Below are 72,089 nucleotides of genomic sequence, written 5' to 3' on the forward strand. Positions count from 1 at the left end.
TATAACAAGTAAAACCTATCAAAATAATTCCGCTTTGATGAGCTGTGACATAAAACAGTCTAAATAAGTAAAGTGTCCTTTTTTATTGGCAGTTTTCTAACTGGAACGAGCGCCGATCGTTGACATCATTGTTGGGGTTGTCCACCAAAGACTTTTGCCACCAAAGGGGTTGTCTTACATTGCTAGGGATTCCGTGATACCTGACGTAGACATCCCATCCCCATTTTCCTAAAAGTTTTGGCAGTAACAAATAAAATTGCATCGATAAAAGTAGTGAGTAGTTCAAACACCATAGAAAGGTTCCCACCAGATTAGATCAGATTAGTCCCAATTATGAGCGACCCGATGTTCTGGTTCAGGTTTGGTCACCGTGTTGCTGGATTGGCAGCCGAACAGCCGATCTGGCAAATTGACACCCCCTATCCAGTCATTGCCATGGCTAGTTACTAGGGACATCAATTTGCTGGATTGGCTGTTCAGACACCAATCTGGTAATATGTCCAAGTCGAGCCACAAAAGGAAAATGCAACCATCAGTTCCACTCATCTCCAATCCCGAGGGATCAGAAATGATTCTCTGGTCTACTTCCTACTAATCAGTCTTCCACTTACTAAACTTTCTCCTCTACAATCTATTGTTAATGCAGGAGCCAAACTTGTCTTTAAGTCCAGACACTTCATGGATGTCTCCAATCTGTGCCTATTGCTGCACTGGTTCCCTGTCTCCTTCCAAACTAGTTTAACCAGTTTAAATTACTCACCCTCATCCACAAAGCTCTGCATCATCTCATCTCAGGCTATTGCCTGTGCTCTTTGATCTTCCCCGGATCTAAGATCATTCTCTTCTTGAATTCGAACCTCTAGCTCACGTCTCTAGGACTTCTCCTGAGCTGCGCCTGTTCTCTGGAATGCTCTACCTCATACTCTCCGACTAATACCGACCTTAAAATCCCCCATGAAATAGACCCTTCTAGCCTTCAAATTAGGTTGTTGTCTGCTGAGTCCAATATAAGGTTAGAGCCTCAACTTCTAGATCACTTGGTCCTCTGGTGGCCCAACCAAATAATGGACCCACATCTACAGTATTAGTTTTGCAGACATATTTTTTTGTCACAAATATCTGTGATGCCACTAAAACTCGGAACTATTAGTCTTAGGCTAAATTCACACTAACGTCTACCCACCGCACCATAGCACGGTGGGCACACGTCGGCGCTGGGGAGAAGAGGAGGGGATGAGAGCTGCTCACACCCACCCCTCTCCATAGAGAAACATGGGACATGTTCCGGGGAAAGATAGGACGTGTTCTATCTTTCTCCCGGCTATGGAATGGTACGGTCCTGCACTTGTGCAGCACCATACAGCTCCCGTGTGTCGCTGTAAATTCATCCCCCATATGCCAGTGTGAATGTAGCGTTAGTATGAAGGGTGAAGTTATATCCTATCACTCTTATATTTATGCCATCTCTAGACACAGGGATGTAAATATAACATGGAAAATATCTCGTATCCACAGAGTATCTCTACACAGGCTGTTGCTCTAACCAGTGGCATTTGCAAAGAAGAAAAGAAAATTCTCTCCTGGATGGCTACCAAAAATCTGGTGCTAAATGAAGGAAGGAGCCATCTGCTGTAAAAATACAGAGAAACAGTGTTAGTTTTGATTTTGAAGCAACATTAAATGCCAAATTGGTAACCTTGTTTTATGTGCCAAATCTAATTTATTTTAAGTTTTGACTGCTAAGGGTGCATTTACATATATCGCATTGCACAAATCTGATTTACACAAATATATTCAAAATATCACCGAGAAATGTAATGTTGTTGTATTACCGGGCATTCCATCTAATCTGCGGCTTACGAGATGAAACATACAGAACCATGCCAGAGTAAAATCACTGAATTAGTTAACTGAGCAGCGCGACATATCTAAATGGAAACACTTCGAGGAGGTGCCCGAAATTGTCCCCCAACGGCTCTTCTCAGCCAATTTGGAGCAAATTCTTCTATTTGATTATTTGTCTAAAGAAATTAACGGAAAAGTATTTTCCAATTCAATATTCTTTACTATAGAGTTATCCAATCCCCAGATGTTCAGGATGGAAAGTGGCTGTATGACTAACCTGCCAACTGCCTTGTGTTTCATTCCCACCAGGTGGGGTGGATTGTATATAAATATATATATATATATATATATATATATATATATATATATATATAAATATAAAAAAAACAAAAAGTATTGTAGCAGCACTCAGTATAGAGGATATAGGTTGGGTGCACATCCCAGGACGACGACCACGAGTCCCTCTCAATCGCAGGAAAAAGGAAGATGGCAGCACTCCAAAAATAGTGAAGAAAAAAGTACCGGTTTATTCAAACATGTGCCAAATAGCTACGTTTCGGGTCCTATGGCCTGGAGCCTTCCTCAAGCAAAGGTGCATACACAGGTGTGCGATATAAATATAATTTACAAAGGAAGTGACATCAGTATAAACAAATTGTCATGTGACATAAACAATACATATTGTACCACAGTATATACATTGATATTTGACAAGATCTAGTGCATAATTACTAAATATAAAGTGCAAAAGTGCATAGATATACTCTCTAGATCAGGGGCTCACCTAAGGATCAGCTGTAGCCGGATCAAAGTATCGTGGCGTACCACGGAGTCTAGTGCGCATGCGCACAGTCAGCTGACTGTGCGTGCACAGGATTATGGGTATTGGGGAGGTCACATGATCGGAGCAACACGCCCATTAGGTACTGCTGCCGATAACGCCATTTTGGTTAAGGGAGGACAGGATAAATATATGATGTTGCATTGACCGCAAACATACTTAACATAAAATACATTTTTAAGCTTAACATTTAATTTCTGAGATGTTACCTCACCTTTTATATTGCAACTGTTAGTCCTATTGCACATGAATGAATACCATACTTAAGGATACTTAAGGAGGTGTAACCATCATGATGTATCCACCATGGCATACACCGGGGTGACAGGACACCCCCCTGCCTTGTAATCCTAGTCTGTCTCTAGTCTGATGGTGAGCTTGGTCCATTTACTTCATATATTAGTTGTATGATATGGGAGAATATTATCTCTTTATTCACAGGGAAATTTGCTTGATATGACTTCATCAGGGTGTAACCTGTTATTACCCACATTAGCAGCCACAGAAAAACATACCCACAAGTTTACTGTGAAAAGCAATAATACCAACCTACACCCATCCCAAATGTTCTGCCACATCGCTACCAGGGTGCTCAGAACTTACTGTGATCAATCATGTAATACAATGTATTTCTGAACAGTTGAAGTTATTAGTTGGTCCCAGTTCTAGTACAGCCCTAGGAAGGTTATAAGCAGAAACATAAAACCGCTTCTTTTTACATCTTCACATATTTTTTATAGTAACGTGGTTATTCATATTTTAAAATGTGTTAAAAAATACCCAACAATTATAAAATAAAACTAGAATGAATATTTCCTTTTCTTCTATCTCCCCCACGGACAATGCACTGCAGCTCTGGTGGTCCGTGGTCCATGTGACCACTGTTGCCGGGTGTCAGTAAATAGAAGACAGGAGCTGCAGTGCTGCATCCTGGGAAAAATAAAGGGAGAATACCGTTTTTAGATTTATTTTATAGCATTATGGCATATTATTTATAATCTTCCCACAAATGAATCAACTTAAACGTTTAAAGAAAATCTACCATCAAAATGATAACCCATGGTCACTTACTCATAGATCCAGGCACAATGACTGCGGTAATTGTCTTAGGTTTGCTATCCATGGCCCTATAAAATCAACATTTAAAATTATGAGCCAGAAGAGCTCTGGGGGGTGTTTCCACTGTGCAGATTTGCAGGCTGTTACAGTGAGAAGCAGATCTCCCGCCCCTGCACTTCCTGCTGCTGTTAGATTGCACAGGCAGGCGGAGGAGGCAGGGAGCAAGGGGTTGGGTGAGATATGTTTTGCTCATTGTAACAGCCTGTGAAGTTACAACATTGAGGAACTATGGTAATACACCCAGAGCTCTTCTGGCTCATTAGCACAATTTTAAAAGGTGATTTTAGAAGGAAGGAGGCCATGGATAACAAATATTAGAAGATTACTGGGAAGAATGCAAATATGTTTTCCAAGGTGTTACATGGAAAACAATGCCTCCTTTTGCTACCTTGAAAGGCAGCCCCCTTACCACCAAGTATAACCTACAAGAAGCCTAATAACACGATGTGGGATTAAGCCAAACCAGTATATCTATCCCAGAAGGAACAGGCTCCCAACTGTAGCCAGCACTGTTTCGACCTGATAGAAGATTATCACAGTCCCGGTGCCTGGATCTATGAGTAAGTGTCCCTGGTTTATCAGGATGGATTTTGATGGTAGTTTCCTTTAAGAAGAGCTGCACAAGTGGCGCATTATTCACTTGTTACTTGCAGGTTTTCACAGAGAAATTTTGTGGCATATAACGGTAACATTAAAATTTCATAATTTGGAAAAAGTAATGGAGAGGATGTGTGTTTTCCCAGGTGGAAACAGAATTACTATATTTTTCGGACTGTAAGAAGGACATTCAAGTCCTTCAAGTGTCTGCATCTTATTGTCCAGAGGTCAGAAGGATCCGGCACTGTCAGACCCTCTAGAGCTCTGTCCTGGAGATCAGGTGGAGCACTGACATAGAATCTCTGAGAGAGCAAAGCCTCGGCACTAATCTCTATCTCTCCTAGACTGCCGGACATGTCTATCATTTCAGGACCTAGAGTCTGAGTGTGACCTAAAGTCATACATGTCCTGCATCACTGCAATGTCCTTAAACCCTTTCATACTGCCAGGGAATGGGGCCAATGAAGAAGCTGTGGCTGGGACTGGTGTATTCATGTCAGTTCCTGTACTGTACGTTGCAGACACGAGTGGCTGAATGTAACAAGAGGCATGTGAGTCAATGGATGTAGCAGAGCTGTGTGTGAGTGAATGTATGTAGCAGAGCTGTGTGTGAGTGAATGGATGTAGCAGAGCTGTGTGTGAGTGAATGTATGTAGCAAAGCAGTGTGTGAGTGAATGGATGTAGCAGGGCTGTGTGTGAGTGAATGTATGTAGCAGAGCTGTTTGTGAGAGTTTACATGTAGAAAAGTTGTGTGTGAGTGAATGGATGTAGCAGAGCTATGTGTGAGTGAATGTATGTAGCAGAGTTGTGTGGGAGAGTATACATGTAGAAAAGCTGTGTGTGAGTGAATGTATGTAGAAGAGCTGTGTGTGAGTGAATGTATGTAGAAGAGCAGTGTGTGAGTGAATGGATGTAGCAGAGCTGTGTGTGAGTGAATGGATGTAGCAGAGCTGTGTGTGAGTGAATGTATGTAGAAGAGCAGTGTGTGAGTGAATGGATGTAGCAGTGCTGTGCCTGAGTGAATGTATGTAGCAGAGCTGTGTGTGAGAGTATACATGTGGAAAAGCTATGTGTGTGAGTGAATGTATGTAGCAGAGCTGTGTGTGAGAGTATACATGTAGAAAAGCTATGTGTGTGAGTGAATGGATGTTGCAGAGCTGTGTGTGAGAGTATAGATGTAGCAGAGCTGGGAATGCTGTGCTTGTGTGTGGCAAACATGGAAATTTTAACTGATGTCAAACATTTTTTTTTTTTTTGGAGGACTAAATGTGTTGTGTTTTATATGGCACCAATCATGTCTGCTTCAACTTTGTGGATTGTGCAGTTATTTACACTACTGTTTATGGGCAAGAGAAAATCTGCCAAAAGTCTGAATACAATTCACAAGCAAACTTTGCATTCAGGAATGTGTGCTACTTCCCTGAGGTGAATAGCGTTCGTTGCAGATTGCAAACCGCACGCATATCCACTCCAAATACATATGATTTATATCTACCTAATTGAACGAAATTTGCGTTATGTGTTGTTCATGCAGATTTACAAGAGGTTTTTAAGGCATACGGTATGATTTTTTTTTTACCTCTTTTTTACTAAATTTCCAGGTAAAATGTGGTTTTAATGCAGATTTTCACTAAACCAAAGACCTTAACGTAATCGTAATAACACACACACTAAAAATGCAAAGCTGAGGCAGAAAAGTGACAAAAGTGTTCAATCCTGGAATACTCCTTTAAGAAAGGGGTGTAGCTGATGTGGGAGTCATGCAGAAGTCACCACTAAATGTAATACCTAAGAGGGACTGCAAATTTTTTTGAAAGACACATGGTGGGCAGGGTCGGCTCCAGGTTGCAGTAGGCCCCTGGGCGACAGACCCTCAGTGGGCCCCTTTGCAAAAAACTCACATGGCGGCATTAAAAATTCTGAAACTAAAACAGTCTCCTGTTCCCTAAAATATTCCCAGGTTTATCATACCAAACACACCCCTCATGGTGATTTTGTCTACAGCCCCCTTATGGGTATTTTATATTACGCACATCTCTCACCCAATGGATTCTTAAGATAGAGCCCCCCTCAAGACCTTCGATTCCTTATGTAAAGCCTTATGTGGGGCCCCACAGCAGCTCTGGGCCCCGGGACTTCCCCGGGCATGCCTAGTGCTGGTGCCAGTCTTGTGCCCTTGTATAGATTTTATGCTGGGGCTATGGGCTGCAGGTTAGGCCTCAGCATTGAAGACTATGGAGCCGCCACCTACATTTACCACGTGGATCTGTGAACAGTCGCGTGGCTCTTAGTCACTGTCATGACATATTACGGGCTTAAAAGGCATAAAATAAATAATTCCCTTGTTAATTGCTGCTTATACTGTTATGTTCTGGAGTTTTTGCAAAATCAATGTTTTGACAGAAAACTGACAGAAGAGAATTACAACTTGTCTCACATCCGTGTGTGTGATGTAGTCAGCCGCTATCATTTGGCTTCATTATAAAAGGCAGGAAAGCGGAGGGTAGAATACAAGTGATAGAAAGCCGCTTCTTCTATTAACCACTTCCTGTGTTGTGTACACACATGGAGGAGGCGGCCATTTTGAATGCTAAACCAGTATTACACTTTAGACAGATTTTACTTTTGGAAAATTTGTATTTTGAGGATTGAAAGCCTAACCAGTGGCATAGCTATAGGTGTTGCTGAGATTGCAGGCTATACTGGGCCCACATGCCTCAGTACTCCATTATAATTGGGAGCACGGAAGTTGCATTACGGTCAGTAGTTTCATAGGGGAAGATTTATCAGAAGTGTCTGAGGTAAAACTGTTCTAGTTGCCCATGGAAACCAATCAGAGATCAGCTTTCTTTTTATAAACACCTGTCGCCCGGCGTCCGGCATGCTCTATCTTTTCCCCATGGATGGTACAGTATGGTGTCACATGTGTGTGGCACCTTACCACCACTGGGGTCCTATAGCTGTCTTTGGGAACGTAAGAGTTTTTTGGGTGGGTCTGTAGGACAAAGGCATCATTGATCTGCTTGGATAACAATAAAAAGAGCTAAGCATGAATATGTTTTTGTCGTTGCCAAAGAACAAATCTTACAGTCATTTGGTTAACTATACCCAATATTTAAAGGGCTTGTACCAATTATTCAAGTTATCACCTCTAAATCATTGGTAATAACAACTGAATGGTGCTGGGATCCCTAGTGATTAAGAGATTGGGACTTACCAGCAGTTAGGTCATGGTCATGTAATGTCATACAGGTGCACGGCTCGTTATATATCAGAGAGAGTGATCAGAGCTGCGTGATACTAACAAGCCGTGCACCTGTATGACATCACATCACCATGGACTGCTGTTTATCTACAGGAAGTAAAGAATGAAGATTCCTGCTGCATGACAGCAAGCAGAGATCCAGAAAAACTGTTAGGAATTGATAGAAAAGGTATATTGGAAATTTGTAAAACTTTTCATTACACAAACAATATCAATTATTTTATGGAATGTGCTTAAAGTGATGAACCCCTTTAAGTTATCCCTTATTCACAAAATAGGACATAAGAAGCTGTTTAGTGGGGTCCAACAGCTGGTGGGTCCCAGTCTCTCACCATTCAGTTGTTATCCCCAATAATGTAGATATGTGATAACATAAATAATTGGTACAAGCCCTTTAAATATTGGTTATAATTTTTGTATAGCATTTGGGCATAACATTTTACCAGCATATGGTATACAGAATCATACCTGCCAAATGTGCTTCACCACTTTCTTAAAATATGAAATAAAACCTTCTGCTCCATAAATGCCTGTAACCTCATCCGTTCCCATTCCTGTCCATAAATGGCAGCAATCTATCTTCCAGGACCCTATGAGAGTATTCATGAATACAAGCTTAAAGGACATCTCAGGATGTAAACCAGGTACACTGACATACTGGTGTGCGCCCCTCTGGCAGGATCTGCTCTTCTTGTAGCTTCTTATGTCCTGTTTTTTATTTAAAAAAGTCTTTTAAAATTATGCAAATAAGCACGAGGGGTTCCAGGCTCCATTAACACCTATGGAGTCTGGAGCCCCCTTAGGATCATTTGCATAATTTCAAACCTTTTTTTCTTAAAAACGAGGGCATAGGAAGCTTAAAGAAGAGCAGATCCTGCCAGAGGGGGCACACACCAGTATGTCAGTGTGCTTGGTTTACAATCCTTCATCCTGGTGGTAGATGTCCTTTGAGTCCCTAGAGGGTAGTTTGGTCATGGACAGAGATCACATGACCCTCAACCTGCAGCCATTCAATGGAGAGGAATGTCTGGCTGATGAGGTAAAAGACATTTCTGAACCGATAGTTAAATAAGCATTTGTTGACGACTTATTGAATAGGGCGAGTGGGAGGGACATGTTTTTTTTTTTCTTTCTGTTTTTCTATGGAGAGAAAGAGGATACAGGACAGGAAGTGACATCTACTCCTGAGCTCCTCCCTTCTTACAATACTACACTATACACCACCTACTATGTTCTTTAAAAGTGGACCACCATCTTACATCAATACTAATACATAGCAGGCGTTATCATATTGTCGTGTTTCCTCTTCGCCTATGGCTCCATAGGTGTCATGCTGGGGTAATGCATCAGGTGGAAGGGAGAGAGACCAGTTGTGTTCCTTCCTTCACTTTGTAGTTCTTGTTACTGTTGAAGGACCAGCACAAGTCATGTGACCAGTTCAGTGCAGGTCCTGAAACCAAGAAATGAAAAGAACAGTTTAAACAATTGTGTCTGGGACTGATTTTTTTTAATGTCTTCCAATCTGTGGTAGAGGATGCTGAATTTAGGGAGGACTGTTTTTATGTATTGGGTCCAGGATTTCCGTTTAGAAGGTCTGATTCTAAAAGTCTGGAAATTTTATGGGTTGCAAATCTCGTGGAGGGGAGATCCTTTCATGAAACCTCTGCCCTTGGCCCACCAATGTGGTCAAATGACCCTATCAACTTTTGTCTATACTATATTTTTATTCTATCTTTTATTAGAAGAGATTTTGGAAGATAATCATCCACATCAGCTATTACAGGCAGTCCCCGGGTTACGTACAAGATAGGGTCTGAAGGTTTGTTCTTAAGTTGAATTTGTATGTAAGTCGGAACTGTATATTTTATCATTGTAACCCCCAACCAAATTTTTTTTGGTCTCTGTGACAATTGGATTTTAAAAATGTTGGATTGTCATAAGAACCAGGATTAACAATAAAGCTTCATTGTAGATACCAGTGATAACTTTTATAGCTGTTTATTGTAGTCTAAGGCTAAAGTACAGTAAATTGCCAACATCCAGAGGTCCGTTTGTAACTAGGTGTCGTCTGTAAGTTGGGTGTTCTTAAATAGGGGACCGCCTGTATAATACTATACAATAAATAATATTATAATACATATACTAAGATGTTTACAAATGCAGATAAAAGTATAAAACCCACCCATAAGAGCCAATCAGATCACTTGTTTTATTACTTGCAATGGTAAAAAGCAGAAGCTGATTGGTTCCTATGGGTGACCCCTCCACTTTTTGTCTACATTTCTGATCTCTTCAGCTCTCTATTCAAGTACAGGCTGAAATTGCAGCTGTCTAACTGAGCAACTAGCAGTTTCGGCTCAGTCATATTTAATGATATACTACATACTTACAGAGTTGCAGATTAGGGTTTATAAAAAGAAACTTCTTTGCTTAAGCAAATATCTACAGATGTCTGGAAATTAAAAGATGAATTAAAGATAATTGGCGAGAATGTTCATTCTAACCTCAAATTCTTGCATCAAACTCTTGACAAATTTTACCATTGAAATTAGAAGCCCTATTTAACATTCATAAGACTAAATTGTTCTGAGAGTGCAGGAGCATATGTATGAAGGGGATGTCAGGTAGTTGTGCATTTGGTTTGCATATTTTGGGGTGTGCATGTCAGGGGTGGATTAAGACTGCCATTGGCCCTGGGCTGTATAATTATTGTAGCCCCCAACAAGTCTGGAATCACTTCCTACATATGGTTCTAGGATCAACCTTCTTGGAAAACAAAGAATGCCTCCCTTCCGTCTGCTTTCAATCTGTGGTTTCAGGACCTTTCGAGGACCATCAAAGGTCCTGAAGTGGCTGTAGTGTGCTGAGTGTATGGAGAGCAGGAACAGATTTATGAGGATTTCATGGGTGAAGGTCCTTCTCAGTATAAAATCCAATGGATGGATTGGGTGGCCATGGGCCCCCTAGAAGGCTTGGGCCCCGGGCTGCCACCCAACCCGTGTTTATTATTATCCCCTACTGGCACATATACACATTGGGCTTCAGTTTATAGAGCATTAGTAGTCATGTTAGTTGCAGCAACTACTGTATATGATAATCAAACCCAAAAAAGCATGAGCATATGGGGTTCAAAATAAAAAAACAATTCAGTACTTTATTGATACCAATTATATATGAACAAGACACACATATCAAAAAATTATTTTCTAACCGTGGGATTCTGGACAATTCTATGCTTAGAGTCTGACTATGGTAACAAACTAGCACAAAAAACTTGCAGAGTTTTTGTACAAAATATATGATTATAAATAGGACATAGGCTATACTATGGAACCATAATTACTCCATGTGCCCACCCCATAAGTATTGCTTTCAGCTAAAAGGCCCCCAAAGTACAGCATGTGATGAAACATATCACGTGTTTCTATGTGTTTTGCCTTGAAATTAGAAACGTACCAGGTGTGTCCACAATCCACCTCCTGATGGATTTCCTGCACCCCCAATTCTTTACACTGCAGCTGTAATTGTCTAGTTTGGGTTCTGTATATAAGCAAATACCAGCCACACACATAACAGGACAAAGAGATGATTACTATTATGTCCAATATGGAAGAATTTTAAATGGTAGTAGATATGAATACAAGAAACTTTCTTATAACTTTTATCAGGAAAAATGCTTCTTTCTCCTCTTACCTGGATCCTCTCACATTCCCTTTAGTTATAATCGGACCCTTTCAGGCTCGGGTTTGGCACGTTCATCTGAACAAGTTTGGTTTGGGTGTCTGCACTGATTGCAGAAAATAACCCTGTAAAGTTGCTTAGCCAATGAAATTTATAGGTACAGGTCTACTTATTGCATTTATTTGGAATAATCTTTCCCTGATGACTGGGATTGACAATCCTAGTTAAAATAGCCGTGTGGCTTTGGCAGTGCCGTTTAAAGGGTTAACGCGTGCTGGCGATGCCAGCACCAATCCCTGGTGTTACTGCCAGAGGTGAGCCTGAAGCTAAACCTGAACTTCTGGTTGGCGTCCTGGTTTAGGGGCCTGAACCTGCAATGCTTGGTACATATTGGAACATTGCATTTTGAGTCCAGTTATCCACAGTTGCCTTTTCTCCTGATAAAATGAGATTCACTCGATCTGCTGAATTCTGTCTGGTTAGCAAGATGGACAGAAGCACACTGAGGTGTTAGATTACACAGAGGCTCTATGGAGAGGGGCGGGGACAGATAGAGTCACAGCAGCTAGGTCTCCAACCAACCTCACATTTTGCATAGGATCATAGGGAAAATAGCAGGGCTGCTTTGGCTGTGCCATTTAAAGAGTTGACACCCGCAGGTGATGCCAGCACTAATTGCTGGTGTAACTGGCAGCGGTGACCTTGAACTTCAAATCCGAACTTTTGCTTGAGGACCCAGTTTGGGTTCAGGAACCAGAACCTGCAATGTTTGATACAGACTCAAACCTTGTGGTTCGGGTCCTCTCATCCCTAGTTCTCTTCTTATAAAATGATATTCACTATAAAACATTTGCTGAATTCTATCTTGTTAGTGATATGTACAGAAGCAAACTGAGGTGTCAGACTACACAGAAACCTTATGGAGAGGGGGCAGATTGAGTCACAGCAGCTATGGACAGAAGCTCACTGAGGTGTCAGACAACACAGAGGCTCTATGGAGAGGGGAGGGGGCAGAGTGCGTCACAGCAGCTATGGACAGAAGCACACAGAGGCTGCAGAGGGAACAACTTTAAGAAAAACAGAATCATATAATCATCTAATGGACATAAATGCACTTCTATTCTGTGAATAGAGACTCTATTTATCTCCGCTCCTACTTAAAGGAAACATACCACTACAGATCTACCTATTAAGGTAGATCCGGTGGTAGGTGCGTCTAATGTATATAAGGATAGCCCTTTTTAGGGCTAATCCTTTAGTCCCCTATATCTTTTCTAATCTTTAATCAGGGTAATATGCAAACTTTCTAAAGAGGCTACTAGAGCGTGGGGCGTAGTAGCTCTGGCTTTGGAGCCGAGATTGCGCAGACGCCGGCCTGTGTTCTGCGCATGAAGATGTCTGGGTAGGAGGATCAAAGATACTACTGGGGCGTGGAGTAGCCGCGCCGTATAGCCTCAGCTCCGGCTACTCAACACCCCAGTAGCCTCTTTAGAAAATTTGCATATTTCCCTGAATAATGGTTAGAAAAGATAAAGGGGAGTAAATATACGCTAGATGCACCTACCAACGGATCTACCTTAATAGGTAGATCCGTAGTGGTAGGTTTCCTTTAACCTATAGTTCACACATTGTGTGCTGCTATAAGTTACCTCTTGGGGGATGGATGAATGTTAAAAAAGTGGGTTTTATTTATAATGGAATCTAAAGTTGGTAATGTGACAGCATCAATGATTGGGTTGTCATTCACAGTAGGGTGCATAGAGGATTTATTTTGTAATGGCATCTCTGTCTGGTGAGATCAGTGCGAGGTTCTAGCTCACATTGTACACATTGCTGTGGTGGTAATGTATGGAGTCAGCCGCACTATTGCCTTTCACCTGCAATGGAAATTCTAGTTGTGAGTGGAATTTCCCTTTAAACGTCTGCTCGGTATCACTTACTTATAAGTGCTGCTGCGACCATTACCTGTCACGTGCCTTCAGTTAGTGAAGTCTGGGTAATGGGGGACCTAAATTATATATATTACATAAAAGCAAATATATAATAGAGTGGTGGCTGCACAGTAAAGTACAGATGTGACAAGCCTGAGTGATGCGATAATCATTTTACACACTGTCGATAGCACATTATGGGAAAAGAGGCTTTTCTGTTTCCTATAGCTGATGGGGGGAGGGGGGGGGGGTGATAGATTCTGCTACATTTTCCCACTAAGGTGTTTCTTAAACCACAACAATAGAACTAAAATGTCACAGAAAACTCAAGAATGGCATAAGAATATTTAACCTTTTCAGTGCTAAAAACTGAGCCGCTGGATATTAAATGTATTTACGGTGGATGAAATAAGTATCGAACTTGTCATTGATTTTCTAAGTAAATAAATTTCAAAAGGCGCAATTGACATGAAATTCTCCCTGTATGTTGTTAAAAATGTATTGGATCCGCACTGGCAAAAATATCAAACCATGGATGTCCATAAAATATGTTATGTGTAATAATGAGGAAGGACACAGGGATGAAAGAGAGGAGCAAAAAATCATGGAAAGTCATGGCACCAGCTGAACTTTATCAGTAATTAGAAAGCAATCCTGACACTGGAAAAATAATATAAGCTGCTCCAATATAGTATAAAGTACATACAGTATTCTGCCTGATGGGTCTCTCAGATTCTGAGAGAATTGAACAGTGACTCAAGACATAATTACACCATCGGCTGGCCCTGTATAGTCTACACATGTCTTGGGTACATTTCTGACATGTGCCTTTACAAAGGATTGGATCAGTGAATGTTTTATTATACTGGGCTTCAGGATTTTGGTAACAAATTGGACTCTTCATGGCAGAAAATAGGCAAAGTAACCCATAATGGATTTGGTATAATGGAATAATAATCATAAGACATTTATTAGAGGTTTGGCCAATGGAGTATTTTGTGTCAGGCCATGTCGGGATCTTTGGGCTTTATGATCTGTAGCCCCATTCTATCATGGGATATACCAATGGGACTTTACTCAAGAGAAGGCAATGGAAAAAAATGGTTTCAGATCCTTTTTACCAGGATTGAAGACTTTATGGTTATAGTTAGAGATGAATCTATCCAAGGTTTCCATTTGGGTTCGTGAGTGCCCCGCATAATCCAGACATATTGCCGGTTTGGCCCCATTCAGGGGATATTCTGCAAATGAACTGGAATAAAGACTTTTCTCAAGAGAAGGCACCTGGAAAGATGGTTACAGATGCATTTTACCAGGAGTGAAGGTTATAGCTATAGATGAGTGGACTTCAGGTGCACCCTTCGAGATCCGGACATATTGTTGGATTGGCTACCGAACAGCCTATACAGCAAATTGACCCCCCAAGCTCCTAGCCATGGCTGTGATTGGCTACAGGGACAAGGTTTTAATATGATGAACAGGGTGACTCTGTTACTGTGTCAGGAAGCTTGGTTCCCTGTGCTATGCAGTGAGGCACCTTGTATAAAAAGGAGCGTTCCGATCCTCCGTACTCTTCTATAATTATACACTATACAACCCGGTGAAGCCACACACTGAGTCGGTATATATACATAAAGCCATTTTTCTGCTCTACACTGAAATACTGGTGCATGTTCTGCCTTTCCCTGCAGGAGAAGAAAACTATATGTTTCCCCTTTATGAAATGAACATTATAAAATTAACCCTACATGGATTACAAGAACTGTAGTATGGATATAGAAGTAACATCTCTCACAATGTGTTGAATGTAATTTCGCTCTATGACTGTATAATTTTGCACACAGTCATATGGAACAGAAACCTGATTAGTGTCTGTTAAGGGAGTTTTCCAGCTATCAGTTATTACAGTGAAAACTCTGTCAGTATCTTTATGAAAATTAGCTTCCCGCTGCAGCAGGGGCGGAGCCATGTCTGTCGATACCCCCTTTCTTCGCTCTTTTTGGTCCATTTCCACCCAGCACCTCTCCTTTACTCGATAATTAAAAATCTTCAAAGAAAGTGGACACATGAAGAGGAAAACTGGTGAACCAGTTCTTGCCCCTAGTGCACTGAGAAGTTCATTTACATCAATATAAGAACTTAATTATCTCTATAATTACAACTGGTAGGAATACTATAAACTGGCCAATGACATTTTATAGGGGTTTGGACAGTAACTATAATTTTCTCTTACAGGATATGGGATAAATATCTGATGGCAGAGGATCTCAGTTGTTTGACCATTCACAGAATACGGGACCCATGTCTACTCTAGACTTCAGGGTTTGGTGTGTCCAATTAACTGTCTGGAAGTCTCCCAGAAGTCAATGGATCACAAGATCTGTCCTGTGCTCCATTGACTTCTATGGACTCCCAGATAGGCGGGTAGTACTGTTGAAATCCATAAATCCCTGTGCTATGGAGCAGAAAAGGGGAACAGCCAAGACTCCTCTGTGATTGTATATGTATCCCCTTTCCTGTGGATAGTGGATAAATATACTTAAAGGGAACCTGTCAACACATTTTTTTACAAATACAGTTAGTGGCAGGTTCCGATAGTGCCATATTAACTAACTGACAGCCTTTTTTTAGCTAAAATTGTTTCCCTCAGATCCCCATAAAATTAGAGTTATAAACTTGCCTGGTATCCAGGGATATCTAGATCGGATTTGGGGTTTGGCCTAATGTCATGTTACCAGGATGACATAATCTCAGGTCCTTTTAGCCTCCTAACATCCTCCTAACAGCAAACTGTACACCATGCACATATCTAATCCCATGAAATCACAGCAACCTACATCCTATCTAGAGATGAGCGAGCACTAAAATGCTCGGGTGCTCGTTATTCGGTACGAACTTTTCCCGATGCTCGAGTGCTCGTACCGAATAATGAGCCCCATTAAAGTCAATGGGAGACCCGAGCATTTTTTCACTAACACAACACATTAAAAGAACAGTAAATAATAACACATTCCACATGTTTCCAGATGTTTTAATTGTAAGAATACATTAAAAAAACACTATTCTTCACTTTATAGGTGTTCGCGCGTGTCTCCCGCTAAGTTAGGAGATGTGCGCCGAACATCTGGATGTGAAGAATAGTGTTCTTTCAATGTGTTCTGTAATTAAATGGTCCTGTGTTCACTGTTTTCACTGTTTTAACTGTTTTTATTCTATTCTTCACTTTGCAGATGTTAGCACAAGTCTTCCGATAATGTCGGAGATGTGCGCGCACATCAACAATGTGAAGAATAGTGTTATTTGAATGTGTTCTGCACTTAAATGCTCTTGTTTTCACAGTTTGCACTATTTTTATTCTATTCTTCACTTTGCAGATGTTCGCGCATGTCTCCCGCTAAGTTTGGAGATACGCGCTAACATCAGCAATGTGAAGAATAGAATAAAAACAGTGAAAACACGAGCATTTAAGTGCACATTGCAGAACACATTCAAATAACACTATTCTTTACATTGCTGATGTTCGGCGCACATCTCCGAACTTAGCGGGAGACACGCGCGAACACCTGTAAAGTGAAGAATAGTGTTTTATTAATGTATTCTTACAATTACATCTGGAAACATGTGTTATGTGTTGAAGAACAGTGTAAACACTGTTCTTCTGTGTCTTTTATTAATTTAATGCTCGAACTCGAGCCGGCGAGATACTCGTCCGAGTAACGAGCCGGTCCGAGTATGCTAATACTCGACCGAGCAGTATACTCGGACGAGTATACTCGCTCATCTCTAATCCTATCCTCTCAGTTCCTCCATGCCGGCATGCTGGGATATCATGTGGTTAGATATATGCATGGTGTACAGTTTGCTAATGTTAGGAGGCTAAAGGACCTGTGATGATGTCATTCTGGTCACATGACATTACTGCTGCATGCTGTGTTGGGATGCGGATGTGTTGCTGGATTCAGGCTGAGGAGGCCATGCCTCCCTCAACTCACTCTAACTATCCCTGGATACCAGGCAAGTTCATAACCCTAATAATAGGGCTCTATGGGAACCTGTAACTAGGTGTATTTTTGAAAAATGTTGTGACAGGTTCCCTTTAATGACATAACCCATTGTCACGGGTGGTCCCGCGGCCCATACCTCGGGTCGCGGACTCACCCACGCCGTTTGTCCCCCGCCAGCACGCCGCAAGTGCCACTCACGCGTCCCGGCTTCTGGCGCGTCTGCTGCTGCTGCTCCGTCCTCCCGACTGTGTGCGCGCGCCCCCGACACCTAGAGCGCGCACGCGGCAACTTCTGTAAGTTTAAAGGGCCAGCGTGCCGCTAATTGGCGCTGGCCTTTTCCACCTAATCTATTTAACCCTGCCCCTTCATGTTACCCTTGCCGGATCTTCCTGCCTTGCGCCTTAGAGAAAGTTGTGTCTGATGTCTAGTGCTGTTTGTGTGAATTCCCGTTGTGACCCTGGTTCCGTTTCTGACTTTGCTCCTTGCCCTGACCTGTTGCTACGACTCTGACTCTGATCCTGTGCTGCCAGTCCTGACCTCCTGCCTGTCCCCGACTACGAGATTGCCTGCCGTTTCCGTACCTCGACCTTGGCTGCCACTGCGGACAAGTCACGCCTGTGGAACGACCTGGTGGTACCACGCCGCAGAAAGTCCAACCCGCTTTGCGGCGGGCTCGGGTGAAAACCGGGTACCACTTAGACTCCGGTCCCAGGTAGTGGCTTGTGCTATCGTCCACAGTGGTCCAGAGGATCCACAACTTCTAGCCTGACACCCATTTATGTTATCTTCTGTTATTTTTTATGCCTTTTCCCTTGTATACCTATTATATTCTTCCCATGCACAGTGTTCATCTGCTTTCAATCAATAGAGTTACGAACTAATAAGCACCCCTGGTTGTAGCTTATCTCCGGTGAGAGGATTGGACATCTAACATACAAAATCCCCGATCCTGCATTCTCCAACATGGTCTATAAGGCCATTGACATATTCCCAAATTAATAAGATTGTTCAGTCTAACTGAAATCTGTGACTTGGATCTTGAAGGTATGGGGCTCCTCCAACTAGAGGAAAGCAGATAGACATACACAGTTATCATACAACTATAGTTCACGTAAAAGTTACTGTATCTTTCCCATTCTCTTTAAAAAAAACTTTTATTTTTTCCATAGCAGCAATGAGATAAGCAGCTGCCAAAAATCTGACAACTCTTATCTCTGGAGAAAACAAAGGATTTGTTAGATAAAAACCCAATCTGTTTAACTGAGATGCAGAGGAGCTGTCTGGTTGTAAATATACAGTAGATGCACAATGGATACTGTCAGAATACAATGTACAGAATACTATAAGTCTATTGTCTACTGCAACATGATTGAGATCTGGTGTTAATATTTAGCATTTATGATTTGGTCAGATTAAAAAACAAGTTGTGCTCTTCTTGGATTATGTCATTGATTCATCTTATAATAGACTAGGGTCGGAAAGTAACAGTTCTCCTTACCGAAATGTTGCCAATAAAAGCCGCCATGTATGCGTTTGGAGACTCATAGCAATTGACGATCTACTAGGGGATTCTGGGAAAATCTGAAAATAAGCTTTCCTGAATGGGATAAGGAAAATCATGCCTCTTTTAGCTCCCATGTAAGGCAGCTCCCTTGACATCAAGCATGACTTTCAGGAAGCCTAATGACATGATGCAGGATTCCCAACGATAGACAGCGATGTGGTTCTGTCTCTTCAGTACAGTGTACAGTACTAGTTCGGCTTAGTGAGAGGCTTTTGACTAGGGTCGGGAATTAAGTGTTCTCCTTATTGAGACTTTGCCTATTAAGGCCACCCTTGTAGGGGTGTAGAGACTTATAGCCATTGACGCTCCACTAGGGGATTCTGGGAAAATATGCAAATGCATTTTCCAGGATAGCAAAAAAAAGGGTGATTTTCCTTATTCTAACTCGTTATGCAACTCCCTTGACATCAAGTACGACCTGTAAGAAGCCTAACAACATGATGCGGGATTAAAACCAAACCAGTATATCTATGCAAGAAAGAACATGACAAGGTAGCTAAAAGAGCGGAAAACGTATTTGCATATTTTCCCAAAATTTTCTTATAATAGACCTTCAGTGTTTGATTGGTTTGCTTGAGCTCGTATGGTTGGGTAGCACTCTATTCTGAGTTAAAGTGTTATGACCTTTGTGTCTAATAGGTGCAAGGCATTTTTGGCTTGTTCTACTATCCATCATTACATATGCTTTATATTTGAGATATGAGAGGGTTCTGTAAGGGGGACTGCTTTTGAGCATTATCAGGGGCCATAGTTTTCCTCTCGATTGCTTTGGGGTATATTTTTTAAAAATTTATTTTAACTTCAATGGTGTTTATGTATATATTGATTTTGCACCCAACAGCTGATATTCCTTGCACATGCAAGCACAGGAAAGCATGCAACCGTTATTGATGGGAAGAAGACAAAGTATTGTACATATTTAAATACATATCCCATCAATGTTTTTCCAATGGGAGCAAAGGAGAAGGTAAGCAGAAGTTTGTTTTTGTTTTTACAGCAAGCTGGAGATATCGTTTTTATAAAGACTGAAAAACCCCTTTAAGTCATCATTCACTTGTGTATGGCCATCGTGAGATCAAACATTGATGACCTATCCTAAAGTTTGCTTGTCATTCACTGGCTACGAAGGAGGGTTGGAATGACCCATCAGAGCATAAAACAGTGAACTCAACCTCTAACATAAAAATGGTCTCCCGTTTCTTTAATGGTTGACCTCTGGTGGGCTAGAATACAAGAAAAAAAAAAGAAATATAAAGGGTTTTGTGTATACCTACCTTATCCTAGTTATAGATTATCTGTAGGAAAAATACCAGGATGCAGAATCTCCTTTGATCACCAGCAGCAATCCGTTGATCACCAGAATCTAGGCACCCAAACATCAGCCAGCGTGTTATCTTTAAAAATTTCACCAAATTTTTATTTTAAATCCATCAAAAATATTGACATCCAAATTCACAGTACTTCGTCTTAAGGTGCTTGTTGGAGAGTAAAATAAGAACTAACAGCTTTTGCTACACGTTTCGAACATTACATTCTTTTTTAAGTAGGAACGTGATGTTCGAAACGTAATGTCGAGAAAGAATGTAATGTCCGAAACACATAACAAAGCTGCTTGTTGTTTTTTTTACTCTCCAATAAGCATCTTAAGACAATGTTCTTTGACTTTGGTTGTCCATATTTTAAATGGATTTAAAATAAAAAATTTGGTGAAATTTTTAAAGATAACACGCTGGCTTCCTATCTTCTGATGTTTGGGCGTCTACATTCTGGTGATCAACGGATTGCTTCAAGGAGATTCTGCATCCAGGTATATTTTCTATAACTGGGAGAAGGTAGGCGTACACAAAACCCTCTGGTGGGCTAAATAATGTCCAATGCTGGACTTATGGACCTACAACTACACATAAATTTAACGAGTTGCAATATCTTTTTTATTTTTTGTACAAAAAGTTGGATTCAATTCATGCCACTCAGACCCCAACAACAACCATAAATTACTGTGGACAAACCAACACTCAAGCCGCACGTGTGTAAGAGCTGTACGTCATATCTCAAACCTCTTCTTCATTTCCATCCCAGTGAATAACATCCGGCTCCCAACAATATGACAGCAAAACGAATTGTAGGAAAGTGAATTGGTTTTGAAGGAGACTACTAAATGATGGATTGAAAACATGGAGTGGATGGCGAAAATTGAAGGGCTTTAGTGAGGGAGAACGTGTGAGGAGATCTGGAAATGTTATATGTTTACACGATGGGGGTCATTTACTAAGGGCCCGATTTTCCCTTTATTGCCCCAGGTTTTTGGCGCATCTGGACTGGCATGCACAAGACGGAAATCGGGGGGCGTGACCATACGAAAACCCGACAGATTCGGAGAAACCGTCGCATTTAAAAAAAAAAAAGTGTCGATGGATACGCACTAACCTTCACCAAGTATAGGATGGTGCACTCCGGCGGACCTCAGGGAACTTCAGCGCAGCAGCGATACCTGGTGGACGTTGGAGGAACTGCCTTAGTGAATCGCCAGAAGACCCGAATCCACCGTATGACTAATATGTTATACGGGTTCATTCCGGTGGGTGCATTTCAGTGTCAGGCCTCCATGTCCTACCACCAATCCCTTTTGCTTGGATAAGAGATGTAACTATAGGATTCTGGACCCCAGCGAATCCCCACCCACCATATTTGTAATGTCTTGTAAGGTGACCCTTAGGCACCAGGGTTTGATTCCATCGCTAAATATGGCCATACAGTTCTCAAAACACTTGACTTTGTCATTAACATGTACACTGGCCATGGCAGACCATGAATAAGTTCTCAATAGGGAACAAGCCAAGTCGGTGCAGATACCTCTACAAGTGGCTTTCCTAACATAATGATGAAAGATTAGCATTAGAGGTGATTGGATCATTCATGATTGGCTTGATCATAAAAATTCGGAATCTATCTCTTGGGTCCAAATCTATAATACTTTATTTTTTTCCAGGAAATTGGTATATAACCTCCTCTGGTTCACTAGACTAATGGTATTCACATAAAAAGGCCCTATGTTGTTTTCATTTTTTACAATTTTTTTTCAATTTTAATTTTAAGTTTAAGCTATAACTGAGGCCAATCGGATGCGGTGAAAACAGACAGTAACAGAAACCATCAAAACTCCATTGACATCCGTGGACATTTTCTGTTATTATCGTACATAAATCGATGAATAGATTGGCTCATCTAATCAGGGTTATATAGAGGCATGTTGTCCCAATCATCTCCTGATGTACAATTTTTTTACATGCATACATGTATGTATATATACATACATACATACAGCGGATACACACTTACATACAGTACCATATAGACCAATGGAGCATATCCTCCTTACACATACATAGAGCAAATATACACATATATACAATACCATATACAGACATACATCATATGCACACATAGTTTTCACACCACGTATACATATATACAGCATATACCATATAGACCCATGGAGCATATACTCATCACATATACACACACAGAGAGCAAATATACACATGCATACAATATCATATACAGACATGCAGCATATACACACATGCATACAGTTTTCCCACCACATAAAAATATATACAGCATATACACACTTACATGCAGTACCATATAGACCCATGGAGCATATACTCATCACATATATACACACATAGAGCAAATATACACATACATACAATAACATATACAGACATACAGCATATACACACATACACAGTTTTCACACCACGTATACATATATACAGCATATACACACATACATACAGTACCATATAGACCAATGGAGCATATACTCATCACATATACACACACAGAGCAAATATACACACACAATACCATATACAGACATACAGCATGTACACACCCAATGCCTACCCTACACCCCAGATACAAGGGCCCCATGATACTGTGGGCCCCATATTGGCTGATATGGCTGTTACCCCTGTAGTTGTGCCCCAAATCTGATCTGGAACACTGAACCTGTAGCTGAGCCTGTTCCCTGTACCACGTTCTGTACCCTGCATCCTGCGCCTATACCCCGATCCTGTACCTCAATCTCGAGCCCATTTACTAATAATAATTCCTTTATGTATATAGCGCACACAGATTATGCAGCGCTGCACAGAACTTGCCAAATCAGTCCCTGTCCCCAATGGGGCTCACAATCTAATCAACCTACCAGTATGTTTTGGAGTGTGGGAGGAAACCTGCACAAACACGGAGAGAAAATACAAACTCTTTGCAGTTGTTGATCCTGGGACTTGAACCCAGGTCCCCAGTGCTGCAAGGCTGTAATGCTAACCACTGATCCACCGTACCGCCCTCATGGTAGATAATATGGAAATTGAAAACGTTTAATCCTTCTCTACCCAAACATCTTCCATCCCGAACACTTGTCACACCATACACCTAAAATGGTCACCTAGTCCAATGAAAGTTGAAAGGTTTGACCACCTTGAAAGGTTTGTGCACCTTGTACAATGGTTGGCTTTGAGGCTTGTCCAAATCAGTTCACAATTTACACAATTCCAACATGGTCTTAAAAGGACCCCCATATATTTGGAGAAAACCTCATAGAACGAGCTTAGTATTTTCACAGGTCGAGATCGAAATTTTCCTGATAAAGCAGAATTGGCAGATTTGCCAGAATCCCATCCAAACTTGAGCGTTGGGCTCTCTCTTCCCTCCTTAGCAGTGCGCTATAGTGAATCAGACTGGTGGAGAGGATTTGCATATATAGTATTGAGATCAAGAGGATACGAGATTTAAATGCAAAATTCAAGCATCTCATGAATAATTCAGCGATCGGCTCCCCTCCCCCTACTAGTGTTGTGAGGGAGATTGTAATCTTCCACAGAAGGAGGCGAGTTAACTCCTCGACGCCCAGAAAATGCAGTCATTGTTTTAGATTCCTGGAGCTTTAACTCTTTTTTTTTGTGTAAAATAAGGAGAATCAGCGTATCCAGCGGAGAAGTGGGGTCATCAGAGAATTACAAGGTTAAAATCATGCATTTAGTGCTGTAAATTCACAGATCAGCGTAAAGAGGAAGTGTAGAACAGATGAGAGACTGCAGAATGCTACATGGGGGTGATATAGGGGGCAACTTTTAACAGTATACTAAAAGCGGGAACCATTAAACATATGGGGAAGACGGCATTAGAAACACTTGGGTTGGTGCTGTGTTACTTTATGTTCTTTATGTGCATTGCTTAAGAGGAGCACATTTCCTCGTCCATTGATATTCGTCAATTCCAAATATTCTATACTATATTTTAGACAAATTCAGGGGCATTTATGAATTTGGGCGCAGGGCGGTGCTGGAAACGTCAAATATTTTTCAGTGGGATGTAAGTTTGTGGTGCAAGGGATTAATGATTTGGCACACAAAACGAATGGTTAAAGGACATCTACCACCAGGATGAAGGACTGTGTGCAAATGAACCTGAGGGGCTCCAGGCTCCATAGATGTTAATGGAGCCTGGAGCCCCTCAGGCTCATGTACATTCAGGGGGTCATTTACTAAGGGCCCGAATCGCGTTTTTCCATCGGGGTACCCGAATATTACCGTTTTGTGCCGATTTTCCCTAAATTGCCCCGGGTTTTTGGCGCACGCGATCGGATTGTGGTGCATCGCCGCTTGACATGCACTTGGCTGCACCCAGGATAGCTTGGTGAACTCCAGTGAACTCCGACGGACTTCAGCGCAGCAGTGACACCTAGTTGACATCAGGTGCACTACCGTAGTGAATCGCCGGAAGACCCGAATCCTCCACAGAGAATGCGCCGCTGGATCGTGACTGGACCGGGTAAGTAAATCTGCCCCATTGTCTTTCATCCTGGTGGTAGATGTCCTTTAAAGGAAACCTACCACTGCTCGCAGGATGAAATCATGTGAGCAGACCACTCCATAGGATACTTAATGCTGATGCCGGCACATAGTTTAGTTAGGCTCGGCGAACTTTAGTTTAGCTAAAAAAACGATTGTAAATGAGCCCTCCATTGCTCCCCTACGTCATCTTCGGGATGGCGATTGCTTCCGATATTTAAATATTCCCGCCTCCTTCATATTACTAGTCTTCCTTCAGGTGCAAGAACGTGACATCACCAAGCTCTTATCTGAGCTGTGACGTCACCAAGCACTTATCGCGCATGCGCAGACACTCGCACAGCTGGCCAGCGATAAGTGCCGAGAGCTTGGTGACTTCATGGCTCTCGCACCTGAAGGAAGACGGGTAATATGAAGGATGTGGGAATAATTAAACATCGGAAGCCATCGCCAGCCGAAGAGGACGTAGGGTAGCACCGGAGGCCTCATTTACATATGTAAGAAAATCGTTTTTTAACTAAACTAAAGTTCGCCAAGCCTAACTAAACTATGTGCCAGCATCAAGATTAAGTAGCCTACAGGGTGGTCTGCTCACATGATTTCATCATGCGAGCAGTGGTAGGTTTCGTTTAAGGTCTGTTTCCCCATTCATGAAGGTGAAACAGAACCATCAATGTATGCAGGTAATACCTTATTAGAGATATGTAACAATAGGTTTAGAGTGGGATTCTCTTTAAGAAAATACATTCATGGGGGTTTCTTGCACATTTTCTGGTGTAACCTAAGCCAACAAATAGAAGGTGTGAATTAAAACTCGACAGTCATAGTATCATAGTTTATACAGTCGAAAAAAGAAACATCAAGTTCAACCAACGAAGGGAAGGGATTGGATGAGGAAGGGATTTAGGGGAAACCATTCTATATAACATAACCATCAAGGTTATTTAGGTGTAAAAAGGCATCTAGAAACTCAAAACTCACATGGTCATAAGTCTTCAGCCCCCGGTGATGAGTATTCAGCCCCTGGTGATAAGTCTTCAGCCCCCGGTGATGAGTATTCAGCCCCTGGTGATAAGTCTTCAGCCCCCGGTGATGAGTATTCAGACCCTGGTCATAAGTCTTCAGCCCCTTTGCTCAGTGTTGAGTAGAAGCTTTGGAGCTGGTGCAGCCAGGAGTCTTCTTGGGAAGATGCAACAATTTTTTCACACCTGGATTTGGGGATCCTCTGCCTCTTCCTTGCAGATCCCCTCCAGTTCCCGTAGGTTGGATGGAGAAAGTTGGTGGAGGCCATTTTCAAGTCTCTCCAGAGATGCTCCATTGGGTTTAATCGGAGCTCTGGCTGAGCCAATCAAGAATGGTCACAGAGTTGTTCTGAAGCCTCTGCTTTGTTATTTTAGCTGTGTGCTTGGGGTCATTGTCTTCTTCCATTTAAGGATTATGGAGGCCACTGTGCTCTTAGGAACCTTGAGTGCTGCAGAACTTCTTTTGTAACCTTGGCCAGATCTGTGCTGTGCCACAATTCTGTCTTTGAGCTCCTTGGGCAGTTCCGTAGACCTCTTGATTCTCATATACTCTCACATGCACTGTGAGGTCGTATATACATGCGTGTGCTTTTCCTAATCATGTTTCAGTTTAAATAAACACAGCTGGACTCCAATGAAGGAGTACAAACAACTCAATGATTATCAGAAGGAAATGGACAGCATGTGAGCTAAATATGACCATGTGATATTTCAGTTTTTCTTGTTTAATTAACAAAAATATCTACATTTCTGTTTTTTCTGTCCACATGGGAGGCAGAGTGCACATTAATGAGCAAGAAAAAAAAACCTTTAGAGTTCCAGTTCTGGATTCTGCCCATTTAGTTGGCAGCACCCTCTTAGTATTGTGTACCCATGTCTATGCCCTTATGCTTAAAACATAAAATTGAGCAATACCTGACAATCATCCTAAATCAAAAACATGTTTTGCCACTAGCAGATTTCTAATTATTCCTCATAAAATTTGCATAAGTAGACTACAGATTGCAAACAGCTTCAAACAAAATTGTTCTCTTCTTCATCCAGGTAGGAATTTTAGAAAAAGTCTAAATATGGTATTCTTGTGGGATTTCTAAATAATGCTCAATATTATTTACAACCTACCTGTCTGGGTTATTATAAAGTTAAAATCAATGTCTGGCAAGCATCATGGAAGAAAAAAATTCTTGCTTTTAATTCTTATACAAAAAAATCTTGATTCATATCTTGGTCATAGCTGGTAGTAGTGGATTATAATATAGGCAGTTTGGGTGGTAGCCCAGGGCCTAAGCCTTCTAGGGGGCCCAGGGTCAACCAAACGACTCACCAAATTTTGTACTGAGAAGGAACAAAACCCATGAAAGCCAATTCAGGACCTTTGAAGGTCCTCCAAAAGTCCTGAAACCACAGATTGAAAGCAGGTAGAAAGGACACATCCTCCAGTCCCCAAAAAGCTGATTCTAGTCCCAGATGTAGGAAGTGATTCCAGACTTGTAGGGGTTATAATATACATACAACCCTGATTGTTTGGTGCAGTGACTCATAGAGGAGCTTGAAAAACTAAATGGTTATCCCTCCGTCCAACGGCACGCCCCCAATTTCTGTCACATGGAAGCCAGCTGTGCCAAAATCCGATCGCATGCGACACAATCCCAGCGCAGACCCCTGTTAAATACCTGTCACAGCCGTGCAAATCCCAGAGTTAATAAAGAAGCTAACGACTGGGGAAAAAATGTAGGAATTTTTAAAATGCATCAAATCTTGTAGAAAATAATCCCTTATTGCCCAAAATTGTCCAAAAAATAAAGATTAAAAAGTGACAATGCATAATCTGCTGTGAATGGCGCGGCTTCTCCTAAATGCCCTGGCATGTGCCCATACAGCAGGTTACTACATGGGGTACCACCACATACAGGGTATCGTTATGCTCTGAAGAAATTGGGTATCAATCTTTGTGGAGTGTTTTGGTATTTTATCCACTGAGAATGTGTACAGTTTTTAAAAAATACATTCATTTATCCAAAAAAATGTTAATTTCAAAATGGCGCCTGATTATATTTTAACCCCTGTGAAAAAATTTATGGAAACAAATAAATGGTCTGGACTGTCCTCCTTCTGTGAGACTATAAATCCTTTATTTGTTTGTCACATTGAAAGCTATAGCAGGAATACACATACCCTACCTTACATACATATCTACACACACACATAATATACATGCACAACACATACCTTACATACATATCTACACACACACATAATATACATGCATAACACATACCTTACATACATATACACACACATAACATACATGCATAACACATACCTTACATACATATACACACACATAACATACATGCATAACACATACCTTACATACTTATACACACATAACATACATGCATAACACATACCTTACATACATATACACACATAACATACATGCATAACACATACCTTACATACATATACACACGCATAACATACATGCATCACACATACCTTACATACATATACACACATAACATACATGCATAACACATACCTTACATACATATACACACATAACATACATGCATAACACATACCTTACATACATATACAGACATAACATACATGCATAACACATACCTAACATACATATACACACACATAACATACATGAAGAACACATACCTTACATACGTATACACAGACATACTGTACATGCACAACATATATCTTACATATATACACACACATACCATACATGCACAACATATACCTTACATATATACACATACTGTACATGCACAACACGTACCTTACATATATATACACACACACATACTGTACATGCACAACACGTACCTTACATATATATACACACACACATACTATACATGCACAACACGTACCTTACATATATATACACACACATACTGTACATACACAACACGTACCTTACATATATATACACACACACATACTATACATGCACAACACGTACCTTACATATATATACACACACACATACTGTACATACACAACATATTCCTTACATATACACACATACCATACATGTATAACACATATCTAGCATACAGTACATATACAAAGATACATACCATACATGCACAACACATACCTTACATATACACAATGCACATGCACAACACATACACCTATATACTCTCCCTACATTTGGGTGTACCCCAGCTCCTCCACACATTGTAACGCTGCACTGCAGATTTCATTTGGATTTTTTGGCTTATATCAGGATAACATCCCTTACCCTTCACTGCGTCTTTGGCAAGATGAAGACTGGCAAACAATGCATGTGCTGTAATGTTACTCGCTGATATGTGACCAATAAGACTAATGCAATAACATAGAAATGTGCACGTGCCAAGGCCACTGACCTGGACTGTTACATATTAATATATTGGGCCACATTTATCCCTAGTCGTGCAGTGTGTGCTGTGTGCAGGGTGCAGCCGATTACTGAACACTGGTCCATGTTGCTTGATAATCTGGTGCCCCCTGCACTGCGTGGGAAGTGTCACCAACTTTTTTGGTGATGTCACAGTATAGAGATAATACAAGCAGTGATGTCACAGTATAGAGATAATACATGCAGTGATGTCACAGTACAGGGATAATACTAGCAGTGATGTCTCAGTATAGAGATAATACAAGCAGTGATGTCACAGTATAGAGATAATACAAGCAGTGATGTCACAGTATAGAGATAATACATGCAGTGATGTCACAGTATAGAGATAATACATGCAGTGATGTCAAAGTATAGGGATAAATACACACAGTGATGTCACAGTACAGAGATAATACACACAGTGATGTCGCAGTACAGAGATAATACACACAGTGATGTCACAGTACAGGATAATACACATAGTGATGTCACAGTACAGGAATAATACACACAGTCATGTCACAGTACAGGGATAATACACACAGTCATGTCTCAGTACAGGATAATACACACAGTCATGTCACAGTACAGGGATAATACACACAGTGATGTCACAGTACAGGGATAATACACATAGTGATGTCACAGTATAGAGATAATACACACAGTGATGTCACAGTACAGGGATAATACACAAAGTGATGTCACAGTACAGAGATAATACACACAGTGATGTCACAGTATAGAGATAATACAAGCAGTGATTTCACAGTACAGGGATAATACACACAGTGATGTCACAGTACAGAGATAATACACACAGTGATGTCACAGTACAGGGATAATACACACAGTGATGTCACAGTATAGGGATAATACACACAGTGATGTCACAGTATAGAGATAATATAAGCAGTGATGTCACAGTACAGAGATAATACACACAGTGATGTCACAGTACAGGCTGTGAAGGTGATAACACAGAGGGGTCCTATGTTCCATGTACCTTGGCTTGTTTTGAATGTTCTGTAGTGAAATTGCTTTTGATTTCAGTGAATGTGACCTCATAATGCTGCAAATTCAACGAATGACCATTTTCAGTTCTTTACAACCTGTAAAATGTTTTGAAGCTCTGCTGTGCAGAATAATTTGGAACTCTGCATTTTGAGTTTTCTTTTTTTTTAAATTTTAGAATATCCTGTTATCATTGGGAGGTTTGTTCAATAAAATTCGATTTCTACTCTAACAGGTGATAACTTTTATTATACTGACTGTGACTTATTGTTTGCATAATTTGGAATGTGGTGTACACACAGTGATGTCACAGTACATGGAAGGAAAACACTGTGACATAACGGGACCAGGATGAAAATCGTTTCAAGCCCTCTACATATGGCTCTTGGTCTCTCGACTACATATGTCATGGTCTCTCGACTACCGAATCTTCGTGCTCTCTACCTACTCCGACCTAGGACCAAACCTACCTACTCTCCTGCCTACCCCTTATGACCCAGGCCAGCCACTAACACCACTTCCAGAGGTAACACCACTTCCAGAGGTGTAATGCTGGTGTTAGGGGAGGATTTAGGATATCCTCTTTTAGTGTGTGTTGGTTGTGTGTTTCAAATTAGTTTAAGCATGTGTGCAAGGAATGACTCAGACAACTTCTGATTCAAGTCTCACTCGTGCTACTGCCCTGGGCAAAATCAGCACTGTGCAAGTTTTATTTGTTCTATTAGTCTATATAGAAAAGTAGGAAAAAATAGAAAAGGAGGAGCATACAAAGCATAACATATCAGACATCATGGGGCTCATTTACTAAGGACCCGAATAGCTCATTATCATCGGGTTTCCCCAAAATTACTGTTTTTTGCCATTTTGCCCCGGGTTTTTTGCGCACACGATCGGATTTAGTCGCTTGATTTAGTCGCTTGACACGCACTTACATGCACCAGGAAGAGGATGGTGAACTCCTGGTGGATATCCGGCGCACGACCTTAGTGAATCCAGATAAGCTCCGAATCAACGTTGGACAACACGCCGCGGGATAGCGAATGGACCGGGCAAGTAATTGAGCCAGTAGAAGAAACTCTTTTGTGACCGGAGCTCAAAAACGAAAAAGACGATCCATGTAGGTTTCCTCCTTATTTGTGCACCAAACACAAGGGATCACTTTCAGGGATAAGTCACCATTCAGACCAGAAACCGTCAATATTTTCACTCCTGTCCTAGTCTCCTCCACTCACTGCATATAAGAGACATATCCAGAGACATATCCATCATGCCCCAGAAGAAGCACAGAGGCGAAACCCTGGGTCGGGCAAGGATTGGCGTCCTCGTGGAGTTATTTGTGATATGCGCATTTTTTATCTACATATGTGAGTAGAACTGGAAATAAAAGTTTTAAAAGTTTGAAACTGTCTACACTATGTCTGGATATGTCTCTTATATGCAGTGAGTGGAGGAGACTAGGACAGGAGTGAAAATATTGACGGTTTCTGGTCTGAATGGTGACTTATCCCTGAAAGTGATCCCTTGTGTTTGGTGCACAAATAAGGAGGAAACCTACATGGATCGTCTTTTTCGTTTTTGAGCTCCGGTCACAAAAGAGTTTCTTCTACTGGATTATTGAATAGTGGATGTTTGCTGGATCCATCTAGGACCGTTAAGGACAGCTCATAAGAGGGAAGGTGCAGCACCACGCAATTTTTTTTGTAAGTAATTGAGCCCCCTTGGGTCTTGATTGGAGAGTTTTCTGCTGTCTCATGCTTTCGTCACCATAGGGAATTCCTGAAATTCCTCAGCCTCGAAGTTTTAGGTGTGGTCCACGATGCCGTCGCCATCTTAAAATATATTCTCTGTTACAGTACGAAAATAAGACAAGTAGAAATGACAGGATTTGATCTGTCAGCTAGGTTTACCTTAACACTGGTGGTCTCCATGAAGCAATGTCCAGATTTCTCTAGGGCTAAATCATGCAAAGAAAGGAAGGCCAGTTAGACAATACCCTCAGGAATAACCCAAAGCCAAACTTGACAGATGACACCTTGAGCTTATAACCTGCAGATGAGAACAAGAACCGTATGGGTTGGCGCTTGTATAAATGGTTTTAGAAGGAAGATTGTCTAAAACTTCTGCACATGGATATAAAATTGACTTTCTAAATGTTCTAGTCTAACATGAGGAGCGTAAACAAGGCACCAGTATTTTGTTGCTTTCGCTCTCAGCTGTGGTTATCACACGTTTCTTATTCTAACATTCAGTTTCTGTGTATTTCGAGCTGTGATTTTGTTGTTGACTTTTGCAATGACGCTTCCAACCAAAGCGACTGAAGCTGTAAAATTAGTGAGTAAATTTTTGTAAAATAAAATAAAAACACTCTAAAGAGAAAGTGCCGGCAGCACAGGTGCGGTAATAGGGTCAGGCCGCCCCCCCGCACCACACGTTGCGTAAGCCCCGTGATGACAATTAACCTGGCATTACGATAATGTTCTGGCGACTTCGGGGGGTAAGGGGAGGTTAACGTATTCATGGCTCACTTTCCCTATCAGTTCTCCGGCTGCATTCATTTCTGTGTCTCTGGCCTAAGCTGGATTTACATGTAAACGCTGGTTAATGTAAGTACCCAAGAGCAATTACTCACCGCACGGTAATCCTACTTATTGCAGTAAAATCTATAGAGTCAGCTCCTGTTTAACCTCTCTAAGTCTCCAGGGATTTCTTAAGCATCTATCCTAACTGTGATGACATCTAGCCAAAAATGGAAACAATTGTTGATACAATATAGATTTTCTAAAAATTTGAAAAAAACTCTTTATTGGATGAGGATCTTGGCCACTATGTTTTGAAGATGATGAACCCAATGAAAAATAAGCAACATCCTTCCACCCTCCATCATGTGTGACTGCACACGTTGCACTTGAATTGCATTTTGTAACTCAATGTAAGAAGTAACTATCGAAAACAGATGTATGTAAACCTAATGCTTGGGTTTAAGAACTAGCAGCACAGGTTTTGCCTTATTTTTCACATACAAAAGAGCAAAATTAGGCTACATTTACGCAAACGTGTGCCCACATGTTCTTTTCCCGTGTACGGTGTGGCAGTACGTTGTGGCATGGTGCCACATGTGCACCATATCGCTCTATACACCTATTGCTGTCTATGGGCGACATATGTACAGCCCCAAGCTTGCGGCCATACAGACGTCCCCCATACGTTCATGTGAATGAACCCATATACTTATACCAAATTTTAACATGGTTAGGCCCCATGTACACAAACATGTGCATTTTGTGGGTCGCAAACAGGGGAACGAGATCTCCTGCTTCCAGCCACTCTCTATTTTGTGCCACCTTTACCCGTTGGGCATATTCACTTTTTACATCAACATATTATACCTTCCAGGTTCCAGTGCAGGTCTTCACTATTGCGCCACAGACGGGATACTCGATCATTTCCTGGATGTCCACTGGAAGTGCGTCAGTGCTGGTGTGAAGTCACTTTTGGCCTTCGGTTGTGCCGTTGTGAAGTCATCAGGTTTGTGAGGCCATCTTGCATCCATCCCCTCCAGGCCCCCGACCACCACCTTAGTCCCTCCCTTAGGTAACTTCCTATTCTTCCTTGTATACAAGGTCTCTAGCAGTAGCAGCATGACGTATTTCTCCCCGGGCGATGTATATACCACGTACTCCTATCACCAGCATTCTCAGAGACCACACATACACATGGACAAAATTGTTGGTCGCCCCTTGTTTAATGAAAGAAAAACCCACAATGGTCACAGAAATACTAAAAGTAAAAATAAATTACATTTCTATAAAAATGAAGAAATGAAAGGCAGACATTGCTTTACATTCAGGCCTCAACATATTTTAAAAAAAAAATAAAACTCATGAAACGGGCCTGGATAGAAATAATGGTTCCCTTAATTTAGTATTTTGGTGCACAACCTTTTGAGGCAATCACCACAATCACACGATTTCTGGAACTGTCCATGAGACTTCTGCACTTCTCAGAAGGTATTTTAGGCCACTTCTCATGAGGAAATTGCTCCAGTTGTCTGGTACGTAGAAGGGGACCTTTCCAAACGCCATATTTCAGATCCATCTAAAGCTGCTAAATAGGATTTAGGTCCGGGCTCATAGAAGCCACCTCAGAATAGTCCAATGTTTTCCTCTTGGCCTTTTTTGGGTGTTTGTAGATGCATGTTAAGGGGTTATTATTCTGTTGCAAGACCCATGACCCACGACTGAGAACAAGCTTTCTGACACTGGGCAGCACAATTGTCTCTAGAATCCCTTGATAGTCTTGAGATTTCATTGCACCGTACACAGATTAAAGTCACCCTCTGCCAGATGCAGCAAAGCAGCCACAGAACATACCAGCCTTCTCCATAACATGGGTCATGGGCTCACCCATGCCCCTCTCCCCCCTCTGGCCTACCTGTCCTGTCTCCACTCCCTCAGCCATGTGTTCCCTACTCCTACGGCGTGCGCTCCAGCTTCAGAAGATTTAAAGGGCCAGCGTGCCGTTAATTGGCGCTGGCCATTTCCCAGAAAGCCTGCCTCTCCCTGCACACCCTGCTGGATCTTTGTGCTTCATGCCTCTGTGAAGTATTGTCTAGTATTGTTGCCTCGTCCTCGTTTTTCACTTTTGTCAGGTTTCTGTAAGTTATTTCTATAACCATTGTGGGTTTATCTTTCATTAAACGAGGGGGACCAGCATTTTTTTCTTATACCTTTTTCCTGTATCTTCTGCAATCCGGGCATTTACCGGGCATTTTAACACCTCCTTTCATTCTTTAGCTGCTATCTAGCTACTATATCTATTATGGTTATCATGAAGATACCAATAATCATATTCTTTGATGTTGTGTAACATTATTATATTCTCTAGCGTTATACTTTCCACTGTGTCTGAAAAAGACCAAATGTCACAGTAATTTGGTGAATTGCTATCTTTGCACCTTAATATAATAAAAGTCCAAGTGTATTGCAGTGTATTGCATTTGCATATGACATCAGTACGTGAGCGCCGATGTTCATAGGAAATAACTGGCCATAGAAATAAAGACCTGCCATGACCAAGCCCAATATCGAAAGTATTAGACCCCTGTGTGGCTAGCTAATGGCCAAAACCCACTCTTGGCCTTAGTAAAACAGCCTAATAGGGTCACGCGTTGAACTTTGTCATTGGCCCCCTGGGGGTCAAGTGACCCCTGGGCAGCACAACTTGGGATTTCCCATCACACCCTGTGGCCTGCTGTGTCCTACAGTGATGACTGCATGGCCCGATCCATCCCATGGAAGTCCGAGTCCTGCAGCCGGCAGGTCATGTGACTCCTAACTCCCAGCGGTCAATGACAAACTTTAACAGAGTAAGTATGATATGGGTGACCCTGTTAAAGTGACCAACGCCTTTAAGTTTATAATAAAGTACACAGTTTGGTGGCTTTATGATTGTTTAAATGAATACATAAAAAGTCTCCACAATTTATTTTTTCGGAATGTGGCAGTAGATACATTGGTTGCTGCCTCTTGTACCAGTTGCAGAATACATTAGTGTGAGGTCAGGAAGAGACCTTCTATTTCCTTCTCCGCAGTCAATGTCATCACTAGAAAGGAATGTTCAGCGAGGGGCACAATCCCAGCATGCCCCGGGAGCCTCCATTACTGAATGCTAATACCCATTATCATCGGGACAAATCATTTGCTGTGACCAAAAAAATGACAATAACAAGTTCCTCTGAGCCGTGGCTCATTGTCAGTGAATAACAATGGCCCATTGTCACCAGTGAGGATGAAACAGAATCTGCCTGGTAGAACTGCACTTGCAAGAAATGTATGTAGAACATGGAATATGCCATCAAATACTGAATCCTAAGACACTACCAGGACACATTCAGACAGCGGTGATGTACCCAGTGCTAACAGGTCAAATTCCAATTGTAACCAATTCCGCAAGTTCCACTGAAATGTATGATACTAACAGAAACATAGGGATCTGCATCTATCAAATGTCTATATATACCACCACTGACCCATCATTACATCACTACTGACATGACTGATGATGTCACAGCTTATCTCCTCCCCCTCCCTGTACAATGACCTCTATATAGATAACACTGACCCATCATTACATCACTACTGATAATAGATGATGTCACAGCTTATCTCCTACCCCTCCCTGTACAATGACCTCTATATAGATAACACTGACCCATCATTACATCACTACTGACAATAGATGATGTCACAGCTTATCTTCTCCCCCTCCCTGTACAATGACCTTTATATAGGTAACACTGACCCATCATTACATCACTACTGACAATAGATGATGTCACAGCTTATCTCCTCCTCCCCGTCCCTGTACAATGACCTCTATATAGATAACACTGACCCATCATTACATCACTACTGACAATATATGATGTCACAGCTTATCTCCTCCCCCTCCCTGTACAATGACCTCTATATAGATAACACTGACCCATCATTACATCACTACTGACAATAGATGATGTCACAGCTTATCTCCTCCCCCTCCCTGTACAATGACCTCTATATAGATAACACTGACCCATCATTACATCACTACTGACAATAGATGATGTCACAGCTTATCTCCTCCCCCTCCCTGTACAATGACCTCTATATAGATAACACTGACCCATCATTACATCATTACAGACAATAGATGATGTCACAGCTTATCTCCTCCCCCTCCCTGTACAATGACCTCTATATAGATAACACTGACCCATCATTACATCACTACTGACAATAGATGATGTCACAGCTTATCTCCTCCTCCCTGTACAATGTCCTCTATATAGATAACACTGACCCATCATTACATCATTACTGACAATAGATGATGTCACAGCTTATCTCCTCCCCCTCCCTGTACAATGACCTCTATATAGATAACACTGACCCATCATTACATCACTACTGACAATAGATGATGTCACAGCTTATCTCCTCCTCCCTGTACAATGTCCTCTATATAGATAACACTGACCCATCATTACATCACTACTGACAATAGATGATGTCACAGCTTATCTCCTCCCCCCCCCCCTGTACAATGACCTCTATAAAGGTAACACTGACCCATCATTACATCACTACTGACAATAGATGATGTCACAGCTTATCTCCTCCTCCTCCCTGTACAATCACCTCTATATAGATAACACTGACCCATCATTACATCACTACTGACAATAGATGATGTCACAGCTTATCTCCTCCCCCTCCCTGTACAATGACCTCTATATAGATAACACTGACCCATCATTACATCACTACTGACAATAGATGATGTCACAGCTTATTTCCTCTCCCTCCTCCCTGTACAATCACCTCTATATAGATAACACTGACCCATCATTACATCACTACTGACAATAGATGATGTCACAGCTTATCTCCTCCCCCTCCCTGTACATTGACCTCTTTATAGATAACACTGATCCATCACTACATCACTACTGACAATAGATGATGTCACAGCTTATCTCCTCCACCCCCCTGTACAATGACCTCTATATAGATAACACTGACCCATCATTACATCACTACTGACAATAGATGATGTCACAGCTTATCTCATCCTCCTCACTGTACAATGACCTCTTTATAGATAACACTGACCCATCATTGCATCACTACTGACAATAGATGATGTCACAGCTTATCTCCTCCCTCCCTGTACAATGACCTCTACATAGATAACACTGACCCATCATTACATCACTACTGACAATAGATGATGTCACAGCTTATCTCCTCCTCCTCCCTGTACAATGACCTCTTTATAGATAACACTGACCCATCATTACATCACTACTGACAATAGATGATGTCACAGCTTATCTCCTCCTCCCCGTCCCTGTACAATGACCTCTATATAGATAACACTGACCCATCATTGCATCACTACTGACAATAGATGATGTCACAGCTTATCTCCTCCCTCCCTGTACAATGACCTCTACATAGATAACACTGACCCATCATTGCATCACTACTGACAATAGATGATGTCACAGCTTATCTCCCCCCCCCCTCCCTGTACAATGACCTCTATATAGATAACACTGACCCATCATTACATCACTACTGACAATAGATGATGTCACAGCTTATCTCCTCCTCCCCGTCCCTGTACAATGACCTCTATATAGATAACACTGACCCATCATTGCATCACTACTGACAATAGATGATGTCACAGCTTATCTCCTCCCTCCCTGTACAATGACCTCTACATAGATAACACTGACCCATCATTGCATCACTACTGACAATAGATGATGTCACAGCTTATCTCCCCCCCCCCCTCCCTGTACAATGACCTCTACATAGATAACACTGACCCATCATTACATCACTACTGACAATAGATGATGTCACAGCTTATCTCCTCCTTCCCCCTCTTGTCATAATTAAAAAAAAAACTACAATTATGAAAACAAAGTTTAGAAAAAAAGCCATAGGAATGTTTCATTATCTGGTTTTAATAGAAAAGCGCAATTGGATAAATAATTACCTTTAAGACTAAGATATTCCACATCGTTCCTCTGTGATTTCACATTCCCGATCCTTTTATATTGAAAAGCTGGATTCAGGTCAAGCTAGTATATTACATGTATCGTTATAAACTGTAGAAGATCTTATAGCAACTAAAGTGATGATCAAAAATACAGGAATTAGAACATGGAATGAAATATGCAGTAGGCTGAAGTTCAATCCCTAATTCTCTTGCTGTCTGTTAGGCAAATTAACCTCTAATTCCCTGTCTCAGCGTCCAGGCAGGGTTATAGACCTGCAGTCCCTGGGAGGAAGTCAATTAAAAGATTGTTCTGTCAATGGGGTCGGGAGCTACATGTCTGTGCCATAGTGTTCTCCGTCTCCGAAGGCTCAGCTTCACGTCTGCCAGACAAGGCAGTATCTGTAATTAATTGTGGTGGTCCTGGCCTTGTTAGTACACACTGATCAATACATTGGCTCGGGGTTCATTATACACTTGTTGTAATTACTTTTCACGTTGACCCATCTCATTTATTATTCACCACCGGCCGCTGACACTGACCGGGAAGTACAAAACCGATGCTGTAATATGTGGCTCCTACGTAGGGATTGGACTTGCTGTACAATGTAGAGTTAACATTCATTATCAGACGAGGAGATATTCACAGTATCATGTTTTATAAAATATCCAATCGTTTTTTGTACACAGTTCCAGTGCAGAGATCTCTCTCATGAGCTATTCATATCCAGATACAGAGATACAGTCATGGCCATAAGTTTTGAGAATGACACAAATATTATATTGTCACATGATCTGTTGCCCTCTGGTTTGTCAGATGTTTTTATCACATACAGAAATACAAGTGCAATCATATTATGAGGAACAAAAGCTTTTATTGGCAGTTAGGAGTTAATGCAGCGAGTCAGTATCTGCAGTGTTGACCCTTCTTCTTCAGGACCTCTGCAATTCTCCCTGGCAGCTCTCAATCAACTTCTGGACCAAATCCGTCCATTCTTGCACAATCACTGCTTGCATTTTGTCACAATTTGTTGGTTTTTGTTTGTCCACCCGTCACCAGGCCTTGCTCCAAGAGTCTCCGCAGTCTCACAGTGGGTTTAGATACACTCACACCTGCCTGCTGCCATTCCTGAGCAAGCTCTGCACTGCTGGGAGCTCCATCCCGAGGGTGAAACACTTTTAAGAGCCGGTCCTGGCGCTTGCTGGTCCTTCTTGGGCGCCCTGGAGCCTTTTTGGTAACAATGGAACCTCTCTCCTTGAATTTGTTGATGATGCGATAGATTGTTGACTGAGGTGCAATCTTTCTGGCCAGTTTTGTGCAGTGCAATGATGACTGCACGTGTTTCTTTAGAGATAACCATGGTTAACAGAAGAGAAACAATGATACCAAGCACCAGTCTGTTACTTAATCATGACAGATTGATCTCCAGCCCTGTCCTCATCAACACCCACACCTGTGTTACTGGAGCAATCACTGAAACCTTGTTAGCTGCTCCTTACCTGCAATGAAGTTGAAATGTGTTTTGGGGGAAAAAGCTCATTTTCTAGGCAAATATTGACTTTGCAATTAATTGCTGTCAAGCTGATCACTCTTTATAACATTCTGGAGTATATGCGAATTGCCATTATAAAACCTGAAGCAGTAGACTTTTGTCAAGCTGTCTGAAAGTCAGAATATTTCTATTTGCCCATGGCAGCCAATCGCAGCTCAGCTTTCATTTTACCAGAACTCATAAATATTTTGAAGGGGAGCTGTGATTGGTGGCCATGGGTAACCAGAAATATTCTGACTTTCAGACAGGTTGATAAATCCGCCCTATTGTGTTTGTGAGCTCGTCTTGGAATCCAGGGGTGGGGCTAGAGGCAGGAAGAAGCTTAGCTCATGCAGACAGGAGCACAATGGGGCAAATTTACTTACCTGGCCCAATCTTGATCCCAGATTCGGACGGTCCAACGAGGATGAAGTCCTACGCGATTCACGAAGCTTCTTCCCGGTGCTTGTAAATGCGTGTCTTGCGACACAATTCTAAATGTTAAATCTTGCGCGTTGTCCGAACACGTAGGGTTGTCCAACGGCCACGCCCCCCGATTTCTGTTGCGTGCAAGTCGTCGCCAAAATCCGTTTGCATGCGCCAAAAACCCGGGGCAATTCAGTGCAAAACGGAAATCGACGGGAAAACCTTAAGAAAATGGGCTCCGCGGACCCTTACTAAATGAGCCCCAATATGTCTGACAATCCTAAACTCACAAGATCAGGGGTTGAGTCTAGGGGCAACCAAAATTGTGTACACCAGGACTGACAGAGAGAGGTTGGACTTATATCTGTGAAATGCTGCATTTTTGTTAATAAGAGCGAATTAGAGAATGTGTTATTTTGTCATAACACATTTAAGAAACTTGTCTTCATGGGAGGAATACCCCTTTAAGACCAGAAGTTAGAGTTTAAACTATGAATGTTGAATTTTCGTGCCTAATGTATAGCCAAGTTCTATTTTCTTGTCATAGGGTCGTGTAGTTATGTAAATTCATATCTTTTATAATACCTCCAAATTAATATTGGGTGCTCTTAGTTTGCTTCTGACATCCCCATCCCTTGTGCCATCCAAACAATAGAGCCCCAGGCAACTGCCCATATATCACCCCCCCCAAATCCCAGCCTTGTCCCTGACTATATACCTACACATGACAGCATGAATGTTACTGCAGCAAGACATTTAGATGCAGAAGCAGCTGCCGGCACTGGAAGATGTTAAAGCAGAGCCAAGAGATAACAACAAAACTCTTATCCATCTTATTCTTATACATAACATTTTCTGTATCACCCTTCCTGCTTCACCTCCAAGTCTTTCGAAAACTCTGCAAATATCCTTTTATCTCCTGTTTTCTATCTGCCTTGGATTTCTTCTGGCACCGCACTGCAGTATACTGTACATCTGCACATTTACAGTTACACGTCCCCGAGCAGGTAATACGGTGTATTAGATAGGTTTCTCTTATTAAATATGGGGTGACCCGGAGCACCTTGAAATAAATAGTGTATCCTTAAAGGAGCTGCTCTGAATGACAAGCTGCTTTATTTCCCTTTATTACATTGCAGGCGGCCAAACATATGAGATTTGCTCATCAAAGTTATATGTTTCTCTGTGTTTGGTAAAGATCCATATGGCTTCTGTGTATTGCCGTATAGGCTCTGTCAGATTTTATATAGGGCTGTTCTGTATTAAACCACTGCTTCTCAACAAGATATGAAGTATACAATGCAGCACTTCACATGAGGGCAAATTGCAGTACTGTAGATATCTGCACCTCTGACCTCCTCCTCATATGCCATATGAATGTGTGGGCTCATTACTTTAATTAGAAATATCAGATAAGTACCAAATGACATGTAGCCTGCACACAAACTGATATCTCAGGAAATCGCTTTTGTAGGATATGTATAGTTTCATAGTAGATAAGGTTGAAAAAAGATGTTTTTAAAGGGGATGTCTATGGTGATGGTAGAACTTCCAACCCTCTAGGTGTAGAGGCTGCCCCCTGTCTATGGTGATGGTAGATCCACCTCTCCTCTAGGTGTAGAGGATGCCCCCTGTCTATGGTTATGGTAGAACCGCATCTCCTCTAGGTGTAGAGGATGCCCCCTGTCTATGGTTATGGTAGAACCTCCTCTCCTCTAGGTGTAGAGGATGCCCCCTGTCTATGGTGATGGTAGAACCACCTCTCCTCTAGGTGTAGAAGATGCCCCCTGTCTATGGTGATGGTAGAACCTCCTCTCCTCTAGGTGTAGAGGATGCCCCCTGTCTATGGTGATGGTAGAACCTCCTCTCCTCTAGGTGTAGAGGATGCCCCCTGTCTATGGTGATGGTAGAACTGCCTCTCCTCTAGGTGTAGAGGGTGCCCCCTGTTTATGGTGATGGTAGAACCTCCTCTCCTCTAGGTGTAGAAGATGTCCCCTGTCTATGGTTATGGTAGAACCTCCTTTTCTCTAGGTGTAGAGGATGCCCCCTGCCTATGGTGATGGTAGAGCCTCCTCTCCTCTAAGTGTAGAGGATGTCCCCTGTCTATGGTTATGGTAGAACCGCCTCTCCTCTAGGTGTAGAGGATGTCCCCTGTCTATGGTGATGGTAGAACCACCTCTCCTCTAGGTGTAGAGGATGCCCCCTGTCTATGGTGATGGTAGAGCCACCTCTCCTCTAGGTGTAGAAGATGCCCCCTGTCTATGGTTATGGTAGAACCTCCTTTTCTCTAAGTGTGGAGGATGTCCCCTGTCTATGGTGATGGTAGAACCACCTCTCCTCTAGGTGTAGAAGATGCCCCCTGTCTATGGTTATGGTAGAACCACCTCTCCTCTAGGTGTAGAAGATGCCCCCTGTCTATGGTGATGGTAGAACCTCCTTTTCTCTATGTGTAAAGGATGCCCCCTGTCTATGGTGATGGTAGAACCACATCTCCTCTAGGTGTAGAGGATGCTCCCTGTCCATGGTGATGGTAGAACCGCCTCTCCTCTAGGTGTAGAGGATGCCCCCTGTCTATGGTGATGGTAGAACCTCCTCTCCTCTAGGTGTAGAGGATGCCCCCTGTCTATGGTGGTGGTAGAACCTCCTCTCCTCTAGGTGTAGAGGATGCCCCCTGTCTATGGTGATGGTAGAACCTCCTCTCCTCTAGGTGTAGAGGATGCCCCCTGTCTATGGTGGTGGTAGAACCTCCTCTCCTCTAGGTGTAGAGGATGCCCCCTGTCTATGGTGATGATAGAACCACCTCTCCTCTAGGTGTAGAGGATGCCTCCTGTTCATGTTGATGGTAGGACCACTTCTCCTCTAGGTGTAGAGGATGCCCCCTGTCTATGGTGATGGTAGAACCGCCTCTCCTCTAGGTGTAGAGGATGCCCCCTGTCTATGGTGATGATAGAACCACCTCTCCTCTAGGTGTAGAGGATGCCCCCTGTCTATGGTGATGATAGAACCACCTCTCCTCTAGGTGTAGAGGATGCCCCCTGTCTATGGTGATGGTAGGACCACCTCTCCTCTAGGTGTAGAAGATGCCCCCTGTCTATGGTTATGGTAGAACCACCTCTCCTCTAGGTGTAGAGGATGCCCCCTGTCTATGGTGATGGTAGAACCGCCTCTCCTCTAGGTGTAGAGGATGCCCCCTGTCTATGGTGATGGTAGAACCTCCTCTCCTCTAGGTGTAGAGGATGCCCCCTGTCTATGGTGATGGTAGAACCTCCTCTCCTCTAGGTGTAGAGGATGCCCCCTGTCTATGGTGATGGTAGAACCTCCTCTCCTCTAGGTGTAGAGGATGCCCCCTGTCTATGGTGATGGTAGAACTGCCTCTCCTCTAGGTGTAGAGGGTGCCCCCTGTCTATGGTGATGGTAGAACCTCCTCTCCTCTAGGTGTAGAAGATGTCCCCTGTCTATGGTTATGGTAGAACCTCCTTTTCTCTAGGTGTAGAGGATGCCCCCTGCCTATGGTGATGGTAGAGCCTCCTCTCCTCTAAGTGTAGAGGATGTCCCCTGTCTATGGTTATGGTAGAACCGCCTCTCCTCTAGGTGTAGAGGATGTCCCCTGTCTATGATTATGGTAGAACCTCCTTTTCTCTAGGTGTAGAGGATGTCCCCTGTCTATGGTGATGGTAGAACCACCTCTCCTCTAGGTGTAGAGGATGCCCCCTGTCTATGGTGATGGTAGAACCACCTCTCCTCTAGGTGTAGAAGATGCCCCCTGTCTATGGTTATGGTAGAACCTCCTTTTCTCTAAGTGTGGAGGATGTCCCCTGTCTATGGTGATGGTAGAACCACCTCTCCTCTAGGTGTAGAAGATGCCCCCTGTCTACGGTTATGGTAGAACCACCTCTCCTCTAGGTGTAGAAGATGCCCCCTGTCTATGGTGATGGTAGAACCTCCTTTTCTCTATGTGTAAAGGATGCCCCCTGTCTATGGTGATGGTAGAACCACATCTCCTCTAGGTGTAGAGGATGCTCCCTGTCCATGGTGATGGTAGAACCGCCTCTCCTCTAGGTGTAGAGGATGCCCCCTGTCTATGGTGATGGTAGAACCTCCTCTCCTCTAGGTGTAGAGGATGCCCCCTGTCTATGGTGGTGGTAGAACCTCCTCTCCTCTAGGTGTAGAGGATGCCCCCTGTCTATGGTGATGGTAGAACCTCCTCTCCTCTAGGTGTAGAGGATGCCCCCTGTCTATGGTGGTGGTAGAACCTCCTCTCCTCTAGGTGTAGAGGATGCCCCCTGTCTATGGTGATGATAGAACCACCTCTCCTCTAGGTGTAGAGGATGCCTCCTGTTCATGTTGATGGTAGGACCACTTCTCCTCTAGGTGTAGAAGATGCCCCCTGTCTATGGTTATGGTAGAACCACCTCTCCTCTAGGTGTAGTGGATGCCCCCTGTCTATGGTGATGGTAGAACCGCCTCTCCTCTAGGTGTAGAGGATGCCCCCTGTCTATGGTGATGATAGAACCACCTCTCCTCTAGGTGTAGAGGATGCCCCCTGTCTATGGTGATGATAGAACCACCTCTCCTCTAGGTGTAGAGGATGCCCCCTGTCTATGGTGATGGTAGGACCACCTCTCCTCTAGGTGTAGAAGATGCCCCCTGTCTATGGTTATGGTAGAACCACCTCTCCTCTAGGTGTAGAGGATGCCCCCTGTCTATGGTGATGGTAGAACCACCTCTCCTCTAGGTGTAGAGGATGCCCCCTGTCTATGGTGATGGTAGACCCTCCTCTCTTCTAGGTGTAGAGGATGCCCCCTGTCTATGGCGTTGGTAGAACCTCCTTTTCTCTAGGTGTAGAGGATGCCCCCTGTCTATGGTGATGGTAGAACCACCTCTCCTCTAGGTGTAGAGGATGCCTCCTGTTCATGTTGATGGTAGGACCGCCTCTCCTCTAGGTGTAGAGGATGCCCCCTGTCTATGGTGATGGCAGAACTGCCTCTCCTCTAGGTGTAGAGGATGCCCCCTGTCTATGGTGATGGTAGAACCACCTCTCCTCTAGGTGTAGAAGATGCCCCCTGTCTATGGTTATGGTAGAACCTCCTTTTCTCTAGGTGTAGAGGATGCCCCCTGTCTATGGTGATGTTAGATACTCCTCTCCTCTAGGTGTAGAGGATGCCCCCTGTCTATGGTGATAGTAGCAGTAAAAGGTGCAGTAGTACTCTGTTGTACCCATATACATACAGGATAGAAGTAGTAGTACTGTTCTGAGCTTATATATACGGGAAAAGAGTGAAAGTACTTTGCTGTGCCCATATAAACAGGATAGGAGTAGCAGTACTGTGCTAAGGTCTTGTATACAGGATAGGAGTAGCAGTACTGTGCTAATGTTTTATATGCAGGATTGGACTAGTAGAACTGTGTTAAGATCTTATGTGCAGGATAGGAGTAGCAGTACTGTGCTAAGGTCTTATATATAGGATAGGAGTAGCAGTACTATGCTAATGTCTTATATGCAGGATAGGACTTGTATAACCGTGCTAAGGTCTTGTATACAGGATAGGAGTAGCAGTACTGCGCTAAGGTCTTATATACAGGATAGGAGTAGCAGTATGTGCTAAGGTCGTATATAAAGGATAGGAGTAGCTAAGGTCTTATATACAGGATAGGAGTAGCAGTATGTGCAGATATTATTATGCTGTGTAATACTATTGGAGAAAAGAGCAGTTATACTGTGCAGTGCCCATGTATGTGGGATACAAGTAGAAGTCCTGTGCCCTTTATGTGTAAGCAGGATCTGCTCATATCAGTCAGTTATGGGGGGTCAAACCCCCACCCTATGGACAATAGGGGCAGTGTTTCTGGAGTGAAGCAGCCATGTGTTTCCAGTCTCATAAAACCTTAATGCCGCGCACAGCACAGACCTGATACAAATCGACTGCTCTTTATGTAGACATGTACATTTAATGGACAAATGAAAAATTCCAGAAATCAAGTGGATTGTAGCTTTCTCTCCTTTGTTTGATGAATGGATGTTCGTTCCAAGCCACCCACAATCCCAAAAAAACACACAGGAACACGAAGAACAGAAGAATTCTCCCCCCAACCTTCCAGGAGATGTGTTTAATCTTTAGATTCCTCTTAAGGGATTTTTCTCAAACTGCAGAGGTGCATTACCCCGAGTGGTTTCAATCTATCAAATATGAATTGTTTACAGGAGAAAGGTTTCAGTGTTTCAGGGAATTTTTTTTTAAGTAAAATAATAGTGAAAAAAAAAAAAACACATTGAAGGTTTTACAATTCTGCTGCTGTTCCATCCTGACATCAGCCCCAGTAAACTCTCTTAATGGACTCTCAATTGCAAATCATTTTTTAAAATCTGCTCTGCAGTGTGTTTTACACAATATTTATGGCTCCGTCTTCCCATTACATAAGCAGTTATTTTAGCTTTTAAACAGCAGTTTACAGAGGCCACAAATTTCGGCAACTCCGGCGCTATGATTAGCAAGACTGTATTTTTCTAGGTCATTACAGAAACTAATGCAGACACAAATATATGGATTTCATCTGCCACCCCCACAACTGTACCTTTATTTTCCTCCATCAACATCAACTTTTTTAGTTTTTAGAAAATTATGGCAGAAAATATAAAGTGGAACTTAGTATAATTCATAGTGCACAATAACTCTATGTGTGTGAATATATATTTATGTATGTATGTATACAGGGACGGATCATAGACAGGGCTCCATAGGCACACGCCTTGGGTCCCCCACCACTTTACTCCTAAGGGGGCCCCCTCCAGCAATGTCCGATTCAATCCTTTTTGCTGCCTGAGGTAAAAAAATTAAAATGCTGCCCTTCCCCCCCAATGATGCTACTTCACACACTAGTAGTCAGTCAATGGGGCTTATTTACTTACCCGGTCCTGTCGCGATCCAGCTGCGCGTTCTCCGACGAGGATTAGAGTCTTCCGGCGATTCACTAAGGTTGCGCGCTCAATGTCCACCAGGTGTCGCTGCTGTATCGAGGTCCACCGAGGTCTGTTGGAGTTCACCATACTATTCCTGGTGCATGTAAGTGCGTGTCAAGCGAGACTTTTTAAAAAAAAAATAGCGTGATTTTTCCGAATCCTTCGGGTTTCCCGACGGCCATGCCCCCCGTTTTTCGTCGCATGTAAGCCGGCGCCGATGCGACACAATCCAATCGCGTGCGCCAAAAACCTGGGGCAATTCGGGGCAAAACGGTAAAATTCGGAAAACCCTGCAGGAAAACGCGATTCAGACCCTTAGTAAATGTGCCCCAGAGACTATAGTGACATCTAGAACCTTACAGGTAAAGATCTGCTCAATCAGGAAGAGGACTTCACTACGATTTCTCCTGGCCGTGGTTTATCACTGCTGAATTCAAAGTCAAATGTCTTCAGGTCCATGTAGCACAACTCCACACAGCGCCCCCAAAAAACCCACAGTCACTTACAGTATAATGTTTCAAGTTCCTAAATGTATGTTATCTTCACAACACAACTGCACACACTATTCCCCACATAAAGCATCCTTTATAAAGTCCCCTGAATAAATTAAAGTATGTACAGCACCTACATTTATATATACACCAGACCCCCTGAACTAATTACATTATGGAATATACCTACGGTTTTACATAATATAAAACCCCACTAATGCTGTGTACACATAATACATTGTTGTTTGAAACAGCGCTACTGGTAAGTAATTTACACACAGCCCCCGAGTAGATAACATAGTGCCCCCAAGCAGATAAATACAGAGCACTCCAAGTAGGTAGTATACACAACCCCCTCAGTAGATAGTTTTAACAGCCCCCAAGCAGATAGTATACATCCTCCCAAGTAGATAGTATGCACAGCTCCAGATGCCTGGGTAATGAAATGCCCAGCAACCTCCACTCAATAATGAAATGCTCAGCAGCCTCCCCTCACTAATAATATGCCCAGCAACCTCACCTCACTAATGAAATGCCCAGCAGTCTCTGACAGTAATGAAATGCTAGTAGCCTCTCCTCACTAATGAAATGCTCAGCATCCTGCCCCAGTAATGACATTTCCACCAGCCTCCCCTCACTAATGAAATGCTCAGCATCCTGCCCCAGTAATGACATTTCCACCAGCCTCCCCTCACTAATGACTAAGGTTACTAAGGCGCATGCTCCCGCCACTTTGCCTTCAAAGGAGCCCCCACCAAGTGTGGTCGATTTGCCAGTTTGCCTGGTAAAAAAAGACCTGGGTGGTAGCTAGTATCTATGGCAGAGCAGGAACAATTCTAGGGCTGAGGCAGCTGTATGTAGATGTATTACTGGGGGGGTTGACGGCGGCATATAGATGTATTACTCGGGGGTTGACGGCTGTATATAGATGTATTACTGAGTGTGAGGCGTCTGTATATGAATGTATTACTGGGGGTGAGGCGGCTGTATATAGATGTATTACTGGGGATGTGGAGGCTGTATATAGATGTATAATGGAGGGTTGGCGGTTGTATATGAATGTATTACTGGGGGTGAGGCGGCTGTATATAGATGTATTACTGGGGATGTGGAGGCTGTATATAGATGTATAATGGAGGGTTGGCGGTTGTATATGAATGTATTACTGGGGGCGTTGAGGTTGCGTATAGATGTATTACTGGGGGGAGTTTGCTGTATATAGATGTTATATTTGGGAGGTGGTGGCTGAAAATAGATTTTTAACTGGGGGGTTGGCAGTTGTATATAAATGTATTACTGAGGCTGAGGCGGCTGTATATGGATGTATTACTGGGGGCATGGAGGCTGCATAAAGATGCATTACTGGGAGGTGAAGCAGCTGTATATAAATGTATTACTGGGGAGTGAGGCGGCTGTATATAAAAGTATTACTGAGGGCGAGGCGGCTGTATATGGATGTATTACTGGCAATGAGGCGGCTGTATATGCATGTATTACGGGGGGTTGGCGACTGTATTTAAATGTATTACTGGGGTGTTGGCGGCTATACAGAGATGTATTACTGGGGGTTGGTGGCTGTAAATAGATGTATTACTGTGGTGTTGGCGGCTGTATATAGATTATTACTGGGGGCTTTGTGGCTATATAGAGATGTTTACTGGATGTTTTACTGGGGGGAGGAAGCTGTATATAGATGTATTACTGGGGGGTTGGCGGCTGGATATTGATGTATTACTCGGGGTTGGTGGCTGTATATAGATGTATTACTGGGGTGTTGGCGGCTATACAGAGATGTATTACTGGGGTGTTGGCGGCTATACAGAGATTTATTACTGTGGGTTGGTGGCTGTATATAGATGTATTACTGGGGGTTAGTGGCTGTATATAGATGTATTACTGGGGGTTAGTGGCTGTATATAGATGTATTAGTGGGGGATTTGGAAGTTCTATATAGATGTATTATTGTAATTTTTAACAAAGCAAGTGGTTGAGCACCTATTATCGTGCTGGGGGCCATCCAAGGTGACGTTCTTGCCATGAAGTGTAGACTCATCCCAATGTGAGTGCTTGCTCTGTTCGGTTTTGTACCAAACATTGCAGGTTTTTGTCTACCAAATCCGAACCCGGACTTCAGTCAGAAATTCGGATTCAGGTTCGGTTATGCTCCTCACCTCCGGTATCTGCATCATTTTAAATCAATGTGGCGCATGCCACACTTTGCCTGAACTCGGCCGAACCCAAACTTTAACAAGTCTGCTCATCACTACTTGCTAATATTATGGTTTCTCTGCAGACAAGACTGACCGGGTTTGGACCTTCTCCTTCCAAACTCCCCATGGTGACACCATGGTCTTCTCCTACAGCAGCAGAACCTACAGCCTGAGGTCTTTGTGTTTGCACATTGGTTGTTTCTTTTCAGTATGAGGAGTCCTGGTAGCGGATGATTATGGTCTACAATGTATTCAGCTAGAAAGGTTCAGAAGTTAATGGGCTTGCAAATCATGATATTATAGCGCTGCTGTCCACATGGTTTAGCGCATGCATATAGCACTAAAGCTCCAGATTGCATTACAGTGTTTTATAGCGCCCATGGATTCCAGTAATCTCATTTTCTTTCGGGTAATCTTACCTGGCATTGAGTGAGGAGCCCAGATAAATCTACAGCAGGTGCACCACAGAGAGGCGCGGGAGGCGCAGGGCACAATCGGTTACATCCCATAAATACACAGACGCTCATCTAATTACAGGTGCAATTCCAGCGACACAGTAAGAGAAGTGTATTATATTTCAGCATCATGGCTCTAATGAAGTCACTTACAATAAATGTTTGTTTTACTATGTATTAGGAGGAAAAAGTAGCCCCTGACGATATACATTGTAGTGGACTGTGTTTCTGTAATTTTTAACTTTTTGGTTTAACATAAGTATTATATCACCCTACATCTATCAAAACTTTACTTTACTTTACTGATAGATCCAGGCACCGTGACTGAAACTTCCTTTCAACTTTTAAAATTATGATAATGAAGCAGAAGGCATTACAGAGCCCCCCAGTGCTGCAGATTCACAAAGTGTTACACTGTCTTACCCTCCCCCTCAACACTTCCCCCCTTCCTCTGCCTGATGTACACAGTGGGAGGGGCAAATGCTCCCGCGCAGAGTAACAGCCTGTGAATGGTCGATTACCCACCCTCCCCAGGTAGCTTACCCTCCTTGATTTTGAATACAAAAACCCCTCTCTCCTCTACATCGGTCTTTGCGTCCGCCTCCTTTCATCCTCTTTCAAACAGTGCAAGCGATTCTCACGCTTCCGAGGTCAGAATCTGATTGTGGACAGTTGCAGATAGAGTAGAGACCGCCAGCGCTTCTCCACTGCCACAGCCGCTTGCCAACATCATATTCTGTGAAGAGCCGGCACACGGAGCTGTCACTGCCGGACAGACTGCAACAAGTAGCGGAGCTGCAGGGGAGCGGAGGAAAAGTGAGTATATAGTATATTATTTTTAGACCGGCCCCATCTGTCCCAGACCAGCCCCGCACCAGCCCCAGGCCAGTTGTCCCACCAGGTTTTCATCCGGTGGGTTATATGCACAGTCCACCCCTGGGGATATGAGCAGGTAAGTGGCCAAGTGAACTTTTATATAAGTTATTGTTTGAAAGGACAAAGACAGAATTCTGATAAAAACTGTTTTCAAATATACTTGGTATTGACACAAGGGACATGGGGGAACCTAAAAACTCTGTTCTATGACAGGTTCCCTTTAACTATATGACAACAGGGAACTCCTAAAATCGTCATTTTTGTCCAACACTTGGGGGCTCATTTACTAAGGGTCTGCTGGACGCACTTTCGTCGGGTTTCCCGACGATTTCCAATATGCGCCGAATTGCCCCAGGATTTTGCCGCATCGGCGCCGGCTTTCACACAATAGAAATCGGGGGGGGAGGAACTTGGCCGTCGGACAACCCGATGGGTTCGGAAAAACAGCGGAATTTAAAAAAAGTTTTGTGTTGCAAGATCAAGCACTTACATGCACCTGGAAGAAGCAGGTGAACTCTGGCGAACCTCGGCGCAGCAGCGACACCTGCTGGACATCGGGCGCACGACCTTAGTGAATCCCGGCAGAACCCGAATCTTCGTCAGACAACGTGCCACGGGATTGCGACTGGACCGGGTAAGTAAATGTGCCCCATTGTCCATGCTCCTTTTTAGACAACTTGCATTATAGGAAAACATTTTAAAAATTATATATAGGTCAGATCAAACCTTTATGGTCCTGGGTCTAAATAAACTTATCGACTTGGATGAAAAAGGTTTAACCTTTCTATTGGAGCTGTAGAATATTTTATTTCAGGAAGATTTTAACATGTCTTAGCTTATACTGTAAAGCAGATTTAACCTCCAGGTGGGTATGATACTTTCTAGAATTAATATGTCAGGCTTATACTAGGTTATTCCTAGGACTGGGAGTGCATCAGCCATGAGGTGAGTTGAGTCTTTTGCCTCAGGCAGCAACACTTGCAGAAAGGTGGGGGGCAGCATCATGGGTGCATTTACCTGCTTTAAAGCAGGACCTGACATGGGAAAGCTACCTACTTAAGAATAACCTGATATATTTCTACAAGACAGGGCGGAGGAGGAATGCTGCTCTATAGCGCACCTCAGACAGCAGGAAGTTTAGGTTCACCCCTGCCTAGGACCATACCACCATGCAAACATGAAATGGGTTTTCTGGGCTACAAATATTGGAAATATATATTCTAAACACATATATCCTCAATATCACATTGATTTGGGTTCGACACCCAGCACCCTCACAGACCAGCTTTTCTCAGCATAACAAGTCCCTACATTCAAATAGGAGCTGAACTGCAGTAACCTTGTCTGACCACTACAATAAAAAGGGAGCTGTCTGCTTTCTTTTCTATTCTCTCTCTATTCGGAATAGTGGATCTGGGTTATTGGGCCCCATCCAATCTGATAGTGAAGACCTATTTTATGGATATGCTATAATAATTTCTTTATTTATATAGCGCTGCACAGAGCTTTCCAAATCAGTCCCTGTCCCCAAAGGGGCTCACAATCTAATCATCCTACCAGTATGTTTTGGAGTGTGGGAGGAAACCCACGCAAAAACGGAGAGAACATACAAACTCTTTGCAGATGTTGACCTGGACAGGACTTGAACTCCGGACCTCAGCACTGCAAGGCTGTAATGCTAACCATGGAGCCACCGTGCTGCCCTATCAACATTTGTGGCTAAGAAATCACCTTCAAGGTGAAGAACCAGGGGATATCAAATAGATTCTAACGAGTTTTGTCTGCATCCAATACTTTCCAAAAAGAGGTTTTACATATTTATAAATATGTAAATTCATTTTATTCAAATCCGGGCCTCTAAATTATTCATTAATAACAATACATTACATTTTTCTTAATTGAGAAAATCTGAAAATGTCCTATATGCCAGACATGTCCCCAGTTTCCAGACACGGTGAGTTTGTCTCACTGCATTGTGGGTATTAATAACACTGCACCTAATACAATCTCCACCTTCCGTACTTTCCATACAATAAATCCATCAGCGGCAGGACCGCGGCTGACAAACACTGCCTTCCATCATTATTACCTGAACAAAACATATAGTGTAAGGTATACCGCCACTTGCTATGACAGATTACAAGGAAAATAGATTTTTTCACAGTAAACACCCACACACTTCCATGAGTCATTTCGGATGGAAATGATACGTGTTCTTAATATTTTCTATATTCTGATAGAACTGTCAGATTACTGAGCATTATGACGACTTGTTTGGTAGCGGTTTAACTATGGATACGTTTATGGAGCTGTTCACATTGCCATTAGGGGGCATTGGATAGCAAGATTAGCACAACATGGAAGACTATTCTTTCCACTTACACAATCCGGATAGAAGTCTCATAGAACAAGGTGATGGTGTGAACAAAGACATAGCTGTGATAGGATTTATTGCTGACAACATTAGAGTTGTCATACATCTGCAATGTGTTCCTCACACATAATGTTCTTCATATACTATTGTGAAGAACACCGTTCGGCGCGCATGTCTTCCGAAACGTTAGCAGATGTTCGGAACATCTGCAATGTGTTCTTCACTATGTTCTTTCTGTTCTGTTGGTCCTGCTCCAGCCCACTCCACTCCTGCCTCCACTTCAGCCCTGATCCTCCATGCCCGCTCCAGCCCCGCTCCGATCCTCCATGCCTGCTCCAGCCCCGATCCTACATGCCCGCTCCAGCCCCGCTCTGACCCTCCATGCCCGTTCCAGCCCCACTCCGATCCTCCATGCCCGCTCCAGCCCCTCTCCGATCCTCCATGCCTGCTCCAGCCCCGCTCCGTGATGCACGCTCCAGCCCCCGCTCCGCTCCGTGATGCCCGCTCCGCTCCGTGATGCCGCTCCAGCCCCACTCTGCTCCTCCATGCCCATTCCAGCCCCCGCTACGCTCCTCCATGCTCGCTCCGTGATGACCACTCCGCTCTTAGTCTTCAGCTAAGTGAGCAGATGTTTGGAACATCTGCAATGTGTTCTTCACTGTGTTCTTCACTTAAATGATCCTGTGTTCACTGTCTTATTTGTATTCTTCACTGTTCTTCACTGTATTTTCTTAAGTAAATGCTCGATCTCGCTCATCTCTAGCCACAATTCATTCAGGGGGATCTGACAGTCATCCTTTTGTACAGTAATATGTGTGAAAATTTGAACTTAAAACCATAAAAAATAGTTTTTCATCATTTAAAATAAGTTATGTTTTGTATACAAGTTAATTCTCCAATGGCTGCAGCTTCCATCTTACATACATTGAACTTCCTGCTGAATTTATTGCATCCTATTGTAACATCCAATCATTTTCACTCCTCCGCTTATATACCAATCAATATGCACAGTCGAAAGACTTCTATTTCCTCACCCTCCACTACCAACTGCATTACAATTACAGAAATTCTAACAAGTTTCTAGGTCAAAAGTAAAATGTGAATCCAAGAATGTCAAACTCCATAGAAACATTAAGGGGTTTTGTTGATAAAAGCTTTCTTGGCACCGGTCCATTAGCGACTGGTCTTTCTAGTCCTGCTCCATAATAATCCAATGACGGAGGGAGCAGGTATAAGCCATTGTGTACCTCAACATCTCATATTAAATTGTGCAGCCGAGGATTCTTATTGGCCCAGCCTGAAATCCTTATTTCAGTGGCTGGCAAAGGAATAAGGATTTTCAACAGACTTCTAATGGAAAATGCTATTTATCTTCCCAATAAATGCCACAGCTGTGCTAAACGGACCCATTGTAAGGCTCCGAACAAGCTAAAAATAATTTTGTTTGGTGTAGGCTGCAAGACCTAAAGAAACAAGAAAGCCTGGAAGCGGCTTCTAGGGAGGGAAGAGCTCGGCCACAAAGCAACACTCCATAAGAGAAGATACCAGCAAACCGGAGCACCGGACATTTTTTTATTTTTGTCATATTTTTATTGTTTTTTCATAACGACAGTTTCTTAGATTAAAATACAAGATACATTATCAGATCCTCACATATTAGCTATAATGGTACCTGAGCCCTTCCTTGTCTCTGCTGCAGTCTGTTTAGTTCAACATCACATTTCTAATTTCCTTAAAGGGGAACCCGTCAACAGAAATTGACCAAATAAACCACAGCCATTGTGTTGTAAAGCAGATTAACCCCCTCCAGATCATGGTTCTTTCATTGCTCCCTGTGTTGGCATCATCCAGAAAAATCAACATTGAAGTGACATGTAATTTGGTCGTATAAAGTCAAGGAACTGAAGTCAAGTTCTTCTTGCTTAAAATGCCCCCTTCAGTGTAACTGATGGCTTTGTGTTCAGAGACATCACTAGCTGCCTCTCCTGAAGGCGGGTGCTTTATGTCAATCACAACAGAAGGGGATTTCGAATGAAGGGAGAGCTTGACTTCAGTCCTGACTATATACAACCAATTGACATCTCACTTCAAAGGTGATTAGTTGCCTTAGCAGCCTACAGTCTCAAAGAGAATTGTAGGCTTACCATGTATAATGATGTCCAATAGTCTTCAGATGGCAGAATATTAGAGATCATCAATAAAATTGTTATATATTACAATACAGTAGCATTGCAGTATATAGTATGTGCAATCAGACCCTTCAGGGTTAAAGTACCCTAGAGGGTCTGAAATAATAGTTACAGTATTTTTTGGGCTATAAGGCGCACCAGAGTATAAGGCGCACCATCATTAAATGCCTGCTTAAATGTCTAGGTTCATATATAAGGCGCACCGTATTATAAGGCACACCATCATTAAATGCCTGCTTAAATGTCTAGGTTCATATATAAGGCGCACCTGATTATAAGGATGTATGACCAGCAGGTGGCAGACCTGTGCACAGTTCAAGGCAGCTGTTGTCTGTAAGTACAGTATATATAGAAGGCGCACTGGACTATAAGGCGCACCTTTGATTTCTGAGAAAATCAAAGGATTTTTTGTGCGCCTTATAGTCCAAAAAATACGGTAAAATTTTTTTTAAAAGATGTAAAAAAAGTGAAAGTTAAAATCTAGAACACATATACAAATAAACAGTATAAATCATAAACATGTTAGGTATCGTCACGTCCCAAACTACCTGTTCTATCAAAATATAACAGAAAGTGGCTCCCAAACGTCTGAATTGCCACTTTTTCCATCTATACTGCAAAAAATGACACCTTACATAATTCCGTACACCAAAGTGTGAGAAAGGTAATGCGCCCAGAATCTGGCACAATAGCCAAATGTTTTGTTTTTTTGTACAAAAGATTGTAATATTTTTAAAATCTACTAAAACCTATATCAATTTGTTATCCCTGTGATCGTAACGAACCAAAGTATAAAGTGGAAGTGTCATTTAGTAAAAACAGAGCCCACAAAAAAAAACGCCCCAAATGTCAATTTCACCGGACTTGGAATTTTTTTTTCCAGCTTTCCAGTTCATCACATGGAAAAATTACATGGTGTCACTAAAAATTACAATTTGTCCTGCAGATAACAAGCCCTCGTACATCGCTGTAAGCAAACAAAAAAAAAAAAGATATCGCTTTTGGAATGAGGGGAGGAAAAAATAGAAACGTGAGTCCTGTAAGGGTTAGATACCAATTAATAAAAATACACAGAGAAAATTTAGACTTAAAGGGCATCTAAGACCAGGATGAAGGACTGTGTGCAAACGAGCCTGAGGGGCTCCATAGATGTTAATGGAGCCTGGTGCCCCTTAGGCTCATTACAGTCTTTCATCCTGGTGGAAGGATGACATATTTAACATATTTTACCCTACATTTTGTACTCCTTCCCCTTCCAACCCCCCCCACATCCAAATAAACAATCCACTCACTTACCCTCCCCCTTTCTCCTCCTCCCACTGCTCCCAATAATTATATTTCAATGTGACAAGTTAGAATAAACCCAAAATTGCCATTTCTCCCTGAATTTATACAAACTATACTCTTTTTTTATTTTTTACAAACCCTTCAGCTAGAATGGTGGAAAGAACCACCGTCTTCTACATTAAAGTTGAAGGAGCTTCTTGAGACAGATTTACTTACCCGGTCCATTTGCGATCCAGTGGCGCGTTCTCTGCGGGGGATTCGGGTCTTCTGGCGATTCACTAAGGCAGTTCCTCCGACGTCCACCAAGTGTCGCTGCTGCGCTGAAGTCCGCTAGAGGTCCACCAGAGTTCACGATCCTATTCCTGGTGCAGGTAAGTGCGTGTCTTTTTTTTAAATGCGGCGGTTTCTCCAAATCCGTCGGGCTTTCGTTCAGCCACGCCCCCCATCTCCGCCGCGTGCACGCCTTCGCCGATGCACCACAATCCCATTGCGTGCGCCAAAAACCCAGGGCAATACAGGTAAAATCGGCGCAAATCGGAAATATTCGGATAACACGTTGGGAAAACGCGAATCGGGCCCTTAGTAAATGACCCCCATAATCTTGCTTAGAAAAGTCATTTTTTTCGCAACATAACTATAACTTTTATCAATACTGTCCTCTTCCACAAGCCCCAGGATGCAACCATTGAGTGTAGTCAAGTTAACCAACTCTTCAAATACATTTTTCCAAAAAAAAAATATCAAAAAGTTTCTTATGTTAGGGCAATACCACAATTTATAAACTTCATCTGACTTCACCAATCTATTGTAACTAAACACGGTCATTCCATAGTCGGTAATTATGAGCTCCCTATTCTGTGGGGCTTGTTTGTGGGGGCCCCTGCTTAACAGCCAGGATATCAAATCAATTTAAGAAAATCATCACGAAGGCTAACCTTATCATAGGGTCAACCTACTTAAAGAGGACCTGTCAACCATAATTTCGGCACTAGGAGGTGCAGTGTTTAGCATGATAGCGTTACCGGAAACCTCACGTTACCAGAAACCGTACTGTAGCACGTCATGCCGCAGTCACCGCACCTAACCCTGTCCCAACCCCGCCCTCTCATTAATACATCGGATAGCTTTGCGAGCGGTCCGAAGATTACACTGTACCCCGCCGCAGTGTTAGATAGCGTTACCCCAGGTTTCCGGTAACAGTATCTAACACGGCGGCGCTTGTTCATGCACTAGGAGCTGCTTACTTTAGTAAGCAGCTCCTAGTGCCGAAATTATGGGTGACAGGTCCTCTTTAAGTCCAGACTTACAGACGGAACCCTCAGCCCCCTGTGACCTCTGGTGAAGCTCTCTGGATGTTACTTTAGTCCAAGGCTGTAAGGTGTCTGTAATGAAGCTTTATTGATAATCCTTGGTTCCATTACAGCAAAAAATGAAAAAAAATTTGTCTGAATCTACAAATATAAAATATACAGTTCGACTTACATACAAATTCAACTTAAAAACAAATATATGGAACCAATCTTGCACGTAACCCAAGGAACTGCCTGTACATCCATTTCAATGGCTTAACAAAAATCTATTATTGTCTATATTTTACTTATGGGACTTAGATCACCAGGGGATCTTTTTCTGACAAATTCTATAACGGTATAAAGTAGACAGTAAGTGATACAATATTTTCCTATCTCTGATGGAAAGAATTATGGAGATCTACCTGACTATATCTACATGAAATATGTAATAGCTGTAAATGTCTGACTTTTCATGAAGAAACGTGATCTATCTCCTCACTTTCATGTCACTAATTTATTATATCAGTTCCAAATCTGAGCAAGTAGGATATTATAAGGAAGGCAGGAAACGTACAGCCAGTCATTCCCAGGGTGATTTAGAGAAGTCTTTGATGTGTTCTTTTCAGTCTTTTCATAGTGAATATTTTCCTTTGAGCTTACATTTGGCTGCACCGAATGGAGAAAATTCTCCAAAGTGGAGGTGGGTTTTTGTGCCAGTCATGTTTGTGTGTATCTTTACTACCCATCAATAGTATCTTCCCAAATGGGCAAATGGGTCTTTGATCTTTTAACATGGGTTCAGCTTCTACCTACGTGATCCTGGTATATCTCCCACACTCATACTCAGTAGTGGATTATAATACTGGGGCTCATTTACTTACCCGGTCCTGTAGCGATCCCGCGGCACGTTGTCCGATGAGGATTCGGGTTCTGCCGGGATTCACTAAGGTCGTGCACCCGATATCCAGCAGGTGTTGCTGCTGCCCCGAGGTCCGCCGGAGTTCACCTTCTTCGTCCCAGTGCATGTAAGTGTGTGATCTTGCGAGACAATTCTTTTTTTAAATTCCGCAGTTTTTCCGAATCTGTCTGGTTGTCCGACGGTCATGCCCCCACCCGATTTCTGTCACGTGAAAGCCTGCGCCGATGCACCAAAAGTCCAATTGTGTGTGCCAAAATCCCGGGGCAATTCAGGGCAAAGCGGAAATCGTCTGGAAACCCGACGAAAGTGCGCGATTCGGACCCTTAGTAAATGAGCGCCATCGTGCATGATAGAGGTGGTTTGGGTGGTAGCCCCGGGCCCAAGCCTTCTAGGAGGCCCATAGCCACCCAAACCACCCACCAAATTTTATATTGAAAAGGACCTTCACACATGAAATACTCATACATCTGTTCCTGTATCAGTATCATCCAAAAGAGCCATTTCAGGACCTTTGTAAGTCCTCCAAAGATCCTGAAACCACAAATTGAAAGCTGCAGAAGAGGAACATCTTCCGTTCCCCAAGAAGCTGATTCTAGTCCCATTGTAGGCGCTACAATATTCATTCAGTCCAGGGCCCATGGCCGTCTTAATCCACCCTTGCTCATACTGATAATACAGAAGACCACCAAAGACCACTTGTGTCTCATATTGTGGTATTACTATGTATCACTTTGGACAGACTGAAAAACCCTTCATGGTAAGTACCAAATTCGCACATCCGCATCATGTTCAGTTAAAATTACAGAAGAATATTGATCTATATAAAGCATAACCATATCTCCCCCCATCCATGGCGTGATTTCACTTACAGTAAATATACTGATATGTTAACCACCAATTTCTAAAATTACTGCAGATTATATAGATATGGAAAACACCTGCATTGTAGATTTGTAGCAGCTTCTAATCTTTCAGTAAATTACACCATTATTATTCCATCTTTAACACAAAAAGTAAAAATGGTTTAAATTAAAACTATGAAAATATGTAGTTATTAATTGCCTAAATCAGCAGTGGTGAACCTATGGCACGGGTGGATGAGGTGGTACTCATAGACCCCTATGTGGGCACCCAGGCTGCCAACTTAGTATAGAGTTCATCTGACAAGAGAAGTTGTGGAGAAAGGCAAGACAGAGAGGAAAACATTCATAAAATGTGCAAAAAAGGATAAAATTCAGCATATATTTTATACCTGTGTCGGCATCATCCTTAGTCAACAAGGGGAACAGCTGAGGATGAGCTGATAAACATTTTCCTGTCTTTGCTAGTGTGAACACTGGTCTTGCAGTCTTGATGAAGCTGTGTCCTTTCTGGTTCATTAAAGGGGTTGTCCGCTTTCAGCAAATAATTGATAGGTTGTGTAAGGAAAAGTTATCCAATTTGCCAATATACTTTCTGTATCAATTCCTTGTGGTTTTCTAGATCTCTGCTTGCTGTCATTCTATAGAAAGCTTCTATGTTTACTTCCTGTGGATAATAATCTGTCCCTAGTCATGTGATGGACACGCCGATGCATGAGCCGTGATTATCAAAGAGAGTCATAGGGGCCGTGTGATAATAACAGCTCCTGCACCTGCCTGTCCATTGCACAACTACAGACAGATTTCTAGTATCTAGAGTAAACATGGAAGCTTTCTATAGAATGACAGCAAGCAGAGATCTAGAAAACCGTGAGGAATTGATACAGAAACAATATTGGAGAATTGAATTGAACTTTTCCTTACACAAACAATAGCAAATATTTGCTGAAAGTGGACAACCCCTTTAACAGTTAACTATTAAGTAGTGATCTTATTCTATCAGTAACAGAATCAAAATTCTGACATCACATAACAGGTCCTTGTAATCTATCCTCAGTGCTTGTTAAAGTTAACACTTGACTAAGCTGGTGTGTATTCTGGTATCTTACGACCCCTTGGCTCTTGTTCCTGGTTATCCCTGTGTCTATCACTTTGGTACCTTGTTGTCCTCTAGGTTTCTATCTCGGCTCTGACTACTCTTTTTATTCATCCATTTGTTTGTCTTGTCTTTGTCCTCTTGTTATCACTTAGAGTTACACAGGGACTGTCGCCCAGTTACTGGACACCACCAAGGGTGTTTTGTAATATGCAGGTAGGGAACATTTGGTGGGCTCCGCTTTAGGGCTCACAGTCGGTATCCGTATTTCTGTTCCTGGTCAGCCCCTTACAATATACTTCTATTTTCTATTGAATTATTTTACACAATTATGAACATTCTAATAACCATATAATAATATTAGTTTAATAATTAATAATGATCATTATAACATAATAATGATTGTCTTAATATAAAAATAGTAATAATTAATAACTAAGAACAATACAAATAATACTAATCATAATAATACATTATCAGAATACAGGAATTAATAATCATAATTCATATAATAACAAACATAATAACAGCAAACTTTATTTATAAAGTAAACATATACAGTAAACATACAAAGGGAAATTCAAGTAGAGCTAAATCCATTGCCCAGGTCATACAGTAAAGTGCATATTAACAGCTGCCTTGAGTGAAGTGGTGTCTATAGCCAGTTGACGTTGTATGTGGGTCATAGATTGGGGTTTTACTGTAACCATATCACATAAGCCTCCTGAAAGAAATTAGTTTTTTAATCCTGGGTACTTTGCCGTGAAGACTGAAATGCCCCCCCCCCCCCCCATTTCTGTCACATGCAACCCGGCGCAATCTGATCACGTGCGCCAAAATCCCAGCGGAATTCGGCGCAAAACGGTGCAAAACGTAAAACATACCAAAACCAGACGGAAAAACGCGAATCGGGCCGTTAATAAATGTGGCCCAATGTCTTCTGAATCCACCACTCAGTGTCCAACCAAAGTAGTCTGACTCTAATGATCTATCCACCCTACAAAACTACTCCGTGGTCTTCATTCTCAACCTTTCCTCTGCCTTTGATAGGGTCAACCGATCCCTTTTGTTGCGTGAATTAGCCCAATAAAGGTGGCCCTCTCCTAGAGCTCCTTATCTCAAACCTATAATGTCTCTCAATCACATATCAACTCCTCAATGTGTGAAATCCCCAATAGTGACTCGTATACCCCTGTATTTTACAATCCATACAATCAGCATTAGGTAGGTTATCGGACCCTATAGTGTACTGAAACTTTTTTCAACACTGATTAGACCCTAATTAATCTCTCTTACCCAGATGTCACCTCTCCGCTATCCAGAATTCCATAGAGACGTTCAGCTATTGTTTCGCTACTCCACAGCCTCGGGGTCTACTCTAGTTTTTGGGCCCCAAATAGCACCCTCAACCTTAATGTATATCCACTAACCAGCACATTAATTTCTAAATATTAACTCTGACATACCTGACTGTCCACAACTTGTCTCCTCCATAGAGTACATCTCCAGAAATACAATCTTCACAAGTTCTCCTTCTCCAATGTTTCTTCTGTTCATGCCCCACTTTTCAAGAGCTCAATATCCCAAGCCTTACTCACATATTATAACTTCAAATTCAACCTTAAAAGTACAGCCCCCACCCCACAGTAGCCTTACAATACCATCTTAACAGCTTTCCCCCTCATCTATTGTCTCTTTTTGCCCACTTTCCATGTAGATTGGATGCCCTCAAAGGTAGGGACTTCTCTCCGACTTTAGCAGCCACTCATTCTGTTCCGGTTTAGTGTACCCTGGAGTTAATGGTAATGGATGTGTTAGCGGAAAAATGTAACTCATCAGTTAATCTTAGAGATGGAGATGGAAACTTCAGTTTTGGGAATGGAAGAAGTTGGTGGAAACAGAATGAGATAATTTTTTATGTTCAATAGGATTAAGGTTTAAGATTTAAAAAATATTCATGTACAAGTAGAGATTCTCGATGGAAACTGACTTGATTTATTTAAGATTCCAGGGGTGATAATATGAGAGCATTTACTGCATATAACTGGTCAAGCTAAGTTAATCAAATGTAAATTGGGGCTCTCTGTGGGTGATGTCTTTGTCTTTGATGGCGCTTAGGAACACCTTGTAGCAGTAGTTAGGTGGAAATTAGGAGAAAGTATTGATAATGAGTTTAGTAGTACACGGTAATACCCTCGTGTGGTGCTGACATGACTGATGAAAGGCCAAGTCATTTCATAGCTGTAATTCATACAATGCGAAATAAAGAGGTAGAAAGTAACCACCAGGCTTGTTGTCTCTCGGTAAGACTTGTAAGCACACTAAACCATGAGTAAAGATCTTTTCCAGGTTTCTTCTCTATGTGTATTCACTACTGTCCCAATTTTCACATTATGAGCCCTAAGATTTACACCCCAAAGAGATAATTATTACTAAGGGCCCGATTGGCGTTTTCCTGACGTGTTACCCGAATATTTCCGATTTGCATCGTTTCCCCTGTATTGCCCCGGGATTTTGACGCAATCGGATTGTGGCGCATCGGCACCAGCATGCACGCGACGGAAATCGGGGGGCATGGCCGAGCGAAAACCCGACGGATTCGGAAAAACCGCCGCATTTAAAACAATAAAAGTGTCGCTTGGGACGCGCTTACCTTCACTTGGTCCGGCTTGGTGAATTTCAGGGCATTTGGATGCTTTTCAGCGCAGCAGCGCCACCTGGTGGACGTCAGAGGAACTACCTTGATGAATCCCGGCCGGACCCGAATCCACAGCAGAGAACGCGCCGCTGGATCGCGAACGGACCGGGTAAGTAAATATGCCCCAATATGCCTAGTAAAGACTGGACCCTTATGAGCTTACCACAATTCTGGTGTCATTTGTGGCAAAATAACTATCCAAAAGATCTTCCGCCACATTTATAAAGGCTCTTAGACTTTCGTGACTAGTATGACAAAGTGGACATGACTCCACAGAAAAAAGCCTGTGCACCAAAAAATTAAGTTGGTGCATCAAATTTTGGCTCTGTAAACTAGACCAATTATGCCCAATTTATCATCTGGCATCAGACACAGTGATAAATCTGGCAAGGTAGAAGACTGTCCAGACCTACCCTGCACTGATATAGTATGCTACCTAATGTGTGACTGAATGAGTCTCCCCTATTATTGTGCAGAAAAAACTGGAGGGTTTGATAATATTACACAAGTTCTACATTTTTGTATTTACTTATTGTGGTCCAAATGAACCTAAATAAATGACTTCAGCTAAAACCCCATTAGTAAGCCTATCTGTTTTTATACCCTTTTTAGTTTTGCAACTGTTTGTATGTATTGTATGCATATTGTTTTATAACCCTTTTTACCTGACATGTTTTATATTTTATGTTTGCACTGTACTTTTTTTATATTAAATTTTACATTTAATAAGTCTCTTCTTTTAGTCTTAGAGAATCCAAGTTTCTGAAGAGATCTAAATTACCAGGTTTCTTATAGAATAGCACATTAAGTTATGGTAAGTTCTGTGTGATTTACCCGTGTGAGTTGTCTGTGTGAATGAGGTCCCTACGGCCTTCTTTGTATAAGTAAATTGTGGGTGGTCCCAAGCTTTTGTGTGGGTGTAGAGAGTAGATTTAGTGTAGATATGCCTTTTCGGATAGTTGGGTGGGGTTTATGTTGTAAATTGGGATGCTTCCTAGTGAAAGTGTAATTCATGATTGAACTTGAGAGTGGGGGTTCATCACTAATTGAGGCTATAACAGCTAACTGAGGCTATAGTTAATTGAACTTGGTGGACCGATTTCTTTTTCCAACCTTATCTACTATGAATGTAGATGGGTTTTCCAATCCCAGGTCAGCCCACTTGACACCCCAGTCAGACTAACTCCACACCCGTCGAGGCCAACTTGGTGGTGGTGTAAGGGGAAGGATTACAATCCAAGCATTGATAAAGTAGAATACACAATAGAAAATTCACATCACAGAATTGCATATACTATAAAATCTATTAACTAAACACTACATCTCCCATTATACTTGATTCTCCTTTAAGCTGTGTGTGTGTAGATTTTCTTTTTCCAAACTCAATCCAGCAGAATAGAAAGAGAACAAAGACAGTGACACTTACTATATAAGGAGTGTAGCTTTATTTGATAGTTTATATGATAGTCGCAATAAAAAGTGAAGAATGTATAATGTGCCAAAACAAGGCAATACAGTCTTCACTTCTCTATAAACACTTGTCAGGCTGAGAAAAATGATTAGAAATACAGGGTAAAGCAGTGATTTATGCCAGAGAGTTGCACAGAGTGGATTTACTGTCTGCCTGCTGCTCAAATCCCCGAGAAGGAACGATGAGGAAGAAGAACCGGTGAAGACAAACACAGGAACGGGATGGTGACGTCATCATGTTATATCAAATCCTCCATGGGGGGCAGATACATAGAAGTAACTGGTGGCTCATTACATAGGAAGCATCTAGGATTGGGGAGACATCTCCCATAACCAGACCTTCCATTGGTTAAGCAATGGTCAAATTTTTCCCTTGTCCATGATTACGGTCAATATATTGGCCTCAATATTGTATCCCCATGGTAAGTAACCATGAGGCCCGTGAGGTTCAGATCAAATATCTAAGCCAAGCTATAAGAGTCTTCTCTAAAGTACAACAGATGTAGATAACCTACTAATTTTGGGGGGTAACACCAGAAATCAGCGAATAGTCCCTACTGATGATGTCACCTGTCATATGTAATGCTCAATCTACAGTATATAAAGATGGAGGCTCAGGATCATTATTTCGATGGTGGGCCCCATTGTGTGTCTCAGTAGATACTAGTGGGATAAAATGTATATTCCAAATTTAGATGTGTTCTGAATGAGAAGGGAAAGTAGTCCAGTGCCAGACACCATTGGCTGTGGCATGTCTCCCATGAGAAAAGAAAGGGTCAGCCATGTTGGAATCCAACATCTCCCAACATAGAATTGGGAGAATCGTTATAGACTTTATAGATTCTGGTTGTAATAAAATCAGCACGTTGTCTCATCATCAACCTAATGTTTATGACCGGTTTATCTCGTGTCAGGACAAACAACAAAAAGGAACCTGTCAGCAGAATTGACCTAATAAACCACCACCAGTATTTTGTAAACCAGACCTACAGCTTATGCTTCTTGCATTGTTCAGTGTGGTGGTATCATCCAGAAAATTAGTTTTGACCTGAGATATAAAATAGGTTGTATAAAGTCCACATAGAGGAGAGTTTGACACTGATGTCAAGCTCTCCCCATTTCAGAATGCTCCCTTCACTGTAACTGAATGCTTTGCATCCAGGGACATCATAACTAACTCTCCTAAAGTCTGATTCATGATATCAATCACAGCAGAGGTAATGTTTGGGTGCGAGGAGAGCTTGACTTCAGTGCTAAAGTGAATGTCATCGGAATAAAAAGTTAAAATACAAGATACAAAGTCAAGAAGGTGACCACTATTTTTGTAACATCCTTTCCAGAATCATAACATAATGAGACAACCTTGAACATAAAGGGAACCTGTCAGCAGAAATTAACTTAATGGACCACTACCGGTATGTTGTGTAGCAGTGTAACACCTTACTGATAATGTTTTTTTTTGTGGCCAAGTTTGGTGGCATCAGACAGAAAATTAACTTTGAAATCATATGTAAAAGCTAAATGTAAGAACTCAGCACTGAAGTGAAGCTCTCTTTGGAGCGTCAGTTACGATGTACTTGGATGCAGGGACAATCAAGGGAGCATTCTGAGGAGGGGAGAGCTTGACTTCAGTGATAAACTCTCCTCCATTGTGATTTTATACAAGCATTTTAGATCTCACTTTACTGCATGATGTCTCCACGCTGGGCCATGAAACTGATTTGATCTGGAAACTGTTAAAGGGAACCTGTCACCAGGAGACCCATTTTTAGCACTCCCCAAGTCCCCACAGAGCATAGTACATACACCGCCAAAGTGTTTTTGTATTAAAAATTGGTTTTACAGAAAAAAAGATATGTTATTAGCATCTGCTGTGTGACTGGGCACTCGTCCACTGGGAGGGGCTGGAAAGGAGCAGTTTCCCCCTCACCCTTGGGAAACAGCTACTCCATGTGACCTTTTCAAATACTGTATATACTGGCGTATAAGACTACTTTTTAACTCCTTAAAATAATGGCTACAGTGGGGGGTCGTCTTATACGCCGTATATACGGGGGCCCCTCTCACAGTCATTAGAAGAGGCTTAGTACGCGCTGACGGGGCGGCGCGCTGTATGCTAATGCAGCCGCCCTGTCACAGCGGTCGGCGTCACAGAGCTGGGGGTCACAGGCGGCACTTACAGAAGCATGTCGGATCTTCATTAATATCGCAGCTTACAGTTATGATCACCAGGCACTTGCTCTCTTGTTTGTTTTGCAAAGTTTTAAGCAGACTTTTTTTCATTTGGGAGAGGGGTAGTCTTATACAGTGAGTATATACCAAATTCTATATTTTTAGGGCAGAAGTTGGGGGTCGTCTTATACGCCCAGTCGTCTTATACGCTGGCATATACGGTATATGAAAACACCCATCACTTGGCTTAGCGACGCCCCCTGCTCCTCTACAGCCAATCCCGAGTGTGGGGAGTTATTCATATATTTGAAAAGGTCACATGTTTCCCACCTTGGCAGTGTATGTACTATGCTCTGTGGGGACTGGGGGAGTGCTAAAAATGGGTCTCCTGGTGACAGGTTCCCTTTGAGCTGCTATACAACATACTAGTAGTGGTTTATTAACTTAATTTCTGCTGACAGGTTTCCTTTAAATTTGAGGTTTGTCCCATTATCTTATAATTCTGGAAAGGACGCTCCAAAAATAGTGGTCACCTTCTCGACTTTGTATCTCATTTTTTAAATCTTTTTATTCCAATGACATTCAGATTTATTTTCTTCCATATTTTATCTTTACTTTTATGTCATTTTAACTTTTCGGATTAGAATTGTATAATACTTTTCTAATGCTCTTCTTTAACTGAATTTCCTAATCCCGGCTGGTTGGCTGGTAAACCTCGATTTTTCATCTCATGACTTTTTTTTTTTCTTCTTTTTACCAGTGAGGACGATGACTCACCCAGAATTCAATGTTCACAAAACCTTTTGCAAAACATGTTTTCAAATGAATAGAAGGCAGAGAGTTGTAAAAAAAAAGAAGTCAGCATTAAAAAATGAAGCACAGATCGCACATCGCGCCGTATTGCAGAGTGATTGAAAAAATAACATTTGCATAAAACTTCACTTATGATATGATCGACTTTTTTTTTTTTTTTTTATAGAAGGGTGATTTTATTTTTCTCTGACTTCTAGAGAAAAATTGCTGCATAAATTCCTGTCTATTAAGTTCAATTAAATAAGTGCTTAGGCTCTTAGGCACAGCAGAGCAGAAATATTTTCTTCTAAAAAGCTTCTTCTAAATTTGCCTCTCAGCTGTTTGAGTATGAGCCCGATCTCCCCGGAACACAGCGGGATATTCATGGTTGTCGCTATACGAATACAAGCAAATGCACAAAATGTCTGTGGGGTAATCTATTAAGACTGGCATTTTGGACAAGGAATGGTAATTTTTACATGGTGACAGGTTCCAAAATCTGCTAGCATGTTGAAATATGCTATTTGTCGTGCATCTGAATAATTCCACAGCTTTTTAATAGTTTTTTTCAATATTTCCTTGCTCCCTGCTAGCATTATGTGGTGAGTCCAGGGGGATGCAGTTTAAATAACAATTGCTTGTGGCAGTGAGCAGACATAAGCGAGGAGAGGGGGCAGGGGAGAGGCTGAATGAGGGGGAGAGCGATGAGTGAGTATGAGGGGAGGAGGTATTGAGGAGAGGACTTGTGTCTTTTGAACTGCCCCTTCCCTGAGACTCACCACACACTGCTGGCAGGGAGCTTTGTAATGTTGATGAAACAATGAAAAAGCAGTGGAATTATTCATTTTTAAAATCAACATGTGACAGGCTATTGGAACCTGTCATCATGTTTAATGGTGGCTCTAGTCTCTTAGTAGGTCCGGACGTTATCTCAAATTAGTCAGCTATAGTCATAGTCATTCTTAGAATACCCAATTACTGAGCATTATAACCATAGTACAAATGTTTTGATACTATGGAAAAGTGGGTGACATTGATGGTTATATTATAATATGGAATTGAGTTCCCTTAAATCCCTTCCTTCCTTGGTTGAAGGAAGGGATTTGTGTTGCGTGAAAGCCAGCGCCGTTGCACCAAAATCCAATCCTGTGCACCACAAACCACTGTTAAATGCAGCGCAAATCGGAAATCGCCGGGAAACCCGACGAAAATGGGCTCTGCGGACCCTTAGTAAATGAGCCCCAATGTTTACTTTTTTCAACCATCCTAACTATGTAACTATGTAATCACTACAGCCTTGCAGCGTTGGGATCCTGGGTTTAGGTCCCATCCAGATCAACATCTGCAAAAAAAGTTCTCTCCATGTTTACATGAGTTTCCTCCAGATCCTCCGGTTTCCTCCCACACTCCAAAAACATACTGGTAGGTTGATTAAATTGTGGGGACAGGGACTGATGTGACAAGCTCTGTGCAGCGCTGTGTAATCTATGTGCACTATATACTGTAAATAAAGAATTATTATTATTATGTAACCCCTGTGAACACTTGTATTATAGGTCACCTATGAATTTCCAGCATGTGCCGGGCAATAACTTATAGTACAAGTTCTACGTTCCTCACCACATTTCCACCTTATTCCACCTATAAATAGATCCCGTTCCTCCCTCGAGTCTCTCTAGTCACAACATGGGTAATGTGTGGATCACAAAGTTTTTCTTCCAGTTCTCTGTATTTAAGAAGTGCCATTAATTGAAGTGCTGAAACCGCACATCTTCCAGCCGCTCTATCAAACATTTCTGATCCATATTGATTTTCCCTCATTGATTTGCGCTCGGGTTGGAAGCTCCTTTCTGTGTCTATAATACAGTTTTCCACCACGCGTGCGTTCCACAGAAATAGGTCAGGGATCTGGCTTTCATAGCCCCCATGGCACACATTACACTTCTAAATGATATTAAAAATACATTAAGAAAATCATCTTTAGAAATGGAAACTGGCGGTCGGGTTTCGTATTGAGAATGTAAATGCTTCTGTAATTATTTTATAATGTCTCTTCATTTTTCCAGCGTTGCCTTCGTATGGCTGTAAGGCAAACGCTCCTCCTTCTATATGGATTTCTATAGATATGAGGATAGGGAAACATATGTGCAGACATACATCTGGTGGAGCGAAAATCCAGGTCACAGACATCATCTCTCTGTGCATCTGGAGTGTTTACATGGGATTTGTATATTATATTTGTGCATTTAGGTTTTACATTTGCTCTTTTGCATGAAGGTATATGATACGTGTGCACGATACAGCTACATCCAAGATGCTGTTCTAGGCGCTTGTGGTAGGAGAGAAAGATTTCCAACCCAGGCGCCTAAATTTGTGCACAAATGTTCAAAATATGTGGGAAGACAAGTTGTTGCTGCAGCATCTGACCCCGGGGATGGATAAGGATCCAGTGGAAATATTGGGGCAGGTTTACTTACCCGGTCCATTCGCAATCCAGCGGCGGGTTCTCCGACACTGATTCGGGTCAGGCCGGGATTCACTAAGGTAGTGCGCCCGATGTCCACTAGGTGTTGCTGCTGCGCTGAAGTCCGTCGGAGTTCACTGGAGTTCACCAAGCTATGCTGGGTGCAGGTAAGTCCGTGTCGAGCAACACATTTTTTTTAAAAATAGGGCGCTTTTTCCGAATCCACCGGGTTTTCCGATGGCCACGTCCCCCGATTCCCGTTGCGCCGATGCGCCACAATCCAATCACGTGCGCCAAAAACCCGGGCCAATTCGGCGGAAATCGGTAATTTTCGGGCAACCCGACGAAAAAACGCGATTCGGGCCCTTAGTAAAAGACCCCTATTGTGAATCAATGGGAAGAGGCGGGGTAACTGTGACTTAGGTAGGGTATAAGAAGATAAAAGAAGAACAGATCCTGTCAAAGGGGGCACACACAAGTATGTCAGTGTGCTTGGTTTACAATCCTTCATCCCGGTGGCAGATGTCCTTTAAAGACGCACAGTGGTCTTATGAAGACCAGTATTTCCAGAGGTGTCAATTGCACATGTATTACATAGGTGGCCATACACCTGAATGTGTCCTCCATGGCATTGTATCTTTCATTGCAAATATCTGCAGTTGGTGGCTCCAATTCAGATGAGATGACAACCCAGTTATTACATTTCGTAAGGTGCCCATCATGAGGAATATGCTGTCAATAGTAGATCTGGTAGGGATCTCCACCAGGTCACACCTGCTTAGCCCCTTAACGACTTGGCCTTTTTTAGTTTTTTCACT

At 42.3% G+C, this 72,089-nt stretch overlaps 1 long non-coding RNA gene across 1 annotated transcript; it reads left to right on the top strand.

The window, feature by feature from the left end:
- Positions 1-30,518: 30,518 nt before the first annotated feature.
- LOC140066164 (uncharacterized) lies at positions 30,519-55,672 on the top strand. Its single transcript, XR_011848139.1, has 3 exons — positions 30,519-30,686; positions 33,554-33,685; positions 55,486-55,672. It is a non-coding gene; the product is annotated as an uncharacterized lncRNA (long non-coding RNA).
- The last annotated feature ends 16,417 nt before the right edge of the window (positions 55,673-72,089 follow it).

This window comes from Engystomops pustulosus, chromosome 6 (assembly GCF_040894005.1).
Source record: "Engystomops pustulosus chromosome 6, aEngPut4.maternal, whole genome shotgun sequence".
Taxonomy (NCBI): Eukaryota; Metazoa; Chordata; class Amphibia; order Anura; family Leptodactylidae; genus Engystomops; species Engystomops pustulosus.